The 72,089-nt window shown below is 38.5% G+C and overlaps 1 protein-coding gene, 1 long non-coding RNA gene, 1 other non-coding gene and 1 pseudogene across 3 annotated transcripts; 3 read left to right on the forward strand and 1 right to left on the reverse strand.

Moving 5' to 3' along the window:
• The first annotated feature begins 528 nt into the window (after positions 1-528).
• LOC142163674 (small nucleolar RNA R71) lies at positions 529-635 on the forward strand. The gene has a single exon (XR_012694619.1). It is a non-coding gene; the product is annotated as a small nucleolar RNA R71 (small nucleolar RNA).
• A 2,934-nt stretch (positions 636-3,569) lies between these two features.
• LOC107787467 (uncharacterized) lies at positions 3,570-4,708 on the forward strand. The gene is made up of 2 exons (XR_012693927.1): positions 3,570-3,705; positions 4,327-4,708. It is a non-coding gene; the product is annotated as an uncharacterized LOC107787467 (long non-coding RNA).
• Positions 4,709-5,861: 1,153 nt separating this feature from the next.
• On the reverse strand, positions 5,862-13,218 carry LOC107787466 (myb family transcription factor PHL7). Its single transcript, XM_075219183.1, has 7 exons — positions 13,081-13,218; positions 11,194-11,419; positions 9,060-9,136; positions 8,914-8,956; positions 8,713-8,770; positions 8,457-8,526; positions 5,862-6,539 (listed from the first exon to the last, which is right to left on the reverse strand). Exons 2-7 carry the CDS (start codon positions 11,408-11,410, stop codon positions 6,000-6,002), a joined length of 1,005 nt encoding a protein of 334 aa, XP_075075284.1. The 5' UTR covers positions 11,411-11,419; positions 13,081-13,218; the 3' UTR covers positions 5,862-5,999.
• An 18,340-nt stretch (positions 13,219-31,558) lies between these two features.
• LOC107787464 (tetrahydroberberine oxidase-like) lies at positions 31,559-33,413 on the forward strand (annotated as a pseudogene).
• The last annotated feature ends 38,676 nt before the right edge of the window (positions 33,414-72,089 follow it).

Raw genomic sequence — 72,089 nt, forward strand, 5'->3', positions numbered from 1 at the left:
CCTTGTGGTCGTGCTCCTCCTGGATTGGGGTTGTATTGTGGCTGGTTTGGTCTGTACTGCTGGTTTGATGTTGGTCCCCATTGCTGCCCACCTTGCCTCTGACCTCCAAAATTATTGACATAATTCATGTCTTCTCTGAAACCCTGGTTGTTATTCTCTCCACTCCACGAGCACACAGATGACTGGTTTATGCAAGGAGTGCATAAGCCTCCATTTGTGGTATCAATAATGTGCACTTGTTTCGTACCCATCTCATCGATTTTCTTTGTCAGCAAGCTCATCTTGGTCATGAGAGTGGCTATGTTTTCTGCATTTGTATTGTTTGGCTCAAGAGCGACAGAATGCACTATTGGAGTGAGTGTTATGTCTCTCGTCATCCAGCCTGAATTTTGAGACATCTTGTCAAGAAGAATCTTACACTCTGTGAATATTTTGCTCAAGAATGCACCCCCGGCTGAAACATCTACATTGGCCTTCAGACTGTCAGCCAAACCCATATCGAATCTTTGTCTCAGCATCTGATCCGGAATGCCATGTTGCGGACACTTCACCAACATACCCTTAAACCTCTACCAGGTTTCTTGAAAAGTCTCAGTCGGTTTCTGTCTGAATTGCATTATCTCATCAATTTGCCTCGTAATTTTGTTGGGTGGATAAAACTTGTTTAAGAACTGCTTGATTAGTTCCTCCCAAGTAGCAATGGAGTTTATTGGGAGTGTTTTTAGCCAAGTTTGGGCCTCCCCAGTCACTGAGAATGGGAACAGTAATAATTTGATTGCCTCAGGAGTCACATTCGACTGTCTTTGAGTGACATAAATTAATAGAAAGTTCTTCAGATGTTGTTGTGGGTTTTCGATGTATGGCCCGGAGAACAGCCTTTTATTCTGCAACGGTGTAGCATGTTGTTGGTAATCTAGAATGTCTCCGCTTGTATCTAAGGAACCGCAATTGCTGTGGCCAGGTTATCAACAGCTGGTTGTGCCCAATCATAAAGAGCAGCTTCCGGCACAAGAGGTGCTACCACTCTGACGTTTGGGTCATCTCGATCATTCCTGTTGTTCCCGTTGACGTTGTCTACGTCACCCATTTCAATTTCGAATTGTTCGTTTTGTTTTAGCTGTTTGCCCTTCTTGTTAGCCCGATTCAATGTCCGGAATGCTTTCTCGGGATCTAAGAGTCCTTCAAAGAGTTCACCGGTTCTCAAGGAGCTTCTAGGCATACACCTGAGTCACAGAAGAGTTCAAACGTGAGAATTTCAATGGAAATATTTTTAACACCACATAAAATTGATCTAAACTAATAATCCTAGCAATTCTTCCAAGTTGCAATAAATAACACTGTTAGTTCCCCCGCAATAGTGCCAAAGTTTGATCACGCCCAACTATGCCTTATAAAAGGGACTAAGCGGTCGCTGCAAATATAATTCGTTTCAAGTCCAGAGTCGAATCCCACAAGGAACTAACCTATTTACTACAACTTTTAACACTGCTAATGATAATCTCAAACAATTCCCGAATGCAAGATTTTTTAATGGATAATGAGTAAAAGTTAGTTAACTAAGGAAAAATGATAATAAAACTAGCAATAATCAACAACGGAGTTGAATTTAATGGTAAGATGGTCTAGAGTTATTGATTTCTCCAATTGTCGGATTAATTCCTGACACGTTAACTATAATCTCGCCATAACACTCTATAAGCAATATGAGTTCTGGGCTAACGCAATTATCTCTCGATCAATTACTATAATTTACTAGAAGCATTCTCTCGAACTACTATAGTTACCAATTTATGCAACTCAGAATTATCCCACCAAAGCTTCGTTATCTCTAACACTGCTTTTAAATTCAAGTAATTAATCTCTTAACTTACCCGAAAGTAGTGTTGTTCACCAACAATCTAACCAAGTGTTCTTTCTCAAGCAACACGAGATAACTAGACACGATTAATCAAGGGCCCTTTCAATTAATCACAAGACAACACGTAATTGAACAACCATAGAGTAAAAACGGCTCAATTATATCAAAACGAAGTCAAGATTTCATCCAATAATTGGTTTCATCAACCCTAGATGATGGGTTTAGCTACTCATACTAATATATAATAATTCACTATAGAAAGTCATAATCAACAATGGAATTAAAAAGTAGAAGATGAAAACTCTAAGGAAATTATGTCTTTCTCCCGTGTTCTTGCCTTCAAAATCTCTCTAAAAACAGCTCCCCTTCTCTTCTGGGCAAATTAGGCTTCATATAGGTTTAGGTTAGTCGCCTTAGAAATTACATAATCGACCCTGGGTTATTGGCTTCCGTCGGCTCGTCCGCGGCCGCGGACCCGACCGCGGATTTCGCCCAGTATTCTGCCTCAGTGCGTGGCCCAATGCGCGGTCAATTCGCGGCCACGCTCCTAGAGGGGACTTTCCCACTTGCTTTTCTTTCTCCTTTACGCTCCATTTGACTCCAAAACACTCTTTAGCTTCCTCATAGCTCGGAGTGGCTCCTGCAAAACATAAAACTCTTAATTAGAGCATTTTGGTATCTTTTTACATTCAAACATTGACAAATGCGGCCAAATATGAGTGTAAATAGTATCTAAATTGCATAATTATAGTCTACTATCACTGCTCATATTAAGTGCTATTAATATTTAGTAACAATGTAACATGGAAAATAAATCCGGTAACAGTTACAGCAGGTTAGATTACACTCGTTGTATAAACATTCTTATATGTGTGGATATTGTTAGGTCACTGTGCATTTCCAGATTGCTGTAATAATTTTGAGTGGAAACACCACTTTAAGAATCACAATCAATTAAGAGTACTGTTTCAGTCCTATGTTATACTGTGGCGGAATTATTACAGGCTTTCGATGTCTTTCAAACTTTTGCTTTTGCAATCTCTCTAATTCCTTGAGTCAATACACTTCTCATTACAAAGGAGACCCAATACATATGGAGGTCAGACATTCACATTATGCAACAACAATAACTAAATCCATTGAATTCCCACTGAGTGGGGATTTGAGGATGGTGAAATGTACGCAGTCTTACGCTTATTCTGGAAGGCAGAGAGGCTTTTTCCGAAAGACAGACAGTCACAGTATGCGCTGCCAAATTTGGTGGTCTTTCACTTAAATCAGCAAGTTTCAAAATTTCAATTTTTAAAACCTCACAAAGAGCTCTTCCTCATAAGATTTACTAAACTAAATTTGATTTATCAAATTACAAATAGAGATGCCAATTGGACGATGAGTACTTGCTCACTGCATACTTATGAACTTGTGAATTTCCCCTTTTTTCTGAATTGTAATGTTGATTTGCAGCTGCGGATTTTAATTTATTAATGTAAAAGATCACAGACTGTTACAGTATATCACACACTGCTACAACTTATAAAGCATGTGGTCTATTAAAAGTTCAAGTCTTATGCAGTGATAGTGTAAAAATATTTACAAAATCAGATCACTAAGGTAATTACTGGCAAACCTTAATCAGTAACGTGATAAAAATGATAATTAGAAATATCTACATTTTTGGAATGAAATAAAGTCATAACATGTTCATGAGTTTCTATTTTTCCCTCTTTAGATCATTCATCTGCTATAAACAGGCTGATAGTGTAATATCCTCTATGCACAAAGTAATAACTCACGACAAGGCATGGCTATTCACAAAGTTGGTTTCCTTGCTCTCCTCCTCCTGTTTGGTGAGTGATTTCAGTAATTCTTAAACTACAATATTGAAAGACGTATCATATATTTCTTTCTGATTTTGTTCAACTAGCTTAAACTTTCTGGCAAAGTCATTGTGTTCTAAGCTTTCCCTGCAAATGTTAGTTATTTCGGATATTCAAAACAAAAGAGAGAAACATTTTGTAAGAAGAGTGTAAATTTTATAGCATGTAGAGAAAATATACCCTTTTCTTGCAATAATATTGTGATGATACCTCTTTCATCGCATAAGAAGAGAGTAATATTTAACTGGTTATAACATGTTATTTTCTAAGATATAATTTAGGTTTACTATAGACAGGTTATCTGTTGTTGCAAATTACGAATTTGAAAAATTTACATAGTCAATGTACCAAAGTTTAACTGTTAACATCAATGGCGGGTGTAGTGTTAAAGTGACAGGTTCAATTGAACTCATAACTTTCGATCCGAAGTATAATTTATATATAAATGTTCATTAAATTTGCAAAAAATAGTAAATATGAATCCATAACTTAAAAAATATAATGGGTTCAATGCTAATTAAAAACCTTAAATATTGAACCCATAAAGTTTAAATCTTAGATCCGCCTCCGGTTAATATGGGTGCAATGTAGGAACACATGTGCTAGGAAGCAAAATGGCAACTGCGGCGGAGGAGGAGAAGTCTTGTCCTCGGGATTGCATTAGCGATGCAGCTTACATGGTTTGCCCAACTCGCCATGGACGACACAAATTAATTGAATCCTATTGCGACAACTGTTGTACTTTACCTGAAAATTGCAAACTTTTCAAAGAGAATGGTGATCTTATATGTACTGGAACTGATTATTAGCTGTTGTCTGTTGATTCTCAGTTGGAAGGCGACTAGCTACTTAAATATGTACTATGTAATAAGGCCTGAGGTTATGCTCCTCAGGTGATCTCTAATGTGTCATGGAATTTGCCATTCCTTGACTAATTAAGCTTTTACTGAGCTAAAAAATTTTAATCATCTTATATACTGAGTGAAGCCTTTCGTCATAGTTAGACTACTTCTATGCTACCGTAATCCTCCTCCTTTCTCCGAAATTGAGACTAGACATGTTAAATGGGGTCGACCCGGCCCAGACCTGAATCCTTTTGGCCCGTGGGTCCTTAGCCGGGCCGGGCCAGTTCACTTTATTATAGGGGTCAGCCCGGATTTGACCCATTAATCAAAACATATTGACCCAACCCGGACCCGCAACCCCTTAACCCGGGCCCTAATGGGCCGAATCCAATTTAATTAAAAAAAAGTTAAAACTAATAAATGATAAAAATTTCAAACTTCATATATATATACGAATTTGAAATTACTACATGTCCTTGAAGCCCCGTTAGAATAAAAATGAAAGAAAAATCATACTTTATTAACCTTAAGACTTGAGAAACATATGGAATTCGACTATTTCTATAACTAATAGTCTAAACCATATGAAATTCGACTATTTCGATAAGACGTCTCATAGTGTCTGGTACTATATTCTTTCTTCAATGTTTAGATTCAATTTTTTACCACTTGTCTGAGTATATATGTGAGCTGGTCCGGGCCGGTTGACCTGTGGGTCAGCTACCGGTTCCGGTCCGGTTCAGTGGGTCAAAATATTATAGCCCAGCCCAGGGCCCTTAAATTAATGGGTTGGTCTGGTTAGAGTTTCTTGGGTCATGGGCTGGTTAAAAGGTCAATTTTAATGGGTTATGTGGCCGGTTCATGGGTCGACCCAGCCCATTTGACAGGTCTACTTGAGACCGACTATTGTTTGTGAAGCTCACATTGGCAGAGTTACAAAGAGATGACACAAACATTAAACACACCCAGAAAAAAGAAAAAAAAACATGTGGAATTTACACCAAATATCAGCACTACCCCACAGTAGTCGGCAGGTTCAGTCACAAAGAGAGCTGCAACGTTGAGGTGTTGCATACAAACTGTGAATTGTGATAGAAGCTAATGTGTGGTCCAGTACTAAGGACCTAAGCTCTGAAGGCCAACTTTCAATACGTAAAAGTTAAAACATACTAAATACTATGCCTCAAGTCCAAACTATTCAGAGAAGAATGCAGAACTCTCAGTCTAGCTATAAATTAGAACTGCCCCTATATCATAAAGCAATAGTTAGAACCCTGAAGATTAAATAGAGAATTAAACGAACTACATTAGAAAACCATGCAGTATCTGTGACCAAATGAGAACATATCTTATCAGAGATTACACAAACTACACGAAATGGAGTCATGTTGCACAAGCAGTGTGCTGGGTACCGAATAACTACATGTTGTTACCAGAAACTTGGTGATCCTCAATGCCAAGAGATAATCCTGATGTACGATTAAATTGGTCCCCCGTCATAAAAACTGAAGGTGGTTGCTGGTATCGTGGGCTCAAGCTTGATTCCAATATCTGATGTGTAAGTGCCACATCGTCTTTTGCAAAGGCTGCATTTGTGCCCACTCTGCGTTTCTTCGATGACCTCTCGCCATTAGGGCTCTCCAATGGCGACGACTCTGGGCAATCAGAATCTGGAGTGAGAGGCTCATGCTGCAAGGAGAATGATTCGTCCACAGAAAGGCTCTTGGTTGGGGCATGTGCTTTTACATGCTTCTCAACATTAGGGGACTCAGATGTTGGTGCAGGAGTCCCTGGATCACTCCTATTATCAGATTCTGGGCCATTGTCACCAGTTGGAGGAGCAGCGACCCCAGAACCAGGAACTTCTGAAAGAACTCCACTGAGCCGCTGTTGCTCTTCGATTATCTTCTTCAAATACTTCCCTTGGGCTTCTATTCTAAGTTGTAGCTGTTTCTGGACCTGTTAAGAAGCAGGAAAAAGGGGGTTGTTACCACTTTCACAAGCCTGAAACTTTTGCAGGACTTGATTAACAGTAGTCTGTCATGCAGGAAAGCATGCTTTCCAAACTCGGGGAAGTAAAGTAGAAACGGAATTAATTATACCAAGTGAATTTCGACTGATTTCACAAAGGCAGAATTAAGTTAGCCTATATATATGGCCACTTTGTTTGGTAGCCGTGAACTCGTGTCCATGAGCATGTCCTAACAATATGCTCAAAAATGGTCATAGATATGGGAATTTTGATCTTCTAATATAGAATAATGTCAACCTATTGCCCCCCAAAAAAAACCTTTCTACTACAATTTTTGTGTTATTCCTCGTGCTCATGGTTAGATAGTTATGTGTAAATAGTCCTAGTCCCATATATAGTACGAGTAGAATGTCCTAGTCCCATATGTAGTAGGAGTAAAATATGTATTATATATAGAGGTCATCGTATCTTTATCAATAATATAATTTTCTCCCGTGCATTCTCACATGATCTCGTCGCCAAGCAATTTTCCGTCAAATTCTTCTTGTTCCCAAGGTTCATCACTGCTACAGTGATACTGTGCATATACCAATATCACCATCAGATCAGAAACCCTTGTGCGACCAAACCCCAAAAATTCCAGTCCCATCGAAACAGAAAAGTCAGTCACCGTGCCTCTTTCCGGTTGACGACTCAAGATTGATTTAAGTTATCTCCTCATCGATAAGTGTTGTGCGAAAACCAACACTACCATGTTGTTCGGAAACAGTTAATTGCTCCAAAAAAAAAACCTCACGCGCCGCCAGAACTAGGATTCCGACGAGCTATAGTAACTTTTCCAGTGCATGTGAGCCAATCCAGTCACTTTTTAACAAAACTTCTTCAGGACAACTTACTTGTCCAGTGATTCCAAGCCTACCCATATAAACTACATCAAATTCTGACAACTTTTATTTTTTCTGGAGTGAACAGTGCACTTTTCGCGCGTGAACAGTGATTTTGCTGCGTGGAAAGTTTCTGTTTTCTGGTGGTGTTTTAAAACCTATTCTGTAGTGTGGAATTCGGCTTAGTCTCACTATTTTCAAAAATTTTCGGCAGTCTAGTGGCCTTGTATGTCAGAATGATCAACTTGCACATATTTTCACCAAGTCCCCTTACTGGTCCTCGTATTAGTTACATACGTAACAAGCTCGGTACATATGATTTGTATGCACCGACTTAAGGGGGAGTGTTAGATAGTTATGTGTAAATAATCATAGTCCCATATGTGGTAGGAGTAGAATATGTCCTAATCTCATATGTAGTAGGAGTAGAATATGAATTATATCTAGAGGTCATTGTATCTTTATTAATAATATAATTTTCTCCCGTGCATTCTCACACTCACAATAGCTTTTAACCCTTGACATAACAGAAGGATTAGGACCTCCACCACTAGAAAACAAAGGAAAGCTGGTATATTTTCGGTACATTATACCATTTCATATACAATGCAAAGATTAGCGCATATCACCCTTGTACAGTTGCTCCCTCTCATGACTCGCACAGATATAAGCCCACATTGTTTTTTGATAGGTTGGATATAAACCCAGATTTTTAAGAGACTCAACATACTCAGATACATTTTAATTTTCTTGAGACAAGGTAAGTAAATGAGCAAAAGATATTCTTGCAGGTCTCTGTTGAAGCGGCATATTGAAAACAAAAGGTTACAACAAAAATTATGAAGCCAACGGTTAGCATTTGCTTATTATTTTGCTTAGGAAAAGAGAAGGAACACTCCTGCTACAGAAGCAGCAAAAATAGGTTCTTCTCCACATTCCTTTACGGCTTTACCTGTCAATAAAATGCTCCCTAAGGACTATATCCATACCAATTACACAAAAAGCATTAAAAGAGCATACCTCCAGTTGCTCGTGCAGTCGCTTTTGCACCTCCATCTGCAGCTTTAGAGCCGTAGTGATTTCCACTCCTCTGTTAACAAGCAATTCTCTCTCGGGTCAAATATTCAAGATCCTTAAATATACAAATCACTTAGTTTTTGAGAAAAAACAAGGACTGACTATGTGGTCATTTTAGAATACAAGACTAGTGTAGATACATTCCAAGTTCATGCTTTCAGAAGAGATCTACACAAGCAACAAGGGAAAATCTACTCACGATGAACCATCCAAACTTGATAGCATATCCCTCGATTCTTTCTTATCAGGTTTTTTCCCTTGCAATCACAAGACAAAAGCACATTAGTGTGTTGGCATAACTGGAGTAGAACCAACTTCATCACATCCTCAATTAATCAAGTTAGGTTCAAAATATAAGGAGTACACAACCATGAAGATTTTGAATTCTATCACAGCGTACCATCAGATGAGGAATCTGGAAGATATTTAGCAAGTCGATATTTCTGTGCCAACAGAAAAATAAACGAAAGTCAGTTACCATAAAGAATAATTCAAGCACACATCTCCGTAGGATAAGTTGTACAAATAAAATATGGTGAATGATACCTGTAAATGGCTTTTTACGTGGTAAATGGTTAGGCCTTGTACACCCATGACTCTAAGAACGCCTTTCGGTGTAGCTCCTGAACCAGAGAAAAGAATCTCAGAAGAGTATAATAAATCAGTAAACACAAGGATACTGGATACTTCAGTTCACACCTCAAAGAATTATTACTCCTTCCGTCCTTTAATGTAACATCTTTTGACTGGCATGGAGGATAAGATAGGTGGACTTAGTAGTAGTTTACAATGAAATAAATGTTATGTAACAGTAGAAAAATTAGTTTGAAAGAGAAATAGTCGCATTAAAGCTTAATATTGATTTACTTCAGTAAATATGAATTTTAGAAGCTTGAAGTAGTTAAGTAGTTACTTTTAGTTAAATTATCAGACATTTTGGGACATTCAAAATTGAAAAAGTGTAATATTAATTAGGAAGGTGTATTAGTTGCCAAATCTAGATAATTTAATGATTAACTGATGGAATCAGTGTTATCAAAGGTGCGCTTACAAAGCCCTTAAGCCCTAAAACGAGGCTCAAATCATGTTGAGCGCTTCCTTCACTTAACGGGCGCTTCAGTATTGTCATCAAGGCTCTAAGGCATACTTTTCCTTGCCAAGAAGTGTAATCCTGAAGACGCGGAACTATCTAATTGATATTTCACTTTATCGTAAGTTCTCTTCAATTTCTTTGTCAATATATTCGATATTCATGCTTATAGATATTAGTCTTGGACTACACATACATAGTTGTAGTTTTTCTCTATTTGCGTCTTTCTTCTTTAAAGTCCACGCTTTATTTGCACTTTGCGCTCAACAAACCTTAAGTTTTTTTGTGTTTTTCGCCTTTGATAACATTGGATGGAATATCATAGATCATATAAACATACTAAATGAAACTTACGGCAGCTTGCAGGTTTACCAAAGTTCAGTTACAACAACAACAACAACAACAACAACCCAGTGTAATCCCACAAGTGGGGTCTGGGGAGGGTAATATGTACGCAGACCTTACCTCTACCCCGAGGGGCAGAGAGGCTGTTTCCAGGAGACCCTCGGCTCAAAGAGGCAACAAGAGACACTATATTAGTACTATCAATAGACTCATAATAAAACAACATAAAGTACCATAAAATCCATAACATAACATAAATACCATAAAAACAAAGTAACAACAATATAAGAGATATAGGAAATACGAGAAAGATGTAAGGTATTAATACACAGGAGATAAAGCCCATCATCAGTAGTTGATCAATAGCATCCTAAGACTACTTCCTAACTGGCTAGTCTCACTCTAGTGCGCTGTAACAAAGACATCACAATTTCCCTAACCTACCACCTTAATGCTCGATCTCCACAATTCCCTGTTTAGGGCCGTGTCCTCAGTAACCCTAAGTCGCGTCATATCCTGCCTGATCACCTCTCCCCAATACTTCTTAGGTCTCCCCCTACCTCTCCTCGTACCCACCACTGCCAGTCGTTCACACCTTCTCACCGGTGCATCAGTGTTCCTCCTCTGAATGTGCCCGAACCATCTGAGTCTTGCTTCCCGCATCTTGTCCTCCATGGGGGCCACGCCCACCTTCTCTCGAATATCTTCATTTCTAATCTTATCCTTCCTTGTATGCCCGCACATCCACCTCAACATCCTCATCTCTGCAACTTTCATCCTCTGGATGTGTGAGATCTTCACCGGCCAACACTCGGTCCCATACAACATAGCAGGCCTAACCACTGCCCTATAAAATTTACCTTTCAGTAACAGTGGCACTTTCTTGTCACACAGGACTCCCGTCGCTAACCTCCATTTCATCCACCCCACCCCTATACGGTGTGTGACATCCTCGTCGATCTCCCCGGACCCCTGAATAAATGACCCCAGGTACTTGAAACTACCCCTCTTAGGGATGACTTGAGAATCAAGCCTCACTTCCACTCCCGCTTCCGTCGGCTCTGCCCCAAATTTGCACTCAAGGTATTCCGTCTTCGTCCTGCTCAACCTGAAACCTTTGGACTCAAGGGTATGTCTCCATTTACGTGGTCATCTACACTCGGTTATTTATGATATTTGTGTGCTTGCATGCACGTGGGGGGGGGGGGGGAAGAGACTGGCCAAAGTGGAAGTCCAGAAACTTACTATCCGGGCCACCAAGTTGTGCGACAGCATCAACAAATCGTTCATGAAGCTCATTGGTCCAACGCAGACGTTGCTTTGAAGCAAGACTAGGATTGTTGATGTTATTGCCTCCACTGGTCGGATCCATTGAGCCGTCATCACAGTCTAATGACTGACTATGCACTGCTGCATTGTTGTGGGCTAAGCTTGAACCTGGAACGCCTTTGGGCTGATACATTTCATTTATCTACATAAAATAATGAAGCAGTCATAAAACAAAGACTTAAAAAGTGTTACAAGAGGATTTTAAAAATCAGCAAACAAAAATAGAGCATTACTTTCTGAAATATAATACACATAAAAGGAAAATGATTTGTCCTCTTTATATTGCTCCAGTTTTCCCTGATCCATGTAATAAACATTATCACCGCATACCTTTTGTCACATTTATAGCAATTCCCAGACCAACTAATCCTCCTATACCGTAGATAACTCGTCATTTATTAAAATTGTCTTAACCATCAAAGTATTCAACTTTACAGGGGTGGACCCACATGGATCTATGCGGTTGCTCCAGCACCCATTGTTTTTTACTCAGGATCTATTAGTTGCTAGAGGCAAAGGGAGCACCCAAGTCAGTGTGTACATTGGTTAATAAGCCGGATGAAGCAGCTCTGTAATCTCCTGTGTGCAGGATTAAATCTCCTCTCAAGCAATTTGTCTTTTTCAACCGATGCGTTTTATTTCCCTTTCTTTTTACTTTATTGCTTTCCTTTTTAATTTCTCATTTCCATTTTCACTTTCTTTCCCAATTTCTAGTCCCACTCTTCCCCCCAAAAAAAAAATGTTTTATTTTTGTTCCTTTTGTCATTTCTCTTTCTTTATTTGCTTTTCCTTTTCACTTTCTTTCCCACCCAAACCCCATCTTCCCAAAACCTGTGAAACTCCCTCTTCCTCAACAGTAGAACGAAACTCCTACTTCCTCGTCTGTTACAGCTCCTTTTTCCCAGATGAAACTTCACCAATCTTCTTCTCTCTCTCACTGGTCACAGCAGTTTGGCTTTTTTCTATTAGACTTTTGAGACTGAGAGACCAATCAAATATAGTTTAAAACCTTTTTTTTCGTGTGTGTGTGTGTGTGTGTGTAAATATAGAAACTTTCAATGTATGTTTATTCTAAAACTAATACTTCAGCAGTGACTTCTGATTTTTCCGAACTAGTTGAGGTTGCCTATCTGAAGCCATATTCAATCTATTCTACATATCTATGTCATTCCAATACTGGATTTTCAATCTAAAGATTATCTACACTAACAACCCCACAGGTTTCAAAATGAGCTAAATTTATATATTAGGACTAGTGATTTAACCAGTTGGTGAAGTCACCCCTGGTATTACATAATGCATTTCAGCTCAAGACCAATTTAAGCTGATCAGCCTTTGGCCTACTTCTTTGAAATTGAGTATTGGAATGAATTTTGAGGATTCATATATTGAACACCATCTCGTTTGAGATTGAGGCATAGTTGTTGTTGCAGTAGTATTGGAGTATACAATAACACATCCCCAAATTTCCATATGTTACAAATTCATAAATAACAACCCACCCTTGTACTTTGACCAGCTGTTTAACAATCCATTTCAGCTCATTATCCTCTCTAAAGCTTTGAAAAAAGTAGTCAACTCAAGCCATCTACCATAACCCTAAATTACATCTCTAAAACCCCACATAATTCATCGAAATAAAACATAAAAATTCACTCTTTAAATTTCTCCACTACACAACAGACCATAAAATCATGAAATTGACCCGACAAGAAGAAAAAAAAAACAATTTTCAGAAAATTGAAAAACACTAACAACGATCTCACAGAAGAAGATGAAATTGTTAAGAGATAATCATCTTACAGTGAATAGCACTACTCCTTTTCGCGATGCGATCTTCGAAATCCTTACTCGAGCAGTACGAAGTGATATTTTTGAATTTCTTAAACTTTATTGAGGAAAAAATATATCAGGGAAAAACTAAGGGGGGTTCTAAGTAAATAACTTAAAACTGACCGCGGGCAGGATCAGCGGACCCCAGAGACTGCCCCAGCTGAGAAAGACATTGTTGTTTAATTAGCCTGGCCGGCCCGGAATCTACTTGGTAATATTCCGGCACATTGTAGTTATTAAGACATTTTAATATGTCCTTGTTTTACAATTTGGCTTTTTTCTTATTTGATTGGTATTGGCTTTTTGGACCATCTCTTCTCTCCAATGCTTTCCTTTCGTTTTCAAACTTTTGTTTTTTCGCTTATTTTTTAAAGATATTTTGATAATGAGTATTGAGCAGTACTACTCTCCCTTCTCATTGGCAGACTTTTATATATGGAAATACATGCCACACTTTGGTGTGGCAGTGTTCTCTCGATAGAACCTTACTCGTATTATCAAGATCTCTTTAGTAGGATATGTAATACGTCCATAATGGCATGTTACACTTTCTTAGTTTCGATTAGGGATGACAATTTGAGCCCGGACCCATTTGACCCATCTAAGATTGTGCTGGTCATTGATTCGCTTATTTATTGAACTCAGTCCATCTTGGCCCAACCCATTTCAGTTCATTGAAGTTGGGTTGATTTTTAGTCCAAATTGATCTGTGAATAACTTTGCTAAAATATTTTTAAAATAATTATTTTTCTTTTGATATATATATATATGATCGTAACAAAAGAAAAAAAAATTATTTGATAATTAAATAGTTCATAAGAAAATAACACACATTAATTAAAGCTTAGTAAGAGTTGGCCTATGACCCAAATTTTAGTCCAACATGACCTAGTCCATCTCAGCCCAAGTTACTGTTAGGAGAATTAGTTAAAATAGCATGGTCTAGCCAGTTTTCGAACTGGTCATTCAAAAATAGTCAGCGTTTGTCAAGTCATTGAAAAATAGTCACTATTTTGTTGTAACAGAGACCGGCAGCATAATATACTGGAGTTCGATGCACCTGTGTATGAACTTCCAGCATATTATGCTGGACAGGTATACTTTGCTGGCTCCAGTATAATATACTGGAGGCTAGAGCACCGGTGCTCCAAACTCCAGTATATTTGCTGGACCAGTATATTATACTGGAACTCCAGTATAGTAGCATAATATTTGAAAACTTTTCAAATATACATTCACCATATATTTGAAAACAAAGAAGAAACATGTTTCGTTTGACAACCGAACATGCACTTAAATTTTAAAGTTTTGGAATTTTTTGTATTTCAAATCTTGATTGCCGTGTTCTTTCAAGTTCTCGCCAAATTCTATACTTAGTCTTCCGTGAATGTTTACTGAAATTTTCATAGCTTGCCTGCAACCTTTTTGCGATTACAAGTGGAGTATTTTTCCGGATTTTGAACAGTATTTTCATTCAGATTTATCTTTACATGAAAAGTGGCTAAATTTCGATTACTTTTGAAATTGTTGCTATTTTTGAACGACCACTTATAAATCTGGCTATTTTTGAATTTCTCCCGAAGAATTATGGACCCATTTATTTATTGACTCAACCTATTTTAACTTGCCCAAAATAAGCTTAACCTACCCATTTGACGCCATTAGTTCCATCTTAGAAGAAGGATTACCTTCTCCCCCCTCACTTAACTAAAAGGGTTGCCGCTCATGCCCTTTTTGATTTGATTTAGTAGGGCTCTGGATAAGGTCCTTACTTAAAAAGGCTTCAACCCCCACTGATCTACAATCTCCCTGGATGCTATATTATCCAAACTCCACGCGTAATGTTTACATTAGATCAAAAAAATTAGTATTAGAAGGTACCTACTGAATTAAGAAAAATAATTATCATACATTTATTAGTTTGTTATAAACGCTTGATGGATAAATATTTTTCCTTTCATTTTTAGTCTTAAGAGGTACAGACAAAGACATGCTGATACGATACTATAAAAAATGGTAAACTTTTTTTAATTCATTAAAGCTGGTATCTAGGTAATTCTACTCCACTTTATTTGATTGAGTGGGAGAACCAAATCGTTTTATTTGGAAGTTAATGAAACATCTGATTTAAAACTGATGATTCAGTATCGATCTAACAATAGAGCCGTGATATATAATCTCTTTTTCCAATAGTTTAATTATTTTATGTACTTCAAATCCAATTCAATGCATCTCTTTTCCAGCTATAAATTATTGTCTTTCATATGCCTTAGAACTGCACTCTAAGTCGTTTGGCAGGAGGTATTAGAAAAAATAATGCAAACATTAGCTCTGTGCATTACTAATACCTTATTTGGTATATTTTTTCAACCTTTGTATACTTAGTATTATGCTATGTATAAGCAATGCATAAGAAACCATGACATTAGTAATGCAAGGGTTTTTAATGCTTGCATAAACATGAGGAAAGACCTAATTGCCCCCTCAAATCCCTAATAAAAGTCTTTCCCCATATTATTAGCAAACAGATTTCCTCTGTATGCTTTGGCCATGGAAAAGCACAGTTAATTTTTATCTATAAAATTAATTTTTATAGCTAAAGTTAAAAATTATGGAGGGTACTTTTGTAAACACCCAATTTTTAAAAAATTATGCAATGTTTTAATACACCAAACCAAACAGTGGATAAAAAATAATCTCAGTATAACTAATGTTAACATAACTAATGTCAGCATTACTAATACCAGCATTACTAATACACTTTATTCAGCACTATTGTTATACCTCTTACCAAACGACCCAAATCTTCAACTATTATTTTGATTCTCTCATCTTGAGCAGGTGTTTGGAGTTTCAAGGAGGGCTATTCATTTGGATCGGATATCCGAAATCCAAACCAATTCGCTCAATTTCCGATTTTGGATTTTGGATTTTGGATATTTGGATCGGATTTTGGATTATGTTTATTAAAATTTCGGATATTCGGTTCGGATTCAAATTGGTATAATTTTAACCCGATCCGACCCAAAACTCGAAATTATTAAGTCATGTATAAATACTAAACTTTAATTTCGGATAGTTAGTACCTCTTTTACATCTTCCTCTAAGTTATTACCTTTACAATTGCTGGATTTAGCTATATTGGTACCATAGTACCCTCATAATTGCATAACATAAATTTTTCTTGCTGTATTACCTTTTTTACAAAGAAAATATACGTATGAGTTTGCAACTTGAAGCACAACAACTCAAACCTCCAGAGAAATATTTTCTTAGAGATACAATGTTGATAAAAGGGATGAAATGCAAAGAGATATTTGTATTAGCACAGAACACAAAAGAAGCAGATAAGGCAGATGCATTAGCCGATTAGATTAGCAATAGCCTTAATAATACGTATAATTCGATTCGAAATTCGAAATATTGATCCAATCCAAATTTTAAAATTCGATCCGAACTGATATTAATTCGGGATCGGATTCAGATTGCATTTTGTTGAATCCGAAATCCGAACTTCGAATCCGAAATAATGTACTAAATCCGATCCGATCCGATCTGATCCGAAGCCCTAGTTTCAAGTGACACAATTGGAGATGACTAGACCTTTTTGGCATTCTTTAATTAGAGAATCTTATTGAAGAACTAACCCGAATAGTTGCCCACTTAATCTATTAAACACAAAATAGTTGTCAAATGTATAATATGTAATTCATATATAATTAATGTATAATTTATGTATACCGATTAAAAAAAATAAATATTGAATCTAGCTGGCTATTTGTATAGCAGTACCAATCTTATTCTTAGCTTAATGGGGTTGTCAAGAAGAATTTGTTTTAATTAATTTTTTTAGTAAGTGCTTACACAATGATATTCAAGAAAAGAAAAGATTATCCTTTTTGGAGTTCTCTGATCTGACACCAAATACAAAGTGGTGAATACCATTCTTTTGTATATTTGTCTTTTGCTCAACTTAGGAGCCACTGCCACTCGGATTTCACAAAGAGAAGCTGCCTTCTTGTCTTAGTAAGACATATTCCTTCGTATCTTGTCACCAAAATAGAAAAATGAAGTTTTGTGTACCAATATATTAAACTAATCATTTTCTTTAGTTTTGTTTCTTAATATTTTAATGACTTTAGTTTTGTTCTTTACCACGAGAACGGAGATGCTATTTCACTGCCTCCAACTCCAAGTTTGATTTCTGAACGTAATATTTTCTTTTATATGTTGATCCACAGGTAATGTCACTCGGCAAAGTGGCATTTGGCATGTCTAATGGTAGAAAAAGAGGGATCGTGATAACATCATCTACGTCCATTCAATTTAGGAATTTTTACCTCATATAACAAAGATTAATACCTTATTTATTTTAAATAAATATCATTTTAAAATATTATATTCTATAGATACCTTTTAATATTTATAGCAAAATATCTATTTTTGGTTACATCCTCCCCTTAAGGCACTATATACACTATTTTTTTTTATTTTTCTCTCTCCTTTTTCAGATTTTTCTCTCACATAATTACCGTATTTGATGTAAACTTCTCACTCCACATTCTCTCTCTAATTTGATACACTCCATCCTCTTTCCTCATCCCAGAAAACACTAAAAAAAGAGGGTTTGATTGATTTACTCAACTTTGTGCTTTTGATTATGTAATTGAACAGACTCTTGTGCTTGGGCCCTGGTTGAATTGAGGGATTTTCGAAAAGGAGTGAGTGGCAGCATCCAATTTCTGTTGTATTTGTCGTGATTTAGTCGCCTTTAGGGATTTCCGTTTAGAAATTTTCGATATAGAAATATTCTCCGTAACAACGACAACCAGAGGCAACAGTGACGGCGAGATGACATTAGGGTTGTTCTTGAGCAAAGACGACGGAGTTTGGGGCCGAACAACTTGAATTTTTTGCTAATATATTTCATTGTATTTCAATGTATCTCGATGTATTCTATGTATTTCATTGTATTCATTATTTTTTTTCATTGCATTTCAATGTATCCTGTTGTATTTTATGTATTTCATAGTATTCACTGTCTCGCTATATTCCATGAATATATTCATATATATTTTTTAATTAATATAATCTATGTATTCAGATGTATTATATAATTTCTCTGAAGATTGCTATATTTTTGGGGAGTTTTTCGATTGAGAATCTTTTTTATAACTGAAAATACAAAATTTGTGTGTTATAATTGAGTTTGTTGAGTTATATTATGAGTCTATTATGTTAATTTATTCACTTTTCGTTTAAAAAAGTGTAGTCTCATATTTCACGCCTAAAATGCTACTGTATTCATGAATACAGTAGTTTAAATACATCAAATACATCTTATAACAATAAAAAATATATCTACAATCCGTAATATAGCAAATAATATCTATAAATAACTAATTACCACTAAACGATAGTGCTTTATGAAAATTTCTCTTCAATTTATCGTGAAGTAGATTCCTCATTCAACCATATTTTTAATTAGCGAAGGGAAGAATTTTCATTATTGCTAGCACATTAACCGAGCTATGAACGCCGTGGGAGTGGGCTTCCAAAATGAAGCTCGGGCCGAGATCAATATATTGGGCTAGTCACACACTTGGCAGACCTATAATAATTGCCAATACGAGGACAATGGACTTCGCTTTCAACTTACAATAAAAGGGTCTTTTTTTTCTTCATTTCGTCACTTGCTAGCTTACCCGCAGAACCAGCATCATCTGTTTGCTTGACCACTTTTGTGATAAGGCACTTAAAATAATTACATCTAATAATCAAATATACAAAAAATATGAATACATATGCATATTATACATATTATATATATTATCGACTATTATTTTTTGGAACGGCTATACTGTATATTTTTTCCTATAAATTATCCCGGGGGACACAATGTATTTCATTCTTTCTTATTTTCTCCTCTAACCAAACAAGGGAATGAAGAGCTAATTATTCTCGTTATGTTCTTGCTTCCCATTATTTCTTATTATTTTGAAAAAATCAGTCAAAATAGTTTTCCACCTAATCAGTTAAATTAAAAATAGCTGACAGATGTATAATATGTGTAAATTTTATATATAATATTTATAACCATGTATACTTACTAGAAAAAATAAGTAGTAAATTCGACCGGCTACTTGTGTAAGGATCCCTTCAATTTTTAGGAAAACTACACAGTTTAACTGCTACTATAAAAAAAATAGCCGAAAAAATATATATTGTTGTAATTAATATATAGTATACAAAAAATATACATATCTTATACATAATAAATAGGCAAAATACATAAACGGACACTTAAAGTTGGCCCCAGATGTCTCTCTCACACTCCAACTTACCAGGTGACCATATAAACACTTTATGTTGGTTTTTAGTATGTCTCGTAAAAACTCTGTGGTGACATGGCAATATGAGTGTGTCTCACTCATATTTGAGCGCGTGAAGGTGCATATTTGATCTTTCCTTGTTCTGAAAGATGGATTTCACATTACCTTTTTTTTCTCACCTTACCATCTTCTCTTTGCCACAAGCTCTTCTTTTCCATTTGTCTTCCACCATATGAGCTTTACCAAGCTTCACTCTAATACCCAAAACAACCATGTACATAAGCCCTTTAAGTCAAAAAACGAGCAACCCCATTACCACCAAACAACTCGCATACAGAAGTACAAAACACCATGTAACCATCACCATCTTCTCAACCCAAAAACAACAAAAAACTTGTCAATTTGTCCAAAAGTAACATGAAGAAGAAAGAAAAACCTTGTTACCTCCTCTCCTCGTAAACAATATCTGAATTATTCAAAAGCAATAACATTTAAGATTAAGAAGAAGAAAAATATAAACAGTAACATTTCCTGCAAAAAAAAATCTGAAAAATAATAATTTCGGCGAAATTTTAATTTTTTCCAGCAAAGCTTCATTTTTTTCTCAACAATAACCAAATTAATCTTTGTGACTTAAATCTGAAAACAAATCAGATTTATAGCTCAAAAATTCCGACGAAGTTTTATTTTTCCGGCGAAGTTTCGTGAATCTAAAGAAGAAGAATCAGATTTGGAACTTTCAAAGAAATTTCGACGAAAGCTCCAACGTGAAGAAAAAGAAAAAAAAAGATCAAATTTCTGGAGAAGAAGACAAAATTGAAAAAGAATTGCCAGAAATTAATTTTTCGGCAAGGAGGGGTCGTTGGGGAAGATGACAGCGGGTAGGGTTGGAAGAAGAAAGAATTATTCTTTTTGAGTTTTTTAAATCAAGTTATTATTAAGGTGATAATATTTTTATTTTGAAATTACATGTGTCATTATTTCATATGTTGACTTGACATGTCAGCAGAGAGTGTATTCACGGAGGTAGACTTACAGACACAAGTGTATTGGTCAAAATCTGACCGTCATGACCGAGCTGACCAACGTCCCGTCTAAGTGACCGGCCAGTGAAAGATAGTATAGCCCGCTCCATATCCCTTTCTCGGCATCCGAAAGGTCGGCAAGAGCAGCGCCTAAAAGCACGACTAAGACACTTTGGAGGCAAAAGGACGTCGAGCCAAGCAAAGGGCAAGGGTGTCACGACTATATATAGCAAGGGAAAGCTTTCAACAGGGGGCGACGAATTCTCCTATCTCTCTCTAAAGCTAAAAAGCTCTCTTCTAGTATTCTTGATAGAGAAGAGTGAATCTCTAGGAAAACATGTAAAGCGGTCTCCTCATCGATTTATGGGAGATACAATATTGAATCTCAATAAGATCATTTACATTTCTTCATCTTAAGTATGATCTACACTGCTAGCTCTTTGATCTGGAATTTATTATGTCTGACTAAGATTTGCCTCTTCATCTTTGATTGATTTTTTCAAAAAAGTTTCAATATCTTTTAGTCAAACAATTTGGCACTGTCTATGGGATTTCTTAGTGAAATTTTCTAGTCTTTCCCAGATCAAAGACAAAAAATATGATCACTCACCAAAAAGAGTGCAAAGGAAAAATCCAACCCGCGTGAGACAAAGGAGCAGTGCAATAGAGGGAGGAGAGATGAACAAAATTATCAAGCTTAGAAACCTCAGCCCCATCAACCATCGATACGCCAAACAAGGCAAACGATGTTACCAATCAGTTCTCCCCCATCGGACCACCAAACAGGGGCAGGGAAAGTTTCATTCTAACACACCTCCTAATCTCTGCTTAAGTAGGAATACAATGGCCGCGCAGGCGAATGAATAAAGAAACACCTCAATTAAAGGACGAAAAACTACTGCAAAACAATTGTGATCCCGCCCGCCGGAGACACCTCCGAGTTGGAAGACAGGGGTCAGACAAGGAAACTACAATTCGTGAACAGAGCGAACCTAAGCGAAACAACAATATTTCACATTCTCCGACATTGTACCCTCCGTTGCGAGCAATGCCAAACGGACTGGGACTCACCCAGAAGATATCTGGCTCTCCAAAAACTGGAACGACGACGGGTTACTATTTCGATAAGTTCGAAATAACACCCTTTAAGGTGAAGGGCCTTCGCCAGGAGAAGAGTTCGACTTCGATCGAATGACGACGGGTTACTATTTTGATAAGTTCAAAATAACCCCCTTTAAGTCCAAGGACCTTCGCCAAATCGAATGACAGATTACTATTTCAATAAGTTCGAAATAACACCCTTTAAGGCTAAGGACCTTCGCCGGGAGAAGAGTTCGACCTCGATCGAACGACGACGGGTTACTATTTCGATAAGTTCGAAATAATACCCTTTACGGCCAAGGGCCTTTGCCAGGAGAAGAGTTCGACCTTGATCGAACGACGACGAGTTTCTATTTCGATAAGTTCAAAATAACACCCTTTAAGGCCAAGGGCCTTCACCAAAAAGAGAATAGTTTGACCTCGATCGAACGACGACGAGTTACTATTTCGATAAGTTCGAAATAACACCCTTTAAGGCAAAGGGCCTTCGCCATAAAGAGAAGAGTTCAACCTCGATCGAACGACGACGAGTTACTATTTTGATAAGTTTGAAATAACATTTATTAAGGCCAAGGGCCTTTGCCAGGAGAAGAGTTCGACCTCGATCAAACGACGATAGGTTACTATTTTGATAAGTTCGAAATAACCCCCTTTAAGGCCAAAGGCCTTCGCCAAGAGAAGAGTTCGACCTCGATCGAATGATGACTGGTTACTATTTTGATAAGTTCGAAATAACTCCCTTTAAGGCCAATTGCCTTCGCCAAGAGAAGAGTTCGACCTCGATCGAACGACGATGGGTTACTATTTCGATAAGTCTATAATAATACCCTTTAAGGCCAAGGGCCTTATCTCCAAGAGAAGAGTTCGGTCTCGATCAAACGACGATGGGTTATTATTTCGATAAGTTCAAAATAATACCCTTTAAGGCCAAAGGACTTCGCCAAGAGAAGAGTTCGATCTCGATCGAACGACGACGAGTTACTATTTTGATAAGTTCGAAATAATACCCTTTAAGGCCAAGGGCCTTCGCCAAGAGAACAGTTCGACCTCGATCGAACGCCGACGGGTTACTGTTTTGATGAGTTCGAAATAACACCCTTTAAGGCTAAGAGCCTTCGCCAGAAAGACAAGAGTTTGACCTCGATCGAGCAATGACGGGTTACTATTCCGTTAAGTTCAAAATAAAACCCTCTAAGGCTAAGAGCCTTCACCAGAAAGAGAAGAGTTTGACCTCGATCGAACGACGACGAGTTACTATTTCGATAAGTTTGAAATAACACCCTTTAAGGCCAAGGCTCCGCCAAAAAGAAAAGATTTCGACCTCAATCGAATAATGATGAGACACTCTCTCGATTAGGTCGTAACACTTCTGAGGCCCAGATCCATCAGAAAGAAAAAAACTGGGACTAGCTATACAGGCATCTATCTCGCATCAAAAGCCAAAAACAGTTGATGTAAAGGTGAAGTACAAAGCACATAATGAAGAAAAGACTCTCCTTTATACAAAGTCATTGTGCTGACTATCGCCGCTTATACATAGACCAAGCCAACAATAAAAAAAGGTGGGAAGGGGAGGGAGAAGGAAGAAGAATGAAAAGAAAAGGGGGAAAAAAGAATGACAACAGACGACGAACAAATATATTAAAAAACAATAACAAGCAAATGAAAATAAGAACAAACAAAGACAACATTCTTCATTCGGCGTCATCATCGCCCTCACCATCACCATCACCATCTCTAAGAAGCCCTCCATTACTATCATCCGCACCCCCATTAGCTTCAGGCGTCGCCACATCATACCCAAAATTGACGCGAGCCTCCCGCGCTTTCACTCGCGCTTCTTCATATGCAGCCTCAGTCACAGTACCCGCCTCCCACAAACTATATATATATATATATATATATATATATATATATATATATATATATATATATATATATATATATATATATATATATATATATATATATATATATATATATATATATATATATATATATATATATATATATATATATATATATATATATATATATATATATATATATATTCAATCTGAGCCAACAGTCGCCCATTTTCTGCCTCCAGTGCTGCGACCCGATCTCCCAGAACCGATGCCTCTTGGTCAATCTCGCTGATGCGCTCATCGAGCCTTGCCTCCATGAGGGTAGATATTGCTTTCTCCGACTCTTGTTCGAATTGAAGGACGCGAATGGTGTTCTCCAGGGCCGTCTCTCTCGCCGAAGCCTCGGACCAAGCACTCTCGATGCTCTCCAACATAACGACATTGTTCTCTAGCGCAGTTAATTTTCCCATCCATTACACACTCATTGCCTCGACCTTGATCAAGTTATGATCCATCTCCGACTGCATCGACCTCAATCTCTCCTGCAGATGCTCACATTCTGCAGCGAATCCCTTACCCAACTCGAGCGCACTCTTGTTGCAAATAGCTTGCATCAACTCCTGGTCCCATTTCTCCAACTCCTCGCCAAGAGCCCGATTACCAGGGTTTATCTTCAGCCGCTCATGCATCTCGCGGCACCTGTTGCGGTAGCGACGATACTTCTCCAACATCTTCAAGAAAATCTTGGCCTGAATGTTAGCCCTGCGGATGCTTTCCACTTCCACCATATACGTCTGGAAAATGCAAAGACGGGATTAGACCAGTATTTTCAAGAACGGAGAAGAAAAACAAAAGTAAAATGCAACGTACCCTTATGCCCATAATGTCCACATCATCCATCAAATCAGCATCAGGAATGGACCGAATGGTCGCATTTTCGGCTTCGGAGCATAGCAGGCTGAACTGCGGCACTAGATCCTCCCTATCCCCTAAGAGGGTGACACCGGAAGGGATATGAAGGATACGGGACGAGCCCCCACATGAACCACTGAGTGGGTAAGGACTTCTTTAAACATCCTGACATCATCAAGGTCGAGGTCCGACTCGGATTCGTAATCATCGATCACCATGCCTTTCCCTTTTTCGGCAGCCGAAGGGGGAACACGACCAATTGCAGAGATGAAGGTACGTCCGAAATCATGACGGTGGCCCCAAAAGTCTGATTCTCTGCCACGACATGTTGCTGATCACCGACAAACCCATGAACTTTTGATTGAGCTGAAGCAACGGCTGGTTCCGTCCCTACGGTGGGAGCCACGACCACTACAAAAAAAACTGGATTTAGCTACGAACGTTGTCGCTAATCTGTCGCTAAAATGCTCGTTGCTAGAAGAATCTTTTGATAATCCGTCGCTAATCCGTCGCTAAATGAGATTAGCGACGGATTTTTCTGTTTAGCTACAGATTTTGTCCGTCGCTAAACCCTGGTTTTTTTAGTAGCGGACAATATCTTCTCCAGAGCCCATCGTGGGAGAGTCGTCCAGATGAATCACTATTGGGGGCACAATCTCAAACTCCACTCTTCGTCTCTTCAATGGACCCTTCTCTTCCCCTGTAGACGGTGACTCACCCATCTGGCGAACAACACAGGTCGGGACCTCATCCTGAGAAGTGGCCCTCGCAAGAGTAACCAAGGCCGTAGACTCAACTGAAGCAGCCCTCGATGAAGGTTGGACGATGGGTACCACCGCAGGGTGAGCAGATGAGGCCGGTTGACGAAAAGCTAACGAAGGAGCCCTTCCTCTCCGTACTCTCTCTGACATCGACAAACGACATATAAGAAGCCAAGCAAACAGAGAGCAAGAATAGCAAATAGAAACTTCATCTTACCTGTAATGTGTCCGAACCTGTCATGAAAGGTCGACCATGTGAGAATCCCCACTGTATGGGGAAGGAGGGTGCCCACCCAGTCATGAATGCCTTCGACAGGTGGAGGGGAAAATCTTTTAGCTGCAAAGACATGATAAAGTTTAGTACCGTAACATGAAACGGTCGGGTACCTCGTCGACTAAAGATACAAAAACTTACGCGCAAAGTTTTACTTCTTAGGGAATCCCGTTGGGTCTGCCACAATGTGCTCAGTCCGTACGTAAAAATAATTCTCGTAGAAACGACGGTTGGTCCTGTCATCCATCCTCACCACCAGACTCCTTGACCATCGAGGACACATGTGAATCATCGTACCACAAATAAGTTGAGGGGTGAAAATGCTAAGCATATGGTCCAAAGTGACCCCACGACCGACGAGTTATGTGTACTTAAGCAGCATAAGGAATAACTTATACACATACGGCGAAAGTTGGGCGGGGCATACCTCATAAAAACGGCAAAAATCCACCACCAACAAAGGAAAAGGAAGTGTGTACCCTACAAGGAAGGGGTAGGCGTAGAACATGCAGTACCCGGGGCGGTCGAAATGAACTATGTCTTTCCCCACTGCCGACCGCATATCAACGTAATTGGGGATTCCCCACATTTCTTTCAACTCTGCAATGTCCCTTTCTCTCATAATGGAGTGAACATGTTTCGGTTCGACCCCGATGGGAGTACTGAAGTTAGTCGGCTCTCTCCTAGGGAGAGGCAGGATCTCAATCACTGATGGGACATCCTCATCTTCCACCGCATCTGCCCCTTCGGTGGCCTGAGCAGCACTTTCTAGTATCGGACTAGCGACAGGGAGATTGTCGCGAGAAGAATCACCAGCCATTTTTATCAGAAAACACGCCAAAGAAATAACAAAAAGAAGGGATGAGAATTTTCAGTGAACAAGGGGGCAAGAAGAAAGTTGGAGTATCAGAAAGAAAGTGTATCTATAGGGTTCTCTCAAATAAAAGGTACATAAGTGTGTCAATCGAATGATAAGCTCCCTCTATTTATAAGAGACATAAATCCCCCGAGCACGAAACCCAAGAGTCGCCAATCGAATATGATAGGGCACAAAACGTTTCAGTTCTCCAGGAACGTGTGTAATAATGGCGGCAACCACAAAACCACTCTTTGATACTAAATGACGTTTCAGTTCCGAAACCACTACAAAGGTCTAGGGGAATCGAAAGAACGCTGCCACTCCGCCAAAAACCTAAGAAATGTAACTAAGGAATAAAAAGTCAAAAGTCAGATTTCTCTCGAATTTATAACAATCATGATCCGTCTGCCGAGCCCGACAGAGGATGATCCCGACAGGCAGATGGACTAACTGTATTGGTCAAAATCTGACCGTCACGACCGAGATGACCAACGTCTCGCCTAAGTGACCGGGCAGTGAAAGATAGTATAGCCCGCTCCATATCCCTTTCTCGGCATCTGACGGGTCGGCGAGAGCGGCTCCTAAAAGCACGACTAAGACACTTTGGAGATAAGAGGACGTCAAGCCAAGCAAAGGACAAGGGTGCCACGACTATATATAGCAAGGGAAAGCTTTCAACAGGGGAGCGACGACTTCTCCTATCTCTCTCTAAAGCTAAAAAGCCCTCTTCTAGTATTCTTGATAGAGAAGAGTGAATCTCTAGGAAAACTTGTAAAGCGGTCTCCTCATCGATTGATGGGAGATACAATATTGAATCTCAATAAGATTATTTACATTTCCTTCATCTTAAGTATGATCTACACTGCTAGCTCTTTGATCTATAATTTATTATGTCTAACTAAGATTTGCCCTTTCATCTTTGATTGATTTGTTCAAAAAAGTTTCAATATCTTTTGAGTCAAACAACAGGTGTCCATGTAACACATCTATGTTAAGTTAAAGTGCCTATATGGTCACCTGGTAAGTTAGAGTGTGAGAGAGACATCTGACGTCAACTTTAAGTATCTCTTTATGTATTTTGCCTAATAAGTATTTATTTTTATATTTGCTAGCAAATCTTAGCCAGAGCATATTCTTGTTATATTTAAGGAATAGATAAAAATGCAGAACATATTACTCATAATATATTTATGAAATAACGAAGGAGCCATTATGATCAAGTTGAAAAAGATACAGATGGAAGATGAGAAGGGAGAGAGAGAACAGAATCGTCTGTATGAAGGGAAGAGAAAGAGAGAATAGGTTTTGAGGGGTATAAATGAGAATAAGTTAATGACCCATCCCTTAATTAATGAATCTTTTAAAACATATAGGCAATTAAACGTATATGATTTTATAATATGCCACAATTGTAAATGAATTTGCAATTTTGGAATAAAGCAAAAGTAATATCATTTATATTAATAATCCTTTAAAATAGATCAATCATGTTAAAAACTCTTTTCTTTAGAGCCCTTATACCTACGCTCGTATTAATATGGAGAGCTTGGGGTAAATTCCAAAATAGTCAGATTTACAACTGGTCGTTTAAAAATAGCCCAGTTTCAAAAGTAATCGAAATTTAGCTACTTTTCATGTAAAGATAAATCTGAGCGAAAACACTGTTCACAATCCGAAAATACGCCAGTATATTATACTGAAGTTCCAGCATAAGTATGCTTGAACTCCAACATATTATACTGGAGTTCCATCATAATATGATGGAGTTCCAGCATAAGTACACTAGAACTCCAGCATAATATACTGGAGTTCCAGCAAGTATAATTGTCCAGTATAATATACTGGAGTTTGGAGCACCGGTGCTCCAGTCTCCAATATATTATACTGGAGTCAGCAAAGTATACCGGTCCAGCATAATATGCTGGAGTTCATACACAGGTGCACCAGCTGGACCGGTCTCTGTTGAAGCAAAATAGTGGCTATTTTTTATTGACTTCATAAACGTTGGGTATTTTTGAATGACCAAGCTATACCGTGCTATTTTTACCATTAATATGTATGACGGGCCGAATGTTTTATAAGCGATTCCTATGGGCTTTAAAATCCCTTGTTCAGAAAGTAGTAATCTCGGCCCTTTTAAGGGCTGCTATTTCAAACGTAGCCAACATATGCAATGTATTTAGAAATATACGCACAACTTAAAAAAGAGCGACATAAAATTCCTCCTCCTCCTCATCTTCTTCTCCTCGGATGGTCTAATGTGTAAAAATGAAGGAACTGTTGGATAAACATAATGATAGATCAATATACTAAGTTATTGTTGAAATGCATGCATTATTTGCAATGTCGTCTAAAACAAAAGGCAGCCCATGAGGTGGTTAATTTTTTGACAAATTTAATCTCTGCTACGTTTCTTGTTTCCAATTGATATGAAAGAGCAGCCCATGAGGCGTCTTATATATATATATATATATATATATATATATATATATATATATATATATATATATATATATATATATATCACACACACACACACACACACACGATAATTAGCGTTTTTATAAAATTTATGTTACATTTATTTCATTTAATTTAGGATCTTATGCCAACATTAATAAATTGGTAAAAAAAAAGAAGGGACAATAAGGTCACTATATTAATGAAAATGAATTTACTTTACCATTTTAGTTCATTCTCTTTTCTCTCTAATAATCTCCTCCATATGATAAACGAATAATTCTTCTTTTTTCTTGTAAGTAGGAAAAACTTGTAAGTTTGAGCCCTTGTTAAAGAAAAAAAAAACTATAAATTGCCGTTTAAGAATTATTTGATCATGAAAGTGAAGTCGGGAAAAAACTTGGTTTTAGATGTTGATCTATCATATTAAGTAAAAATACAAATGCCTATGACGAAAAAGAGAAGAAAAAAATTTTGAAACCATAAAATTTAGCTTGTTGGATAAACTTTCTAAAGTCAAAATATTGAAATTTCGAAGTAACTTGGGGCAAAAAAATAATCTAAATTCAAAGGGAAGGAAAAACGAATATCTTTCTTCTTACGCCATAGCCTATCTGAAACCAAAATCGTGAGAATTTTCAATTTTGTTAAATTTCAATTGTCAATTCATATGCAAAGACCATGACCAATTGATACACACAACTTGTCATCTTTGTAGGGGTCAAAGGATTTTAAATACGTAACTCTATACAATAATTTCAGTTCCTCTAAAAAAACAAAACAAAAACCCGTCTGAATTCGATCTTAGGGAGTAATGATATTATACAACTAAGAACTTTTTTCCCTGAAGATTCTAATACAATCCTTCAAACAAAATAATTAAGCTAGCGTCGGCCATATATTCCCAAATATATTTTGAAAAATCTAATTTGGGTGAAGTTTGGTTTGAAGATGAGAATGTGTTTGTTTTCAAAACATATTTCATTTTTTTTTGAAAAAAATATGAAACATGACTTATACCCACAAGTTCTAAAAACTATCACAAATACCCAACAGTACCTTTATCAATAACATTCATTATATTATCGCAAACCATAATCCTGAACATAAATAAATTTGGTACAAAATTATCAATTTTATAATGAACTACATAATACACTATTAGATGACCAAGGAGACGAAGTAGCATGTTATAAAATAATAAATGGTAGGCTCTTTTATAAAATATAAAAGTTTGGAGCAATTTTTTTAAAAATGTAATAGTGATATTTTGGGCCAAAACCAGTTCTTGGGAATTTGTCAAAATATAGATAAAATCTATAGCCAAACATGTATTTGCCAAAAAAATTCCAAATATATTTTAGCAAAATCTATGGCCAAATGGGTCCTAAGTTAAATGGTCTCACAAAAATATCATTCGATTAAAGTTATTTATGAACCTTTTTATGTGTAGAAACTCGCTAACCCTTTAGTTATGATTAATGAGCTCATAACAACGAGAGTGTTTTAAAATAATCTTTTATACTAATAGCCCGTTTGGCCAAGTTGTAAAAATCAGCTTATTTTGAAAAGTGTTTTTTTTTTAAAATACTTTTTTTTTAAAAGTACTTTTGGTGAGAAACAATTTGTGTTTGTCTAATTAGTTTGAAAAGCACTTCTGAGCAACAATTAGTGTTTGACCAAGTTTAAAAAAACTGAAGCACTTTTGCCAAAACAAAACTTGGCCAATCAGGCTATAAATGTTACGCACGTGGTACGGTACTTCTTAATTATGTCAGATACGTTTTACCATTATTATTCTCCCTGCTCTTGAGAAGAACTCAAGGGACGATATATCAAGCTTAGAAGCCTTAACACACCATTTATTTGCTCTTATGAATTATTTGGTGTGACCCTTTCCCGGACGTGAATGTAAGGTGCCTTATGTACTGGGCTGTCCTTTTTTTTTTTTAACTTGGTCGACATATATAACTGTTATTCACCATTCTTGTACCAAATATGATCACTATCTGTTCGTTTGTTAGAATCATGAAGTTAAATCTGGTCCACACGTATGAAAACTTTCATCAATTTAGTGTTTTCCATTAGATTTGATGAGCTCGAAAATCTTTTCTCTAACCCAAAATATAAGAATAAACAAATCCTATTTTCTCTATTGTCTCACTCGATAATGTACATATTCTTTAAACTATCCATATATAACTTAAATCACCTGCGACCTTTTTATAACAAGATACACTCTACCCAACATCCTAGGGGACATTTTACATAAACTTTTCATAAAATCAAAACAGCAAGCTTGTAATTTGGTTATAAAAAAAAAGATTCTGATTTCCTCAATCATGTCTTACGAAAAACACAAATAATCGCCCTCTGGTTTCAAAAAGCTAACAAAATTTGCCAAAAAATTCATCTCTCAAAAATAATCCAAACACAACATTTTTCAAAAGAAATTTCTAAAATCTATACTTCCATCTAAAAGCCCCAGGCTGGGACCATTTCAAGCAATCTCTTTATATTTTAGTATTTACTTTATTCTACTGCTTTCTTAATTAGCAAATAGCTGTGTGGTTGAACTTATGCTCATTTGCGGTAATTATGAAGGTCAAATAAATGTGAAAGGCTATTAGGACCAGATTTCTACATTTTCTTAATGTGAGAAAAATTCATTGGTTCTAATTTTCTCATATCTCTATTGGTGGTCCTGCTTCTGGATGATTTGAATAATCTTCTTTTATTGTTTTATTTGTTTTTCATTACAACCTAGTGCATGTAAACCTTTCACAAACAGATGACAGAAAGTTCAACCAAACATTTAGCTCCTCACACATTATAAATAGAGGGGTTTGCAATTTCATTTCCATAACACAAACAAAACAACATCTCAAGCAACAATGAAGATTTCTTGGTTTTCCTTTCTTTTAGTACTACTTGTTGTTTTTTCATCAACTTCATGGGCAGCTTCAGCTGATACTCATGAACAATTCCTCCAATGCTTATCCCGCAGTAACCAAACCTCCATTTACACCCCAAATAACTCTTCCTATTCATCAATCCTTCAATTTTCCATTCAAAACCTAAGGTTCAACACCACTGGAACTCCTAAACCTCTTGTGATTGTCACCCCTGTAAGTGAATCCGAGGTCCAACGAGTCATTCTTTGTGCTAAGGAAACTGGGATGCACGTTAGGGTTCGAGGTGCAGGACATGATTACGAGGGACTTTCTTATGTATCTGAAGTTCCATTTGCCATAGTTGATCTAATCAACCTTAGAACAATCACTGTTAATGCTGAGGACAAGAGTGCATGGGTTGAAGCTGGATCCACTATTGGCGAACTCTATTATAAAATTGCGGAGAAAAGCAAAACCCTAGGGTTTCCAGCTGGTGTTTGTCCTACAGTTGGTGTTGGTGGACATTTTAGTGGAGGTGGTTATGGTGTTATGTTGAGAAAATATGGCCTAGCCGCAGATAACATTGTAGATGCACGGTTGATTGACGCGACCGGAAGAATTCTTGATAGGGATTCAATGGGAGAAGATCTCTTTTGGGCAATTAGGGGAGGTGGAGGTAATAGCTTTGGACTTGTTCTTGCATGGAAGATCAAATTAGTAGATGTTCCGGAGAAAGTAACTGTTTTTACCCTTGGCAAGACCTTGGAACAAAATGCTACAAAGCTTGTTCATAAGTGGCAATATGTTGCTTCAAGATTCCACGAAGATTTGTTCATTAGGATCTTGATTAGTAGAGTGAACTCAAGTGAAGGAGGTAACAAACAAACAGTTGTAGCTTCATTCAACTCGATATTCCTAGGTGGAGGTCGATCGATTACTTCACATCATGCAAGAAAGCTTCCCTGAATTAGGGTTAAAAAGAGAAGATTGCATTGAAATGAGCTGGATAGAGTCTATATTGTACTTTGCAGGATTTCCAAGAGGTGAATCTCTTGATGTATTGCGAAGTAGGGTTCAACTCTCAACGCGATACTTCAAGGCAAAATCAGACTACGTGCAGAAGCCAATCCCCGAGGGAGGTTTCGAAGGATTATGGAGATTGTTTTTTGAAAATGGAGCTGAAGGAGCAGAAGTGATCTTGAGTCCATATGGTGGGAAAATGGATGAGATTGCAACATCTGCTATCCCATTCCCTCATAGAGCTGGGAATTTGTACAAAATCCAACATTTGGTATTTTGGGATGAACAAGGAGAAGAAGTTGCTGAAAGGCATATAAGTTGGATAAGAAGGCTTTATTCTTACATGGCTCCTTTTGTTTCTAAGTTTCCTAGAGCTGCTTATATCAACTATAGGGATCTTGATATTGGAGTGAACAATGTCAAGGGATATACAAGCTATGTGCAAGCTAAAGTTTGGGGGATTAAGTATTTCAAAAATAACTTTGATAGATTGGTTCATGTGAAGACTAAGGTGGATCCTTCAAACTTCTTTAGGAATGAACAAAGCATTCCTTCTCTTACTTGGAAGAACAAAGGCGAATGAAGTTCCGGTTAAAGAAAAGATTATTATAAAAAATTCAATACATGTTATTATGTAATAAAGTACGTAAATAGTTTGCTTCTTCGTCGATTGTGTAATAACGGGCTGTGCATGAGATCATGGCACTCTGCTAATTATACGACTTGTGCAGTATTTTTTTAATGTAATTTGCTTATTCTTTCGTATTATTGTATTATTGATTGATAATAAAGGCTGTTTTATTTATTTTATAGTTTTATTCCTTGCATGTTGATTTTGTTTTTTTTCCTCTTAGTTTCAATTTGTTGAAATTATGACTCAGTGTGTCTTTATTTTCTTACTGTAACATTAGCCCCCTTTCTTTAATTTATCGTCTAACGTTTGCCCCATTAATTAGTTTTTTTTTTAACTTTGGGAAAAGTCTCTTTAAATGTTTATTTTGCTCTTGATGAAGGTATAATAGGATGACAAAAAGCAGAAATGTTAATTTGGTGAAGGTGTAACGACTTGCTAAACTTTAGAAATATCTCATCATTGATAGTTAGCTTACCAAAGATATAAACTCGATTAGATTATAATGGTCTAGCCTCATTTTTTTCTTGGTCTAACCTTCAAGTACTTAATACTTTTCTTTTGTTAGATACCGTTTTGATTTTTCTGTTAAAAGTGAGCTGTGACTTGGTCTCTAAATTGGGCACTATATGGACCACAACTTAAAACCCATACCAATCATATAAAATTCATACAAAATACAGTCATATTTCACTTAATTATAACCTCGAACCTGAGAATCAAACCTTTCTATCGAAAATTCAAGACTAGTAATCACGCAACGCATAAAAACATAGCCAAACACACTAATCATTAGTAATCTAGGATATGAAACAGAAGATTTCACTTTCTTACAGAATAATTATATCATCACACAACATCAAGTATACTTGGTAAGACCTAGTCAATAAAATCCTACACCTCAATTCTGGAATTCAATACAACTACATGTCTATTCACAAATAGCTAACGTGTAAAAGCATTATATCACTAGTATTTAATCGTGGAGACCATATGAGTGTCACGATCCGGAATTTCCACCTTCGGGACCGTGATGACGCCTAAGATTTCACTTGCTAGGCAAGCCAATGTTAGAGAATTCTCAAGTCAACTTCAACCAATTTTAATAAAAGAAATAATTAAGATAAACAGAAGCTAAAACTGAGTTTGCGGAATATTATAAAACCCATAATATCTGATATATTTAGGTTATGGAGTTACAACTCACGAGCTACTACGATTTACTACAAACAGAGTCTGAAAGAAAGTACACTGTTCTGAAAGAGAAAGAAACAGTAAAGTAATAAGTCTAGGAAGAGACTCCAGGGTCTGCAGATGCCAGCAGATCTACTTTGGTCTCCTGACGATCAAGTCCAGCTGCTAACCTCACGATCAGCTAGGGCCAGTACTAAAATCTGCACAGAAGTGCAGTGTGTAGTATCAGTACAACCGACCCCATGTACTGGTAAGTGTCGAGCCTAACCTTGGCGAAATAGTGACGGAGCTATGACAAAACACCCACATAATAAACATATGCAATTTAACAGTATATGTATGAAACAATAAGTAGAATCTAGACAAGTAATATCGGGAGGGAGACATGCTGAGGAGAATATAAGATAGAGAATCATAGCGGTAATGATAACTTGAACAACCAATACACCTTGAACCAATAAGAACAAGTAAACACAGTAAAGGAAAGTGCACGACATCACCCTTTGTACTTTTACTCTCAACCTCACCATAAAATCAATAGAAACGGTACAACATCATCCTTTGTTCATTAACTCTCATAACATGACACGAAATCATCCTTCGTACATTAACTCTCATAACATGGCACGACATTACCCTTCGTGCATTAACACTCATAATATGGCACGACATCACCCTTCATGCATTAACACTCAAAATATGGCATGACATCATCCTTCGTGCATTAAAACTCTCCCTTACCATAATGCAATGAAAAAATAATAACATGAAGATAAAATAATAAGTACAAGCCTTACTTCAACATTTGATTCCACAATATCAACCTCAACCTCGGAATCAATACTCAATTATCACCAAAAGATCCGTAAACATGATAGGAATGATCAATTTAACAATACTAGTCTAAACATGGATAATATGATCAAGGAAAACTATAATTACAGGAACAAGTCCCAACCGCATGCTATAAAAAAACGCATAAGTATTCGTCAACTTACATATACTTTGTACCCAATATCCTAAACACGTAGCAAATAGACAAATAAGTCCTAATCCCTCAAGTTAAGGTTAACCACGACACTTACCTCGCTCCAAAGACCAAACTCAAAGCTCAACCACCGCTTTGTCTTTCAAACAAGCCTCCGAACCAATAGAATCTAGAAATTTACCAACCAAACGATTCAAATTAAGCCTTAGGAACTACCCACGATTGTAAAGAATTCAATTTGGGTCATTATTGAAAAAGTCAACAAAAGTCAACACCCGGGCCCGCTTGGTCCAAACCCAAAATTCGGACCAAAATTCGATTATCCATTCATCCCCGAGCCCGGTTATGTAGTTTGTTTTGGACCCGATCTCGATTTGAGGTGTAAATCCCTATTTCCAAAAATTTCTAATTCTACCAATACCCCCCAATTTCCACCATGAAAACTATAGATTTTAGGTTGAAATCTTAGGAAAAGTAGTGAAAGATTGAAAGAAACTAGTTTAGAATCAGTTACCAAAAAATTGGGGAAGAAAGGTTCTTTGGAAAATCGCCTCTAGGATTCTTGAGTTTGAAAAATTTGAAGAATGAACAAAAAATCCCGTTTAAGTCATTTTTGATCAGTTGCAGGTGTCACATTTGCGACCTGGAGTTCGCAAATGCGAGCCCCGCAAATGTAAAGATTCCATCGCAAATGCAAAGATCATCACACCCCCACTATCTTCACAAATGCGAACTCTGATGCATCCGCAAATGCGACCCAATGATCGCATTTGCGATCACTTCCTACCTAGCACCCACTTCGCAATTACGAAGTTTTGTTTGCAAATGCGAACTCTGGCCTCCCCAGCTACTATTCACAATTGTGATGAGTAGATCGCAAATACGAACCGATCAGTGGTCGCAAATGCGAAGATTGACCTCGTAATTGCGAGGTCTGAGGCCCGCAACAAGAACTGAAGCACACTAGCAATGTTCTAAGTCCAATTTCACTCAGTGGCCTATCCAAAACTCACCCGAGCCCTTGGGGCTCTAAACCAAAAGTGCACACAAGTCTAAAAACATCATACGAACTTGCTCGCGTGATCAAATCGCCAAAATAATACCTAGAACTACGAATTGAACACCAAATCAAATAAAATTTTTAAGAAAACTTTGAAACTTCTATTTTCACAAACGGACGTCTGAATCACGTCAAACCAACTCCGTTTCTCACTAAATTTTACAGACAAGTCATAAATATGGTATTGACCTATATTGGGTTGAGAACTAAAATACGGACCCGATATCCAAAAAGTTAACTATAGGTCAAACAATTCAAATTCATTAAGCCTTTAACTTTCAAATTCCGACAAGGTCCAATATCTCGTGCTAGGGACTTTTGAATTCGTTTTTGGGCATATGCCCGAGTCTCAAATTATGGTACGGACCCAACGGGACCATCAAAACACGAATCTGGATCCGTTTTCTCAAAATATTGACCGAAGTCAACTCAAATAAATTTTCTAGGCAAAATTCTTATTTTTATCAATTTTTAACACAAAAGCTTTTCGGAAATATGTTCGGACTACGCACATAAATCGAGGAGGGATAAAATGAGGTGTTTAAAGCTTAAAATCGTAGAATTAGGTTCTAAAACATGAGATAACCTATCAGGTCATCACAAGGAGTCACCCCCGCCATCATTGAATTAAAAACGATTTAAAATTATTAAGAAATAATTTTCAAAAAATAGAAAAACACCCAAACACAATCCAAACGATCTCAAAACGCCGAAAAATAACATGATTCACTACATAGCAGTGAGTTTTTCTCACCAAGTTGTTTCTGATGGACCCACCAAATTTCGGCTCAATCGGAGTCCGTCAAGTTTGTTGACCTCCGAATTCGGTCAAAATCGGGTTTTGCAATTTTTTAGGGTTTACAAGAAAATTCAGACCATTCCCATCAAATATAAATAAAAAACTGATATCTCATGATTACAAGAGTAATCCAAAAATTTTGCATAGTTAATTCGTAAAACATCAGTGCAGTTTTTCAGAAAACAACATATACATGTAATTCAAAAACACACACAAACACGATATTCTTGTTTCATGAAAAACCTAGTTATCTAATTAATTAGATTTGAGTGAGTTCTAATTCTAATTGACGAATTATTATAAGCAGTGAGAGCAACCCACTATCAAAATCACATGTAATCTAGACAACTAATATAAACGAGATTTCACGGGTTACCTCTTGAAGCATGAACAAATTTCCTCTATCACGTGAGACTCCAATTACACACCAACTCACCACCCGCACGATCATGATCGCCGAATATTTCACGGTCTTCTACTGTGTTACCCAAATAATATCGAAAAATATATAGTAATTTCATGTGGGTAAAATTTTCTAGGAAAAAGGCTGAAACATTCGACCACATTCTCTTCTTCCTTTAGGTGAAAAGCCTTATGTATTTATAGCACAAATTTTAAGGGCTAAATTCCTTTTCCAAAACTTACTGGGTTTTCTTTTCTACTAGAAAAAAGATTCCTTTATTTCCTATTGTTTAATTAGGCACAATAAGGGCCACATAATTTAATTAACAAGGTTTCCAATTATGGAATTAATTTATAATTTTTAAAATTAATAGCCACCATAATTAATTACGAATTATTCTACTAAAAATTCGTAATTGCACTCTTTATTCAATTTCGAAATTCATCCATTAAATCTAGCTTCTTGTGTTAAGATCCAAATACTAATAAATTAAATTAAATTACTGAAAATTTAGTTTATTGATTTTTTCCTTTAGACCTTTGCTTAACTTATTTTGTGTGTCAGATACAAAATTCACCGACAGGATTTACATGAAAACTTAAAGCTTTCATAAAGGTGTATCATCAATCTATAAACCGAGATATGGATTTCATCAACTAACTATTATTTTGCCAATGTATATTATTATTATTATTGTCCAATTTACCAGACATATTGACCCACGAAAGAATCTCACCTTTTAATAAATCAAAACAATAATAATATACACAACTAATAATAATTATATCAAGATTAAGAGTATAAGCACATTTAATGGCTAGAGAATTTATTTTATTAAGTCAATATAAAATACTTATTTATACTTGGTCCGTTCAATACATACAAAATATACTAGCACAAGAAATTAAAATTAAACCATTCTCATAATCAAGATAAATTATATTTAATCTTGTGCTACAATCATTCCTGATGATTTGTCCAATTCCATCATTAGATTGTGAACTCAAACTTCATACTTATAAGAACCGATGATTTAATCTTCAGTGTATAAGCTAAACTCTATATACTAAACCATCTACTATATAAGCAAAGGACATAGACTAATATATGATCTATTTAAAACTTTATTAAAATTGAATGAATAATTGTTCCATAATAAATACTATATCCAAACCAAGCTCATGGTTAATAGTATATATCCCAACAATCTTCCACTTAGACTTTTAACCATGACAATTGTTAGAATATACCATATCTAAATACATGGTTAATAGTATATACACCAACAATCTCCCACTTAGACTCATAACCATGCGCCTATAACTTTTTCAGGCATTCTTTTTACATGACTATTAAAAGTATTCACCAAATAAGATTTTGTTAAAGAATCTTGCCAAGTTATTTCTGATGCAATCTTTGTCCAGTAATGCTTTGTCGTAACTATTTAGTTTGGTATTAAACTCTTCAGGGATCCTATTACTGAAACTATCCCAAGAGTGTACCGAACCATGATTTTTCTTAATAATCTCCCACTACGCCGAAGCACTACTAATATTACCTTCATTACTTTACTATATCGAAATATTAGCAACTTCTTACTATAGTGTTCATTGTTCAAACATCACTTCCACTTGATAAAGCCATATGATGTCTATTGACGTTCTCCCATGACTTAAATGCAATGGAACGTCAATTCCGACGTGTGAATTTTTATGTTCTTGAACATCTAGTTATTTCTTTGCCCAGTTCCTATAAAGATAATTTACTTCAAGGAACATGGTTTATTAAACAGTCCTTATCTAGAAAAATATATTTGTTTTAAAAATTTCTTTATTTTCTTTAGGACAATAAAATAAACCTCCATTTATTTTCTTGAATATTCAATAAACATGCACCTATCCATTGTTAGTTCCAGCTTATATATCTGCTTTTCCTTTTAGTACATATGCTAGGCAATCCTATATAGTAACATGCCATAGACTGATCTTATATTTAGTCTAGAGTTATATAGATGTCATAAGTACTAACTTAGAAGGAACTAAATTCAGAATGTAATTTCAGTTTCTAGGAAATATTCTTAAAACGAACAAAGAAAATCTGAATAACACTTTGTAATGACCCGACCAGTTATTTTTCTTTTTAGATCCTCATTCTCCTAATTAAGACTCTTCGTATGTTCCTTTACTATTTTATGACTTAGGGGGATGATTGACTTGGGTTTGGAAGGGTCCGAAACACTTAGTTCCTTAATAGTGGCCTAAAATGGATAACTTTGACTTGAGCCAACATTTTTAGTAAGCTACCTCAGAACCAAAATGTGACGGTTCCAATAAGTTTGTATGATGATTTTATAATTGCGCGTGTGTTCGGATCGGGTTTCGAATGAACCGAGAGCATTTCGACACTTAATGTTGAAAGTTGGCGCATTGAGGGTTTTCAAGTTCTTTAAATTTAGTTTGGAGTAGAATTTGGTGTTATCGAGGTTCGTTTAGGATTCCGAACCTGGAAATAGTTCCGTATGATGATTTATGACTTATACGCAAAATTTGGTGTCATTTTGAGTAGTCTAAGTATGATTCTGCGCGTTCGGAGTAAGTTGGAAAAACTTGAAGTTCATAATTTGATTCAATTTGGTTTTGTGATGCGATTCTTAGTTTTGATATTGTTTTATGCATTCTGAGGGTTCGGACGATGTGCGGAACATGTTTGAACTTAGAAGAATTGCTGAAGGAAGCTGGGATCTAGTGTTTTTGTACCTGCGATGTCACGATCCAATTTTCCCTCCGTTGGGTATCGTGATGGCACCTAGTCTTAGGGACTAGGTAAGCCTAACTTTTACTAAATAACAACACTAATAAATAAAATTTAATAGTCTCGAAATAGAAACCTCTACAAAATTTACAATTTTCCAAAACCGGTGGTACAAGTTATAAACTCTACAGAGTTTGCTATAACTTCTAAATACAATTGTTTGGAAATAAGTAGAAACAATGCAAATACAAAATATGAAGGTGACTCCGAAGCCTGTGAACGAAACAACAGATTTACCTTGAGTCCCCTCAGCAACGGTCTGCATTGCTACTAGCGATCAAATACTTGGATCTGTACTAAAGTGTATAGAAGTGCAGAATGAGCACACCACATCTGTGCCCAAAAAGTATCAAGACTAACCTCGGTGGATTAGTGACGAAAAACAGTCAAGACACTGACTGGTCTAATAAACTTGAACAAGTATAGGTATAGGAACAACATAATAAGGTATCTACATAAAGATTATGCAATACGACTAACAATACAGTAATTTCAATAAGGAAATAAACAACAAGTATCATAAAAATGACACATCAGAGTGAATGGAACACAACCTAAACCTGGAACCACATATACAACAAGGACAAGTAATAACTGAGCAATTACAACTGCTTTTACATAAGGTTTAGTCAAAAAAACTCCACGAGGTACCGAACCTCGGACAAATCACAACTAACAGGTCTCAATATCTGAACCTTAACATTCGGCATCATGTGCCCTCATGACACATCATAACCGTACCGACGAGCCACATGCAAATAGATCCATTTTCACATAGAAGGCAAGTAACAAGGGTGTGCATCTATACACAACAATATCAAGAAAAACCTCTTATACGATAAGGGTCCTTATGTGACGACCCAAAGGGTCATCACCGTAGTTCTTCCTTGTTCCGTGCTTTCGAGGCCTTGAAAACCTCGCTTTTAGTTGCCTCGATTGACGTGCGTAGTTCGGGCGCATAGCCCGAAAGTTTTTATGTTAGAATATGTGAATTATGTGAAACATTTGATGAATTTTGGTATTAATATGCATAATGTTGACATCGGTCAACATTTTGGGTAAACGGACCCGGACCTGTGATTCGACGGTCCTGGAGGGTCCGTAAAAAAATATGGGACTTGGGCATGTGCCCGGAATCAATTCTGAGGTCCCAAGCCCGAGAAATGAATTTTTGAAAGAAATTGTTTTTCTGAAATTTGATATGAAAATTTGAAATGAAAAGGAGTTAGAAAATATAGGTATCGGGCTCGTATTTTGGTTCCGACGCCCGGTACAAGTCTTAAATATGTGTTAAGCACTATCTATAAAGTTTGGCTAAAAACGGACGTCATATGACGTGTTTCGGACTAAAAATGGAGAATTTGAGTTATGAAAGTTGAAGAAAAGAAAATCATGTGTTTGAGGCTTGATCCTATGTATATGATGTTATTTTGGTGATTTGATCGCACGAGTAAGTCCGTAAGATATTTTTAAGGTTGTGTGCATGTTTGGTTTGGAGCCCCGAGGGCTCGGGTGAGTTTTGAATGGGGCCCGGGAGGTCTTGGATAAGAAAATACAGGTTCAGGTGTTGCAGACACCAGCGCTGCCGTGGTCATTTCCGCGCGGTCCGTGCTGGAGACGCGCGGCCGCGATGCCTTTCTGTGCGGTCCGCGTGGCTGAGTCTGAGGGCTAGGGTTTCAGGTCAACCAACGCGGCCGCGCACCAAAACAGTGCGGTCCGCGCTGGAAGGGTTCAGAGAAGCCCCAATTTTTCTCCCACTCGGCGCGGCCGCAACACATTTTTGTGCGGTCCGCGCCAGGTCCTCAGAAAGGTATACAAGTTCGGGAATCTCAGTCATTTTTCACTTTTCAAAAACCCAAAACCTAAGAGGCGATTTTCCAAACAACTTTTCTTCTCCAAAACGATTGGTAAGTGATTTGTAACTTAATTCCTTTATCCCTTCACATCTTTTAATATAATTTCAACTTCAAATCAAAGATTTTCATGGGGAAAATTGGGTGTTTTGGGTAGAACCTAGGTTTTCTACAAATTGAGAAGTTGGACCTCAATTTTGGGGTCCGATTTAAAAACAAATCATATATTTGGATTCGTGGGGGAATGAGTAACTGGGTTTTGGTCCGAACCTCGAGTTTCGACCACGTGGGTCCAGGGGTATTTTTGACATTTTTGGGAAAAACCTTGAAAAATCTATTTTCATGCATTGGGGATGATTCATTTAGTAATTATTAATGTGATTAAGTAACTTATGACTAAATCTGAGCGGATTGGTGGTGGAATCAAGAGGTAAAGCTATACTAGAAGCGTGAGTTGAGTTTGGAGCATTCGAGGTAAGTGTTTGTTCTAATTTTGGCTTGAGGGATTAGGATTTGGATATTATTTGCTACGTGTTAACTGTGGAGTACGGTGTATAGGCATGGTGACGGTTATCTATACACCGGAGTCTAGCATGACCGTGAGTCGTAGTTGCTTTTAAATTCGAAAGATGTGAAACACTTGAGCTAATTACTTGCTAATATAATTATGAAGTGATAGTTGAGAAGCAGATGAGTTAAAGAAGGAAGTGTGGTATTTTTCCCTTGACGGGACCTATTGTTGATTTGTTCTCCCTTGCCGGGATGTTTAATCTTGTTGTATATTCCCTTTCCCCGATTGGTTGTGACTGATGATTGGGTGAGGAAGAGCGATTATGCACGAAGGGTCTTTCCGTGCCATGTTTTGATAATTATGCACGAAGGGTCTTTCCGTGCCATGTCTCTAATTATTTATGCACGAAGGGTCTTTCCGTGCCATGTCTCTAATTATTTGAGCACGAAGGGTCATTCCGTGCCTTGATGTGAGAGTTATGTGAGGAAAAGCACGAAGGGTGATGCCGTGCACTATATTTGACAGTTTTGGTGAGAATTGAGAGTAAAAGCACGAAGGTTGGTGCCGTGCAGTTGTTGATTCACTTTCTCTCTTTCATAGATGCTAATTATTCAGTTTCCATCTCTCTGTTCGTTGGTCTTATATCTAAGTTGTTACACCCCACAGCATGTCCCCTCCCTATTATCTGTTTAAATTCTGTATATCTTTCCGTTGTTGCACATATATCTGTACAGGTTATTTGAGGTAGGTCCGGTCTAGCCTCGTCACTACCTCGCCGGGGTTAGGCCAGGCACTTACCAGCACATGGGGTCGGTTGTGCTGATGCTACACTTCTGTGCCCTTTTTGTGCACAGATTCGGGAGTAGCTTACGGACCGCAGTAGCAGTAGATTGGGAGCGTGCCTTCAGTCCAGAGACTCCTAGGTAGTTCGCTGGCGTGTGTGGGCCCTGAGTCTCATCTATTTTATTTCTGTTTGTTTTCATTGTATCGAAGCAGACTCCTTATGTATTTTCTTTCAAACTCTTATTTGTAGTATCTTATAGTAGTCCGTGAGTATTGTGACACTAAATCTTGGGTAGAGGATGATGTTAATTTTTCCGCATTTTCGTTCATTTAATATTAAATTAAGGCTTCCACTTGAATTTATTGTTTTATTATAATCTTGTTGAAAATTAGTTGAAAAGGTATGTTAACGTTAGCTTGCCTAGCTCCTACAGTAGGCGCCATCACGACTCCCGACGGTGGGGAATTCGGGTCGTGACAAGTTGGTATCAGAGCCCTAGGTTACTTAGGTCTCACAACTCACGGACAAGCTCAGTAGAGTCTGAGGTATCGGTACGGAGACGTCTGTATTTATCCCGCAGAGGCTACCGAGTTAGGAAAACTTCACCTTGATTCATTCTTGTCGTGCGATTCTGTTTCTCAAGTACTGATTGTCTTTCCACTCTGTTCTTTCACAGATGGCGAGGACACGTGCTTCCTCTTCTACCGTGCAACAGCCTGAGCCCCCAGCAGCAGCCCCTATTAGGGGCAGAGGGCGAGGCCGTGCTAGAGGCCGAGGCCGAGGCCGAGGCAGGGGTCAGCCCCGAGCAGCATTTCCAGCGACGGAGCCTCAGGTCGATTTTGAGGAGGAGGTTCCGGCCCCAGCTGTTCCAGTGGGCCCAACTCAGGTCCCAGAGGGTTTCATAGCCACTCCAGTGCTTCAGGACGCTTTGGTCCGACTGATAGGCTTTATGGAGGGCATTTCTAGAGCGGGTTTGCTTCTCGCATCTCCAGCCACATCTCAGGCTGGGGGAGGAGTTCAGACTCCCGATACTCATACTCTAGAGATGGTAGCTCCTCAGGCTCAGGTTCCAGCAGTTCAGCCAGCTGTTGCAGCCCAGCCAGCTATTGCGGCTCAGTCCAGTGATGGTGCGGCTATGTCCGCGGATGCTTTGTGGAGGCTTGATCGTTTCACCAAGCTCTTCACTACTACATATAGTGGCACTCCCTCGGAGGATGCTCAGAATTTCATATTCAGCTGTCATGAGGTTCTACGGACTATGGGCATTGTAGAGACCAATGGGGTCGATTTCGCCACTTTTCGCCTGGCAGGATCCGCCAAGACTTGGTGGAGGGATTTCTGTTTAGCCAGGCCAGCAGGGTCGCCATCATTGACCTGGGATCAATTTTTAGAGTTATTTCTGGGGAAGTTCCTTCCAGTTACTCAGCGAGATGCTCTTCGCAGGCAGTTTGAGCGTCTCCAGCTGGGTCCTATGACGGTCACCCAGTATGAGACCCGGTTCATTGATCTCGCTCGTCATGCCATTGTGATACTCCCCACCGAGAGAGAGAGAGAGAGAGAGAGAGAGAGAGAGAGAGAGAGAGAGAGAGAGAGAGAGAGAGAGAGAGAGAGGGTGCGGAGGTTTGTTGATGGGTTGGCCCAGCCAATCCGTGTTCAGATGGCCATGAGTGCCGGTGGTGAGATTTCATTTCAGGAGGCGGCAGATGGTGCCCGCCGGATAGAGATGACACTTGCTCAGGGAGGTGGTCATGGGTCTGATAAGAGGCCCCGTTATTCCGGTAGATTTAATAGTACCTCGTCTGGATGTAGGGATTCATATGACAGAGGCCACTCTCAGAGGCCCTTCCAGTCGGCACTTCAGGTTTCTCATGGTACTCCAGGCGGTGGTGGTCCTCAACAGTATTATTCGGGTCAGTAGACCTTCAGCGCACCACTAGCCCCCATCAGTGCACCGCCACTTCAGAGCTTCAGGGGAGGATATACAGGTCGACAAGGCTAGCAGCCGAGGGCATGTTATGGTTGTGGTGACCCGAGTCACATTGTCAGGTTTTGCCCCCGAGCCTCGAGTAGTTCTCAGTAGTAGGGTCCTCGCCCTACGATTCAGGCAGTAGGTGATCCACAGGCCTCCCAGCCAGCTAGAGGCGGGGGTAGGGATCATAGGGGTGGAGGGAGAGACCATAGAGGTAGAGCTCGGACCGCCAGAGGCAGGGGTCAGCTAGCAGCCGATCGCCCCAGAGACACAGTTCAGGGAGGTGGGGGTCAGCCCCGTTGTTATGCTTTGCCGGCCAGGCCAGAGGCCGAGTCATCAGATGCTGTGATTACAGGTACTATTCTGGTCTGTGGTAGGGGTGCTTCTGTGTTATTTGACCCGGGATCTACGTATTCTTATGTGTCATCCTATTTTGCACCCTCTTTGATCATTCCTAGTGAGGCTTTGGGTATTCCTGTATATGTGTCCACACCGGTTAGTGAATCTATAGTGGTCGACCGAGTGCATCATTCATGTGTGGTGGTATTTGACGGTCTTAAGACCCGTGTCGACTTATTGCTTTTAGATATGGTGGACTTTGATGCTATATTGGGGATGGACTGGTTGTCCCCGTATCATGCAATTCTGGATTGTCACGCCAAGACCGTGACCTTGGCCTTGCCAGATTTGCCCCAACTTGAGTGGAGAGGGACCCCAGGCCATGCCACCCGCAGTGTTATTTCGTATGTCAAGGCTCGACGTATGGTCGAGAAGGGGTGTCTAACATATCTAGCGTATGTTCGCGACTCTAGCACAGAGGTTCCATCAATTGACTCTGTTCCTATTGTTCGGGAGTTCCATGAGGTTTTCCCTTCAGACCTGCTGGGTATGCCGCCCGACAGTGATATTGATTTCTGTATTGATCTGGCTTCGGGCACTCAGCCTATTTCCATTCCGCCATATCGCATGGCCCCGCCAGAGTTGAAAGAGTTGAAAGAGCAGCTTCAAGACTTGCTTGATAAGGGTTTCATTAGACCTAGTGTATCACCTTGGGGTGCACCAGTGTTGTTCGTGAAGAAAAAGGATGGGTCGATGATGATGTGCATTGATTACTGGCAGTTGAACAAGGTGACGATAAAGAACAAGTATCCACTACTGTGGATTGACGATTTGTTCGACCAGCTTCATGGTGCGAGGGTGTTTTCAAAGATAGATTTGAGATATGGCTACCACCAGTTGAGGATTAGGGCGTCTGATGTCCCTAAGATAGCATTTCGCACTCGGTGTAGGCACTATGAGTTTTTGGTCATGTCATTCGGATTGACTAATGCCCCAGCAGCGTTCATGGAGTTGATGAACCGAGTGTTCAGACCTTATTTGGACTTGTTCGTGATAGTCTTCATTGACAATATTCTTATATACTCCCGCAGTCAGGAGGAGCATGAGCAGCACCTCAGAGTGGTCCTTCAGACCCTAAAGGATAGTCAGTTGTATGCTAAGTTCTCAAAGTGCGAGTTTTGGTTGAGTTCGGTCGCATTCCTGGGTCATGTCGTATAAGTAGTAGGTATTCAGGTAGACTCGAAGAAGATAGAGGCAGTCAAGAACTGGCCTCGACCAGCTTCAGCTACGGATATTCGGAGTTTCCTGGGGTTGGCAGGTTACTACCGTCGGTTCGTGGAGGGGTTTTCATCCATTGCAACCCCTATGACCAAATTGACCCAGAAGGGTGTCCAGTTCAGGTGGTCGGACGAGTGTGAGGCGAGCTTTCAGAAGCTCAAGACGATTCTAACTACGGCACCGGTATTGGTTTTGCCCACATGTTCAGGGCCATATACGGTCTATTGTGATGCGTCTCGTATTGGGCTTGGTGCAGTGTTGATGCAGGAAGGCAAATTCATTGCCTATGCTTCGAGGCAGTTGAAGATCCACGAGAAGAATTATCCGGTTCATGATCTTGAGTTGGCAGCCATTGTTCATGCCTTGAAGATCTGGAGGCATTACTTATATGGCGTGACGTGTGAGGTTTACACTAATCACAAGAGTCTTCAGTATCTATTCAAGCAGAAAGAGTTGAATTTGAGGCAGAGGAGGTGGTTAGAGTTGCTAAAGGATTATGATGTTACTATCTTATACCACCCGGGGAAGGCCAATGTGGTGGCCGATGCATTGAGCAGGAAGTCCGCCAGCATGGGTAGTCTTGCTTATATTCTAGTCAGCCAGAGATCGCTTGCTTTGGATGTTCAGGCCTTGGCCAATCGTCTTGTAAGGTTGGATATTTCTGAGCCTAGCAAAGTGTTAGCTTGCACGGTTGCTCGTTCCTCACTATTAGAGCGTATCCGCGAGCGGCAGTTTGAGGATCCCCATTTGTGTGTCTTGAGAGACACGGTGCAGCGTGGATGTGTCAAGAAAGTAACCTTAGATGATAATGGTGTATTGAGATTGCAGGGGCGAGTTTGTGTGCCCAATGTTGATGGGATTCGAGAGTTGATCTTAGCGGAGGCCCACAGTTCTCGGTATTCTATTCACCCGGGCACCGCGAAGATGTATTAGGATCTGAGGTAGCCCTATTGGTGGTGTAAGATGAAGAAAGACATCATTGCGCACGTGGCTCGATGTTTGAATTGTCAGCAGGTTAAGTACGAGCATCAAAGACCTAGTGGTCTATCTCAGAGGATTGCACTTCCCGGGTGGAAGTGGGAGAGGATTACGATGGATTTCGTTACTGGACTTCCGATGACTCGTAAAAAGTTTGATGCAGTTTGGGTCATTGTTGATAGGCTGACCAAGTCAGCGCATTTTGTTCCTGTTGCAGCCACCTATTCTTCCGAAAGGTTAGCCGAGATTTATATCAGGGAGATTGTTCGCCTTCATGGGGTGCCGCTATCTATCATTTCGGATCGGGGTACGCAGTTTACCTCGCATTTTTGGAGAGCGGTTCAGCGAGAGTTGGGCACCCAGGTTGAGTTGAGTACAACATTCCATCCCCAGACGGACGGTCAGTCCGAGAGGACTATTCAGGTTCTTGAGGACATGCTCCGAGCCTGTGTCATTGATTTTGGAGGCTCGTGGGACCAGTTTTTGCCTTTAGCAGAGTTTGCCTACAACAACAGCTACCAGTCCAGCATTCAGATGGCTCCGTACGAGGCGTTGTATGGTAGGCGATGTCGGTCTCCAGTTGGATGGTTTGAGCCAGGAGAGGCTCGATTATTGGGTACGGATCTGGTTCAGGAAGCTTTGGACAAGGTCAGGATTATTCAGGATAGACTTCGTACAGCTCAGTCCAGACAGAAGAGTTACGCAGACCGCAAGTTCAGAGATGTTGCCTTCACGGTTGGTGAGCGGGTATTGCTCCGTGTATCGCCTATGAAGGGCGTGATGAGATTTGGGAAGAAGGGCAAGCTCAGCCCTAGGTTCATCGGTCCATTTTAGATTCTTGATCGTGTGGGAGAGGTGGCTTATAGACTTGCCTTGCCACCTAGCTTGTCAGCTGTGCATCCCGTGTTTCATATGTCTATACTCCGGAAGTATCGCGGAGATCCATTGCACGTGTTAGATTTCAGCACTGTCCAATTGGACAAGGATCTGTCATATGAGGAGGAGCCAGTGGCTATTCTAGACCGGTAGGTTCGACAGTTGAGGTCGAAGAGTTTTCCTTCGGTGCGTGTTCAGTGGAGAGGTCAGCCTCCTGAGGCATCGACCTGGGAGTCCGTGTTCGATATGTGAAGCCGTTGTCCTCATTTATTTCCCGACTCAGGTACTTCTTTCTTTTGTCCGTTCGAGGACAAACGGTTGTTTTAGAGGTGGAGAATGTGACGACTCGAAGGGTCATCACCGTAGTTCTTCCTTGTTCTGTGCTTTCGAGGCCTTGAAAACCTCGTTTTTAGTTGCCTCGATTGGCGTGCATAGTTCGGGCACGTAGCCGAAAAGTTTTTATGTTAGAATATGTGAATTATGTGAAACATTTGATGAATTTTGGTATTAATATGCATAATGTTGACATCGGTCAACATTTTGGGTAAACAGACCCGGACCTGTGATTCGACGGTCCCGGAGGGTCCGTAGAAAAATATGGGACTTGGGCGTGTGCCCGAAATCAAATTCTGAGGTCCCAAGCCCGAGAAATGAATTTTTGAAAGAAATTGTTTTTCTGAAATTTGATATGAAAATTTGAAATGAAAAGGAGTTAGAAAATATAGGTATCGGGATCGTATTTTGGTTCCGACGCCCGGTACAAGTCTTAAATATGTGTTAAGCACTATCTGTAAAGTTTGGCTAAAAACGGACGTCATATGACGTGTTTCAGACTAAAAATGGAGAATTTGAGTTATGAAAGTTGAAGAAAAGAAAATCATGTGTTTGAGGCTTGATCCTATGTATATGATGTTATTTTGGTGATTTGATCGCACGAGTAAGTCCGTAAGATGTTTTTAAGGTTGTGTGCATGTTTGGTTTGGAGCCCCGAGGGCTCGAATGAGTTTTGAATGGGGCCCGGGAGGTCTTGGATAAGAAAATGCAGGTTCAGGTGTTGCATACACCAGCGTGGCCACGGTCATTTCCGCGCGGTCCGCGCTGGAGACGCGCGGCCGCGATGCCTTTCTGTGCGGTCCGCGTGGCTGATTCTGAGGGCTAGGGTTTCAGGTCAACTAGCGCGGCCGCGCACCTCGGTCCGCGCTGGAAGGGTTCAGAGAAGCCCCAATTTTTCTCCCACTTGGCGCGGCCGCAACACATTTTTGTGCGGTCCGCGCCAGGTCCTCAGAAAGGTATACAAGTTCGAGAATCTCAGTCATTTTTCACTTTTCAAAAACCCAAAACCTAAGAGGCGATTTTCCAAACAACTTTTCTTCTACAAAATGATTGGTAAGTGATTTCTAACTTAATTTCTTTATCCCTTAACATCTTTTAATATAATTTCAACTTCAAATCAAAGATTTTCATGGGGAAAATTGGGTGTTTTGGGTAGAACCTAGGTTTTCTGCAAATTGAGAAGTTGGACCTCAATTTGGGGTCCGATTTAAAAACAAATCATATATTTGTATTCTTGGGGGAATGGGTAACCGGGTTTTGGTCCGAACCTCGAGTTTCGACCACATGGGTCCGGGGGTATTTTTGACCTTTTTGGGAAAAACCTTGAAAAATCTATTTTCATGCATTGGGGATGATTCATTTAGTAATTATTAATGTGATTAAGTAACTTATGACTAGATCCGAGCGGATTGGTGGTGGAATCAAGAGGTAAAGCTATACTAGAAGTGTGAGTTGAGTTTGGAGCATTCGAGGTAAGTGTTTGTTCTAACTTTGGCTTGAGGGATTAGGATTTGGATATTATTTGCTACGTGTTAACTGTGGAGTACGGTGTATAGGCATGGTGACGGTTATCTATACACCGGAGTCTAGCATGACCGTGAGTTGTAGTTGCTTTTAAATTCGAAAGATGTGAAACACTTGAGCTAATTACATGCTAATATAATTATGAAGTGATAGTTGAGAAGCAGATGAGTTAAAGAAGGAAGTGTGGTATTTTCCCCTTGCCGGGACTTATTGTTGATTTGTTCTCCCTTGCCGGGATGTTTAATCTTGTTGTATATTCCCTTTCTCCGATTGGTTGTGACTGATGATTGGGTGAGGAAGAGCGATTATGCACGAAGGGTCTTTCCGTGCCATGTTTTGATAATTATGCACGAAGGGTCTTTCCGTGCCATGTCTCTAATTATTTATGCACGAAGGGTATTTCCGTGCCATGTCTCTAATTATTTGAGCACGAAGGGTCATTCCGTGCCTTGATGTGAGAGTTATGTGAGGAAAAGCACGAAGGGTGATGCCGTGCACTATATTTGACAGTTTTGGTGAGAATTGAGAGTAAAAGCACGAAGGTTGGTGCCGTGCAGTTGTTGATTCACTTGCTCTCTTTCATAGATGCTAATTATTCAGTTTCCATCTCTCTGTTCGTTGGTCTTATATCTAAGTTGTTATACCCCACAGCATGTCCCCTCCCTATTATCTGTTTAAATTCTGTATATCTTTCCGTTGTTACACATATATCTGTACAGGTTATTTGAGGTAGGTCCGGTCTAGCCTCGTCACTACCTCGCCGGGGTTAGGCTAGGCACTTACTAGCACATGGGGTCGGTTGTGCTGATGCTACACTTCTGTGCCCTTTTTGTGCACAGATTCGGGAGTAGCTTACGGACCGCATTAGTAGTATATTGGGAGCGTGCCTTCAGTCCAGAGACTCCTAGGTAGTTCGCTGGCGTGTGTGGGCCCTGAGTCTCATCTATTTTATTTCTATTTGTTTTCATTGTATCGAAGCAGACTCCTTATGTATTTTCTTTCAAACTCTTATTTGTAGTATCTTATAGTAGTCCGTGAGTATTGTGACACTAAATCTTGGGTAGAGGATGATGTTAATTTTTCCGCATTTTCGTTCATTTAATATTAAATTAAGGCTTCCGCTTGAATTTATTGTTTTTATTATTATCTTGTTGAAAATTAGTTGAAAAGGTATGTTAAGGTTGGCTTGCCTAGCTCCGACAGTAGGTGCCATCACGACTCCCGATGGTGGGGAATTCGGGTCGTGACACGTTAACTACGTGTATGCTAATGCAAGTGTCCTAACATAGATCATACCAGATAATAAGCACGAGGAAAGAAACGAACAACACATAGAATGTTTTCTCACAACTTTCACAAGATAAAGCTCACATAGGTAAGTGTACCACTATAAAGATATCAACAACAAGAATACCCCAGGCCATCACAAATCATCACAATCAATCCCTGACATATCCCACCTCGTCTCGCCACGTGTGCAATAGTAAAGTAAATGCCCGCCTTGTCTTGCCACACATGTATAATAATGTTCCAACCTTGTCTCGCCACATGCGCAACCTATATATATATATCCTGCCTTATCACGCTTTATGTGCAAATATCAATAGTAACAATAGCATGACAGAAACCTCGTGCAACTCCATAACAACTACCGTACATTAGAAACCTCGTGCATCACTATGTCAACAACCGCTCGGCAGAAACCTTGTGCATCACCATAACAAGTACAACAACAACAATGACAATAATACCAAGAACGGAAAGTAATCAACTTTAGAACTTTAAATCACAAAGAAACGGTAGAACCAGTGTCACGCCCCGAACTTGGGCCTGGACATAACACAACACTCGGTGCCTGACTACATGTGACCAAGCGAACCAACTGGCTGGCTGAATCAACATGTGATATCATAACATACTAAATACGGAAGATAAACTAACACATGCTGATATACTGAAAGTCTGAATGATAAAAGTCAAAGTGTGGAAACACTAATACAAGTTTGAAACATGTCTGTAGCCAACATTGCTTAACACAAAAAGCTTGTGACTCTGTCTAATTGATACTCTAGTCTATGAAGCCTCTAATGAAGTACTGAAAACATTGACTGTCTGAAAATACTGAAGACTATAAGATAATTATAATTCCTCGAAAGAACTAGGGATCACCAAACAGCTAATACGAGAGTCCTAGCGCTCTGAATTGTCAACCTGTAAATCATTACCTACATTGTGAGATGGAGGCCTCGAGAAAAAGGGACGTCAGTACATTTGAATTGCACTGGTATGTAAAGCAACTAAAAGAAAGAATTATAAATGCTAAAACTGAAACTAAGCTAATAACTGAGATTTGATAATTAATAACTAAAATGATAACTATTGAAACTAAAACTGAAATGATAACTGATAACTGATAACTAAACTGATAACTGATAACTGAACTGATAACTAATAATTGAACTGAATAAAGGAAGTAAGGATATGAATACTCCCTCTTCTGAATGATGAATAACCTATTTATCTGAATAAGTTATGGTCTCGGGCCCAATATAAATGTGCACAAGCTACGACCTCAGGCACAAGTATACGTATACATAACTACAACCTCAGGCCCAAAATGCATAAAGCATAAACTACGGCCTCGGGCCCAAGTATGCATAAAGCATATAAACTATGGCCGCATGCCCAAATACAGGTGTTCAACATTCAGGGATTTAAAATCAGGAACTGAGAATCATACTGCAATACATGATAGTGAAATATTGAATCACACTAAGTTACATGATACTGGACTGGATCACACTAAGTTACATAATACTAGAATACTGAATAGGACTAGGCTGAGACATGTATTCTTGAATTGATTATGAACACTGAAACTTTAACTGTTTATGGCATACTGAGTAATCTATACTAAGACTCGGGGGAATCAAACCCAAGTCTATATTGAATATGCACTAAGCTCACAACGTTCAGAATGAAAGTCATAAACGAGTTATGAAGCTAAAGAATAGAAGTTCTACAACTATTCAAGGAACTAGGCTAAACTATATTTCTGAGACAATTAGTAACGTGGTAAAAGAAACATAGTGTATGGAGAATCAATAACATTCCCAAACATAGAGAGTTAGCCTCACATACCTCAATTTTACCCCTTAGTGATACTACAATGATCCACAACACTAAGAACCTTCAATCTACAATAGAACATCCAATGGAACCAATATTAGTAACAAATTCCATAATTTAAGCCATTTAGGCATATTATCAAACACCTTGTAGGCATAAATCTCTACATCTCATCACCATATAGTTAGTTCATCTAATTACCACCATTCATCAATAATTTATCCCACCATCATGATTAACCAATTTATAACTTCCAACATCACATATATGACCATCCATCTACACCCAGCCAATAAAATTCCAACAAATATTTATCTTTCAATCTCTACTATAGTTATATAATTAAATTGGGAACTTATGGCTTCCAATAACCATAACAAGAGTTATATTACTTATTCATACTCATATTCCCTTAATAAATCCATACAGTAAGTCTAATGGTGTAGGATTACCTTTTTGGAAGAAATCTTGTAAAACCCCCTTTTGAGTTCTTGAAGAAATTTCTTGAAAATCTAAGTATTTTATGTGTAGATTTCATCAATACTAGTGTAGAAATGATGGAATTCACACCAAGATAATGGGTATTGCTTCCTTGAAGATGGTAGGGGTTGGAGGTCTTGAGAGAGTGGAGGAAAATCCTAAAAGTCGTCCAAAAGAAATGGGGGAAGATGGACCCCGAAATTGTGTTTATAGGCCCAGATTTCGGATGTGGCCTCGGATGCTTTGCATCCCCACTTCACTCCTCTAAGGAGCTCGGATGCTGACCCGGATGCTATGGCAGCACTTCATTGCCAGTCCCTCTTTTCGGACGCGGCCTTGGATGCTTCGCATCTGTGCAGTCTTCCGCCAGCCTTTGGTAATTTGGTCATAACGTCTTGTAGGACAGTCCAAATGATGAACGGTTTGAAGCTTTAGAAACTAGACTCGAAGATATTTCATTTGATAGGTTGTGTATCACATAACACCTTATATATCTGTAGTTATGCTCATCCAAAATGCGGTCTTGTGCTTTCCCGTTTTGAATTTTAATCTTTCATGTAGTTTTCAAACTTGGCTTAGACTTAGGTCTCTCCTTGGACCCCAAATCACTTATGATATACCTCGTACACTTATTATCATATACAATTGATAACCATCATATAAATAGTCCTCGTCCGCACACAACTGATTCATATTTACGGAGTGTTACATTACCCATACTCATCCTGATAGGGTTTCACATGTCTAAAATATCACATTAATACTCATCTAATACATCCACAACTAATCCGGATTTATAGGGTGTCGTGAGCACGTGATTTATGCCCTATATATGAATTACTCCCACAAAATCAAAACAAAAATAATTTTTTCCATTGTTTGCAATTTTGTGGGTTTTTGTGGCATTTTCTGTTAATTGTTCGCATTTTTGTTTGTGCATTTTAATTAGTGAAAAATACAAAAGAATGTGTGTTGCAGGTGCATTTAAGAGTTAATTTTTCATTTTAAGAATTATTTAGTAATTAATTTTATAAAAAGGAAAATCACAAAAATAGTCATTTTGCACCCTTTAATTTTAATTTTTATTTTCGGGTAATTTTCTTTAAAGATAGTTTTTAATTGGTCGTGTTAGTTATTATTTAGAATTAATTAGTATTTTTGATAAATTAATTTAGTTTTAGGATTTAATTTAGGTTTTTAATTTTAGTTTTTGAAAAAAACGAAGAGAAAAGAATTGTAAAGGAAAAATGAATTGAAAAAAAAAGATAGAAGGAAAGAATGGAAAAGGGTCAAATTTTTGGGCCAAACTAATTAAATTCCCAGCCCAAATCATTTTCTTCTTTCCAAACCCATGTAAACCCAGCCCAGTACCCGGTCAAATTACCCCACACCCAGCCCAGATCCGGGTCCAACCCGATCCAAACCCCCAGTGCCCTAAATGACGTCGTCTCGATTTTTTTTTGATCTAGACCGTTGATCTCAATTGATCGAACGGTCCAGAACTGATTCATACTTAGTAAATAACTATCCAAACGCTACCCCCTCTATCTTCGTCCCTCACCATCTCAGAGACCCCCTTTAGCCCCACCCTAAACCACCGCCCCCCGCCCGCCGGAAATTACCTACGGCGGCGGCCGACGTCCAAACACTACCAAATTTACACCCCTGATTCCTCTCCACCTCCCCATTCCAAATCTCCAAACCCCTTCCCTCGAATCTTATTAGAACTCTTCGAATCTTGAGTCGAAGAGGATGACCAAAACCCTAACGCCACCAATCACCCCCAAACTAACACCCTACAACCCCCATGATCCCCTCATACCAAATCCACAACTACTTTCCTTCAAATCTGCCGGGAGCTCCGCGAATCTGGAATCTGAGTTTAACCCCCAAAAAGTTCAAAGTCATTTTCCACATGCACGTTCGGGGAGCGCTATTCTTTCAAACTCTGAGGTTTGGACTCGGCGAAACTGATGTCGTTCAGTTGTTCTTGACAAAGAACAAGGGATCGACATAAGTTTGGCTAAGTTCTTTATTCCCGTCCGATTTCGAGGTTCAATTTGGTGAGTCCCTTTCCCTCTCCGGTTTCCTTTCTGTCATCCTCATCTTTCCCTTTCTTAAAACTAGTTTTCTTATAATAATTTGGTTGAAATTCAATTCATCTTCTGAGTCCAAGGTTGTTCTTCCGTTCGTTATTTTTCTCTTTTCTCTCTTTTTCTCTGTGAATTCTGTTTTTGTGATATTTTTAGTTTGTTAAACAGGTTAAGTTTCTGGTTCATTAAATCACTTAATTAGGTCTTAATTTAGTCGATTTCCTGTTAATTAGCTCATTCATCTTTGTCTTTGCTTGATTGCATTTTAAAGAAAGGGTTCCGGGTTTTCTTGTAGGGAAATTTTGGTCAGTCTTTCGAGTTGGGAATCCCTGATGGATTTTAATTGGACTCCGAAAATCAGAAAGCCCAAGTGGGGATTTAATTTAGGTTTGCAGACCCCTACCAATTTGAGTTGGGTTAGTGTGACCTATACTTGGGTTGGAGGGGTAGTTTTCAAAGGTTTAAAAGGTAGTTGGGTAGTCTAGGTAAGGGTATCTTTGGGTAACTGATTAGGAAGTTTCTAGGAAGCTAGGGAGGGGGACTATTGTGAAGTTCTTAGATTTAAAATAGGGATACCTAAGCTAAAATGAAAATTAGAAAAGGTGCAAAGTGCAAAAATTGATCCCTTAGGCTGCCCTAATAGCTTGCCTATAAAGGCACCTTTTTGGCATTTCAAGGCAGATTTTTAAGGGATAAAAATCCAGAAAAAAAACGGCTAAAATTATACTGTTTCATTGAACTTCTTCAGTGATTTTGTTCAATTTCTGAAATAATTTTTGACTCATCTGAGTGTGGAAATGGATTGAATTGGGTCTACTAAAGTTTGGTTTGAAGCTGCTGTGGTCACTTTCGATTGAGACTGTTTTATTTCACTATTTCGCATCAATTTTTCTGGTTTGAACTGGTTTTACTGGTGCTGGTTCTACTATACTGTTGCTGTTTGACTGATTCCTCACCCTTTTGGTTTTTATTTCGATCTCCAGGTATTTCCTTGGCTCTTAAGTGACATGTGAAGTGTGAATCAGAAACATGTAACCAAGCTTGAAGAAATGATAATTGTTGCATGTTTCTATGTCAAATGATTACAAGATTTCACTATAATTTTCTTCATGTGTTCTTTAGTTTAGTCGTCATATGTAGTCATTTATGTCACTAATGTTGTATTTCATTTTGAGGTTTGGATTTGAACTTGCTTGAATGTAATGATTCGGGACTGTTTGGTCTTTAAACGTGTTATTGATTAAGGAGTAAGGTTCTTAGCTGATTAATAAGTTGAAATCATGAGGCTGTTTAAGTGTGCTAATGTGAAATCAGAATTCAGCATGCAAATTAAGTCTACTTGAAATCTTAGATTGTTCTCTTTCGTTGGAAATTCAAATGAATGATTTTAAAATGATGAAATAGTGTCCAAATTCTGAATGTCTCACTACAACTAGATTTCATGCGGTTATTGATATTTAAGACAATGACTTGGGCTATAATTTTGGCCCAGTTGTGCCGAATTCTTTTTACTGGGTGCTCCCGGTTCTGGGCTTCACGTTGGAGCCCATTTATGGTCTCTTGATTATTGACAGAATGGTCATGGGGGAACAATGGATCTATAACTTGTTTTGATTTTTTTAGTAAGTGCAAATTACTCCCATTGGGTTTAAACTTTCATTAATGGTTGGGAATTCCTCATGTCTTTAATTAATTAGCAAGTCCTTTAAATTAACTTTGGGGCGTGCCATATTAATAGAAATAGTATATGGCCCTCATGGTTTCAAAAACAAGGAATTTTAGACAACAAGTTGAGGTGTGCCATACTTAGCAAATATAGTTATGGCCATTTAGAGTTTAATATTGGGCTTCTCTTAAAATTGGATTCGAGGTGTGCCGTGACAAACAAAAATTTTAAATGCACGACCCTCATTTAATTAATGTGTTTGCTCTTTAGAGATCGAGGTGTGCCATTTAGCGAATTTTTTCATGGCCCTCGCAAAGTTAAAAATGCATTAGTTGCTTAGGCGTGCATTTTAATAATTTACCTTCCTAAACTCGGGTGTGCATTTCATGTGACCCAAATCAAATCTTAAAACGTTGAAGAAAATATGTTTAGGATTGCGGGTGCATTTCATGTGGTGCGATCCAAAGACGTGTTTTGAACGACGTTCAATCTTCTTTAAAAATTGAATAAAAGCGGCTAAAAGTTAAAATTATACATATGTTAAAACATGTATTAAAAATCAGATAATTAAGCCGAATATAACAGTTGAGAGACCGTGCTAGAACCACGGAATCTGGGAATGCCTAACACTTTCTCCCAGGTTAACAAAATTCCTTCCCCGGATTTCTGGTTCGCGGACTGTAATACAGAGTCAAGCTTTTCCTCGATTTGGGATTCAACTGGTGACTTGGGACACCATAAATCTCCCAAGTGGAGACTTTGAATATTTTAATAATAAATCCCGTTTCGATTGTCCTTGTCACGCCCCGAACTGGGGGCGAGACCGGCACCCAGTGCCTCACCTATCTTTGCGTACCAACTTGCGACTAAGGGACTCTGAACATATGATGTCATACTTTTGGCCATGGGCCACATTGCAAGACGACAACGAATGCTGACTAAATATGAATATAAAGCTTGGCCAACAAGGCCGTCATATTTATTACAACTGACAAACCAACCAAATATACATACAAGGCCTGAAAGCCCAACATACTGCACTAACTGACAAGATATGTCTACAAGCCTCTACTGATGGATATACTGTGATCGGAACGGCTCTCCGACCTACTCATGACATATATACGTATATATACAAGATATACATAAGGCTCTAGACCAGAAAACTCCGAAAGGCATAAGGTTCTAGATCCGGAAACTCCGAAAGGCATGGAGCTTACCGATCAAGCTGAACTCGGGCAACACCTATTGAAGAGGCCTACTCGTCTGTCTGTCTGACCTGCACGCATGAAATGCAGCACCCCCAGAAAAGGGACGTCAGTACGAAATAATGTACTGAGTATGTAAGGCAATATACTGAAAGCTGAAACTGAACTGATAATATAATAACTGCAAGTAGCTGGAACTCAAAGATAATCTGAAGATATGCTTACCTGCTCATACTGACTCAATTCTCTCAATATAGTTGTCCGGCCCTATAAGGCTCGGTATACATATATATCTGCTCTGTTGTAGTAGGCTCGCTCATAAGCGCTCGGCTATACTAGGCTTTGTATCTCGACCAACTAGGCTCGCTCATAAGTGCTCGGCCACAGTAGGCTCGGTATATATATAACTGCTTTGCCGTAGTAGGCTCGCTCATAAGCGCCCAGCCCATCGATTATAGCTCGATGGTAATGAAAATACTTTTAATACTGTATATATGTAACTTCTCTGCTCTCTTGACTGAAAGAAGGAAATACTCAACTGAATATAAAATCCCGATAAGGAGAATATTATAACTTACAACACTAGAAAAATATACTCAATTTGCGAGACTAGCAAATTATACGTAAATTCCGGGATGTGAATGTAATGACGAGATCATGCCAAATGAAAGAAGAGCTTAGCCTTAACATACATATTTCTTGAATTATTTAACTGAATCTGCTTCTTGCGAAATTTACACTGGATATATTAGAATTTTGGAGCGATCTTGGCTTGGTTTTGAAATTTTTGGACGAAAGGATTCTTGTTCTTACGTTTTTTGAAGCTACTGTTTCCAAATTATTGATTTCAATTCAAAGAGTGAATTGAATCTTCTGATTCTCGTTTTTCTATTTTCAGGAAGTACCCAATGGATCCTAAATTCTATATCATTCAAGACTTATGTTAAGTCAATGAGTCTTTCTACAAAATGACTCATTTTAATGGGTTATGGAGGGATTTACATGTGATATACATATGACCAAGAGTCATATGTTTAATGATGGCACACTGCCACGTGGGGAGTAGGGTGTATTATTTTATTAATTTTTTTTATCCACTTATTAGTTAATCGGGTAATGTTTGGTTACCCGGTAATTAATCTATTACCCGCATAATTTAAAAATACCACAAATTACTTAAAATTCTATTTATTTTCAAAATACTTCATATATACTTTATATATTATATTACTGTGGTCATATGGTACATCACATGGTACTAGTTTATAATTATCGGGTATTATCGCTCAACCCGTATTTTATCCCAAGTTGGCCACTTTCAACGAAATTCATTTTCTTCGACTTGCTTCCCCTCTAACCTTCACGAATTTACTAATCACTTGTGAAATAGCATAATCCTTATAACCTCCAAATAATCTTTTACTTGGACTGATGTCAATTACGTTACGACAAATTTCACGTACAATACTTCAGGGTGCAACATCGTCGTAACTTTACTGGAACTGTGACATCACCATAATGTAATACTGCGGAACGTGATATCAACGTAATATTGCGAGGCGTAACATTATTCCCTCCTTTGGAACATTCGTCCTCGAATGTTTAATAATGCGCTTATTATTTTCGTAACTTATACCTTCTGAATACTTTTAGAACTTCCCTTGCCATCTAGGCGACTGTTCTGTGAATTAATCCAAAGTTCCAGGGCGTTCCCCCCTTAGGCCTATTTCTCACATCACAACTTGTAGTCGGAATCCTCCCAATCTCGTAACTATTACTACCTTTCATCATGTAGCCTGTACAATTTTGACCTTGTAAGTGTGTCCAATCTCTAGGATTTATATGTAGAGCTTGATAAGATGTCCCTTTGGGCATATATGAGTATACTAAAGTTCTTCGCTCGGTACTTTGTTGAATTCACGAATATTGCCACATCTCATCGCATAGGTCCGTTTAGCCATCCGTATGAATTTACTGCCATAACTCTTACTTTAATTTATCGTTGCTGAGGTCTGCTACCAAATCCCAACTTACTCTCGCTGCTTATTCCATATGTATAAATTTAAGTCCTTTAATGCTTCCTCATTATGCTCATCTTTAGAATGACGATCCAATCTCATTTTGTACTTTGTGACTTTTTTCCATCTATTGTTGATTCACCTCAATATTGATCTACAATATACCATTGATAATTTAAAACTTCTTACGTAATATTTTGCCCCTAGGGCTTAATCCTAATGACTTATCCATTCTCGTCACCTTTCATTTGTCTTTCCTCATTCTTACTCATGCTTTTTTAAAACTTTATCGCTCTACCATACTTTAGCTTGCGACCTATACATATCCATTTATAACTTTCTTTCAACTTTCTTGCACCATAGATTTTCTTATGTTATTCTAGAACATCAAGCGAGACATCACATCGTCTCTAACTTTTTTCTGTTTTGTTAACTAGATCTCCCAGTACTTAGAAATCATAGGCTGGAAGACATGCCGCCGACAATGCCGCTATCATTCTCGGTTATTAGATCCCCGTGCTTATAGCCTTCTATCCAAAATATGGACTATCCACAATCTTCTGCCTTTGAGTATCTCGTACGTTGTTCACCTTTACCTTACTTACCTTAAAATCCCGCATCGTATCTTCTATCTCTTTCGTGACCTCCCTTCTACCTAGGTGTAATTCATGTCCATAACTTGAAGCTCTATTATAATACTTGCACCTCTGGTACATACACAATCCCGTGGGAGTTTCATACTGACTTCCTATGAGACTGGTACCCTTCTAACTGGCTTTATCATAGAGCCGTTATAGAACATAGTCGTTGTGCTATCTCTCTTGCACCTCTAATATTATGAGTAATTCTACTATGTTCTCAATCATGATTCCTATAACTTCTGGGTCCAATAATCAGATTCTTGATTTACTTTGTTGATGTAACTCTTTAGTTTCCTTCTTCTGATCAGCCTTTACGTAGGCTTAAGCTATCTTCCGATCTGTGGCTCATGGTATCAGTTATTACCTTAGACTATCATGTATGGAATATCCATGACAGAATCTTTTAACAACTCAATCCTTTGTCTATGCCCTGGGCTCAATTCTTTCTTTTAACTTATACCAGAGTTTTCTATAGCTATATGATTGTCAACAAATATGTTGTCTGGATAATGCTCCATAATCTTGAGTGTATCCAAAATGTACTCACTCTGGATCATTGATCGAATAATTCTTTTGTTCCATTTTAGCTTTCTTTTATCGTAAGCTATTACTTTTTCTGGTCTTCATGCCCCCTTGTTGCGTCCATACTTGGCTTATCTTAGCGCCCACACTTGCCAGAGTTTTCATGCAACTCATATGATCTCGAATATTACTTTTATTCTTACTTCCTGTTCATTAGGCACGGTAGGTGCCATTTTCCTTTGGAATGCTTACAATGTTGTTGCGAGATTGTTGTTACATGACCATTTCCTCTTTAGGTAGTTGTGCTTAGGTTGAAGCCTTCTTTCTTATCTCCTTAGCTAGTCTTTCATTGTAGTACTTAGGGAGAACCCTTGACTCTCGTAAAGTTGTGAGCTTATTATGGACCTTTTTGATGTCCTTATTTGCCTATAATCTAATCATCAATAGTTGATTACTTCCATGCCCTTGTGCTTGTATGGTTGCTTCTGAATCGATATTTTAACTGCCTTCCTAGTGACACTTTCTTTTATCCCCGTAACACTCATACGGTACCTTTAACTACACCGACGCTTGTTTGAATATACTTCAAGTATTATAGTGATATTCTTCAAGGCTGAATTCTCCATGTTGGGCTCTACTATATTTATCTTACCCGATCTGATGACTCGTCTGCAACCTCTTGTTTAGCTACAACTGGGATCTTCCTGACCAATTACTAGCTACTCGTTGTCCTATTCTCATATCAATATTTCTCGTAATATTTCTTGGGTTATTTCCTTGGTCGTAACTTACGTCTCGCACTAGCTCCTTATTTATTAATAACAGCTCGGGCAGGAACCTTTACTTCCTCTCCTGGACATTGTGTTTGCATAATGTTCTGGGATCGTTGCCTATCTGTAGGCTTTGAATAGTGCACTCTCATCCCTTTCTTATTTTTATTGCATTCTTCCTTTACCATTCCATAGTCACTAGAACCACTTAATTCTGACTAAATGCCACATTATTCCATATTCCCCCCTTTTAGGGGTGTACTAAGAGCTGAAGCTACGATAATCTACCTATAGATGTTTTACCTCTTCATCTTTGGCGTCGTTTCTCAACATCAATGATACTTACTCGTCTTGCGGCAACCCTTCTGTACCAAGGAAACAAAATTTCTTACTAGCGAGGGTAGCACTTAGTGTAACTAGCACCTATAGTCCCTTAAGATTAACTTTCCTCACATTGCTTACTTTAGGGAAGCATCTTCCTAAATGACCATTCTCGGAATTCCTCATGAATCTTCTTTTGTTGTTTATTCTATCATTGCCAGAACGCAAATATGAAATTCTTATGATGCTGACTATTATCAAATCACTTAGCCCCTTATTCATGCTTAGTTTGTCTTGTTCACCAGCCCATACTGATTTCTATAACTCTGGGGTTTAACTCTTCTTTATGATAGTCACGTTGGAGTCACAAACTTGTTTCTTGAAATGAGGACATAACATTATGGCCTATACTCCCTTGTTGCCTCAAGGCCTGTCACCTCTTGTATTTTCCTCCACTTGAATATGGAATCTGTAATACTTTCATTCATTTTTATTCTACCATTATCATCTATGTATCATATCTTACTCATAATGCATCATTAACTCTCTTCTTATCTTCCGCTAATTATCTATGTCTACTGCTTTACTCTGAAAACTCGAACAAAACATTCTTTTGCTTTTGGCTCCCCTTTGCACCATCCACTGTCTCTTTGGATTGCCTAGCATTATCTTTCTACTAGGGATGGGAGCCATACTAAGATAATATTTATCCTTTTCGGGCTTCTAGTGCCGGTCTTTGTAGTACTCATGTCTAGTTGTACTATTTTAGAGTGCACAATCTGGGTGTCTCATAAGGAGATCTATTACCATGTTTGCACTATCCTTTGAAAATGTCAACTGACACGAATAATTCATCCATCATATCTTCTTATACTACTTCTGTTAACCCCCATAGGGCACATATATGGAATGGGTGCGACCAATTGTATATACCACTATTACTATTGAATATAACTCAAAAAGCTTATGTTCCTCTGCCTCAATTATAAGCGTTGTTAACCTTCATTAACTTGGTACCTCGTATCTTTTTTCACCTTGCTCCTTTTACTGGTTGAAACCTGTACTTATCTTCTTAATCTCTCATTGTCCTTTACCATAAAGATGGATATGCGTTCTTACCTTAAAGCTTCTTATCAGGAAGTTTACGCCTTTCAGTACACCCATGATCTGCTAAAGACCTCATATTTACTTATTGTAGGCATCATACAAAAATCCAATTCCTCTTACTCAACTCGTCCACAACTATCTCTCCTTCCAACCTTCATTCCGGATGTAGGTATCGTCTTATTATGAATAAAAAAAATTCGGAATTTGAATTCTTGTAAGTGAGCTCTACCACACGATCTAGAGTAAGAAGAAAGAGTGACAATCCTAAATGCCCTGTAGCCCCCTGCTTATAAGTGTGGTGCACGACACACCCATAAACAAGACTCTACTAGACACGGCTTGTAGACTCCCTAGGACAGAACTGCTCTGATACCACTTTTGTCATGCCCCGAACCTGGGGGCGAGACCGGCACCCAGTGCCTCACCTATCCTTGCGTACCAACTTGCGACTAAGGAACTCTGAACATGTGATTTCATACTTTGGCCATGGGCCACATTGCAAGACAACTGCGAATGCTGACTAAATATCAATATAAAACTTGGCCGACAAGGCCGTCATATTTATTACAGCTGACAAACCAACCAAATATACATACAAGGCCTGAAAGCCCAACATACTGCACTAACTGACAAGATATGTCTACAAGCCTCTACTAATGGATATACTATGATCGGAACGGCTATCCGACCTACTCATGACATATATACGTATATATACAAGATATACATAAGGCTCTAGACCTGGAAACTCCGAAAGGCATGGAGCTTACCGATCAAGCTGAACTCGGACGACAATTATTGAAGAGGCCTACTCGTCTATCTGTCTAACCTGCACGCATGAACTCGGGCAACACCTATTGAAGAGGCCTGCTCGTCTGTCTGTCTGACCTGCACGCATGAAATGCAGCACCCCCAGAAAAAGGACGTCAGTACGAAATAATGTACTGAGTATGTAAGGCAATATACTGAAAGCTGAAACTGAACTGATAATATAATAACTGCAAGTAGCTGGAACTCAAAGATAATATGAAGATATGCTTACCTGCTGATATTGACTCAATTCTCTCAATATAATAAGTAAAATAGCTATCCGGCCCTATAAGGCTCAGTATATATATATATCTGCTCTGCCGTAGTAGGCTCGCTCATAAGCGCTTGGCCATACTAGGCTCTATATCTCGACCAACTGGGCTCGCTCATATGTGCTCGGCCACAGTAGGATCGTTATATAACTTACCATCTGATCAGAGGTTGCCCAATAGGGGCCTGCCCATCGATTATAGCTCGATGGTAATTGTAAGCACGTGATTTTTGACCCTCCCCGAGAATTTTCACATTTTTAGCGTGAATATGTGAAATTGGGTCTAGTATAGCTATTTTAACTATTTTACTTTATTTCGTTGCAAAAAGAAAAATCACAAAAAATATATATATAATTTTAGTTTATGTATTTCTCATAAACTTGAAAAATACAAAAAAAATTGTACTTTATTTTGGTACTTTATATAAATTCGAAAATTACAAAAAAATATAGTTCTATTAATGTTTGCAGTCATTATAATTTTGAAAAATACAAAAAAATATTACTTCATATTTTTGTCTTTATTAAAGAACGAAAATTACAAAAAAAATATAGTTTTATTAATATTCTATAGTCATTTTAACTTTGAAAAAATACAAAAATATTACTTCATATTTTATCTTAATATTTACGAAAATTACAAAAATAGTTTTATTAATATTTTGTAGCTATTTTAAATCTTTAAAAAATATTTAAAAAGATATAGTTTTGTTAAATACTAGTCTTATTTTTGGTAGTTATTTTGCTTACATAGGACTAGTTAAGCAACGTGTTCCTATTTCTCGGGTCTGGGCAAAAGAATAATATTCGGGTTCAAACTACCCGGTTTTAGGCTTAATTTTCGGACCTAGCCCATAATAAACCGTGTCCAGGACACGTGGGAAACCCCACCACGCGTGGGGAACATATGCCTTGAACCCCACCACGCGTGGGCTCATTTTTCTGGGCAAAGCCATGTCAAATACACAGACTAACACTTGACAAAGGGGGGACTTTTTGAAAAAAATTGAAAAAGACTACTGTTCCTCTTTCTTCTTCAAAGGAAGAAAGAAAGAAACCTACTGAAAAACCAAGAAAACCCTACTGCCCCCCCCAGCATCGAAAAACCACCGGCAACCCCCTCCTCCTCGCGTCCAGAAACCACCAGTAACTCCCCACGTAACCGCTCCGTCGAGCTGCTGCTCGCTGCATCGCCACCCCCCCACGACAGCTTCCTCCATCGACACCAAACAGACCCCAAACCTTCACCTCCCCCCCAGCGAAACCACCTCCTCCCTCACGTCCGAACCAGTCGCACCACCCCCATCACCACCGTCCGAACGCCACCCCACGTCAAAAGGAGCAGTCGACAAAAACCAGTCCACAAAAACCTCCGACCACCCATAATCATCGTCACTCTTCCACCTCCGTCAACAACCAAACAGACCTCCATAGCTGCTCCTTTCATCACCTCCAACGACCCCTTTGTTGCAGCTTCTCGCAACAGTTGCTGCGTCGAAAAAATACAGCAGCTGTTGCTGCGTCGCTGCGTTGCTGAGTAGCTCAGCCGTTGCTTCAGTCCGGTGAGGTTGTTTTGTTCGTTGAGGTCCGGTACGTCGAGGCGCTGTCCGAGGTTCCGTCGTTGTTCTTCGTTCAGAAAGGTCCGGCTTAAGTTCCGTCGGAATCGTGTTTGTCGCTCTGAGTTTGTCGAGGTGCAAAGGTTAGTAAACCTCGATATATTATATAAATAAACTTACGTTGAATGTTTGAGATGTAATATAAAAATTGGTATGGAAATTTTCTGCCTATGTTTCATTGTCTGCATTTTGGTTCATTTTCATGTTATGTTATTCTTGTTTATTTGATGTCGTTTAATTAAGTTGGACTAGTCGTTCTATGACACAAGTTTGACGTTAATCTGTTCGTCCTTTCCTTCGGTTAGGTCATTCGAAAAAATAGTATTAGTGCATGCTGTTACTACTACCGAAACACTCATTCACTAAACTCCTTTTATTAAACTTTTAACAAGTCATGGGAATTTAGTTGTAAAGAGGCCGTAAGTTTTAGTATTGTTAAAGACATGAAAATGGCATCCTTTTTAAAAAAAAATATAATAGTAATAATAAAGAATAAAATGAGACGAGCCTAGCCGAATAAAAAGGACAAATTGCGGGGCTCTCACAAAATATATGTATTAAATACTTAGATTCCGGGATGGGCCGTTTAACAAATTTCACGGCCTTCCCCAAAAATAATAATGCGCTAGTTGCTTTAGGCGCGCCATTAATAATGTTATCTCCCTAAACTCGGGTGCACACTTATGTGACCCAAATCCAAATCTCAACGGAGTCGAAATGTGTCTCTAGTCACGGGCGCATTGATTGTGGCGTGGCCCGAGATGCATTTCCATGACGTTGCAAATTCCTTTAAAAAATAAGAATGAGATGAGCCTCGCCGAATAAAAATACAAATTGCGGGGCCCTCAGTAAATACTCGTTTTAAATTACTTAGAATTCAGGTGGGCCGCTTAGTGAATTTCGTGGCCTTCCCAAAATAATAACGCGATAGTCTCTCTAGGCGCGTGTTTAATAATTTACTTTCTTAAGCTCGGGTGTGCATTTCATGCGACCCAAATCCAAATCTCAAAACATCAAATAAAATGCGTTCCGGATTGTGGGTGCATTTCATGTGACGCAGTCCAAAGACGTGTTTTAAGCGACGTTCACATTCTCGTAAAAACAATAATAATAAAGCGGTTAAAAGATAAAATTTGCACATAAGTTCATATTGTATTTAAAATCAGATAATCAAGCCAAATATAACAGTTGAGCGACCGTGCTAGAACCACGGAACTCGGGAATGCCTAACACCTTCTCCCGGGTTAACAGAATTCCTTATCTAGATTTTTGGTACGCAGACTGTAATATAGAGTCATTATTTTCCTCGATTCGGGATTAAAATTGGTGACTTGGGACACCCTAAATCTCCCAAGTGGCGACTCTGAAATAATTAAACCAATCCCCTTTCGATTGTCCTTTAATTGGAAAAAACTCCCCTCGCGCCCCTCGGGTGCGGAAAAAGGAGGTGTGACAGCTCTGGCGACTCTGCTGGGGACGAACCCAGAATCTCTGGTTCAGGGTTAGAAATTCGAGCTTAGATAAATTGTTATTATTTGGCTTTATTTATCATCTGATTTTTACATGTTTGAGCCTAATGTGCTAAATGCTGCTTTTACTGCTTCGATATTATTTGAACTGTATATAAACTGTGCCGAAACCCATATCCTTTCTGAGTCTTCTGAATCATGAAGAAGGGTGTACTTCGTACGACTTCTTTTCTGTATAGTGTCAAATCCCAATTTAGAACGAGGTTCGGACAAGTTGCTAAGCCGGTGAAGCTTCTGTATTCCCGGTACGCTGCCCCCCTCGGCTCGAGCTGTCCGCTCGGGTAAGCCAGGTCTAGAACAAACACCCAGGTTCTGAACCTAGTATAACAAAGCCACATGCCGGATCCCTAGTAGGAACGTTTATTTGCATCATGTGCATTTGACTTAGGGGACTCAACACAGGGGTTGGGTCCGTCTAGGACAAGCAACCTGAAAATAATAGACCAGATTTTGGCATCCTATGTGCTACATGTTGTATTTAGTCAAGGGCGAATGGGTCATTTGGTCATTTCCAGCATGGTTTTATTTTAATCAAAGCATGGGGAACATTTGTGGAATCCAAGGAGCCTTGGAATTCCCTATGTCCCCCACGCTTCATTTTTGGGAAAAGCACCTAGGGAACATTTGTGGAATCCAAGGAGCCTTGGAATTCCCTATGTCCCCCACGCTTCATTTTTGGAAAAGCGCATAGGGAACATTCGTGGAGTCCAAGACGTCTTGAAAGTCCTTATGTCTCCCATGCCACATTTTTGAAAATAATAATAAATTAAATATGTATATAATAAATATAAAAAAATAAAAATACATATAAAAACAAGGCATGAAAATTCAAAAGATTTTGTATGTTGTCATCATTTTCCACAAATTAGAAAATCGTGAAAAGATGAGGAAATGGCAGTGTAGAGATATAACTACTTATTTTTAGAAAGAAAAAAAAAACAAATGTCCAAGTAGTGTCGAAACTCTGCCGAAATTTTGAGAATATAAAATAAAAAATATATGTCTTATTAGTTTGTTTTATTAAAAAAAAAAGCATTAATAGAAAAGAAAATTGTTTGTCTTGCCATAAAAATGAAAAAAAAAGTCTTGTTTTTAAAATATGTGTTATTTATTTGTTTATGAAAATGACAAAATTAAAATAATCCAAAAATATTTTCTCCATTATTGGCTTCTCTAGGAAGTTTTTCTAATTGTTTTCAAAATATATATATAAAAAAAAAAAACAAATCCGAAAATATTTTGATTCTGTTTTTGCAAAATTGAAAAGAAGATTCAAAATTCAAAAAAAAAAAATATTTTGAGAAGCATTTCTTTTATTAAAAGCAAAATTCCGAAAAATATTTTCTTCTTCTTCTTTAGAATAAAGAAAAAAAGAGCAAATGAAAATTCAAAAATATATCTTAGAAGTGTTTCTTTTAAAAAGAAAATCAATCAAAAAATGCTTCCCTTCTTCTTTTAAAGTAGTTCTTTGACCGAACTACGCGGGTTTGATTCTCACCGGATGTGAGATATGTAGGCAACCCTCATCGGGTCCAACCCCACCTTCTCAAAAAAAAAAAAAAAGAAGAAGAAGGAATGTTTTATGTTTTTCGTTAATTTGTTTGTTTGTTATGAATGAAAAATAATAGTCTATTTGATTGTTGTGGGAAAAATAATAAAAACAAAAAAAAATATAGAAAATGGAAAAGGGTCCTCTCAAAAATAGTTTATTCGCCCGAACTACGCGGGTTTGATTCTCACCGGATGTGAGATACGTAGGCAACCCTCATCGGGTCCAACCCCACCGTTTTGCTAAAAAGCCAAAAACAAACAAATAATAATCATAAAAAAAATATATATATGTCAAATTTTAATTTTTGTCATAAAGAAGTCGGGTGACGCTGTTTTATCAAGACATAGCCGAATGTTCCCGAAAGGGACGCCGGAAGGCTGACTTTGCATAAACAGCCACCTGTGGGTCATTTTTTAAGATTTGGTTCGATTGACCCACACATCCTTAAATATCTTCGTCCACGAGACGTTGACAGGCCGTGTTTGCAGTATTGGGTTTCCTATTTTCGAAAAACAATAAAAGAGTCATAAATAAGTCAGGTGATGCTGTTTTGTCATAAATAGCCGAATGTTCCCGAAAGGGACGCCGAAAGGCTGACTTGGCATAAACAGCCACCTTTGGGTCATTTTGAGATATGGACCCACACAGCCTTAAAAATATTCGTCCCCGAGGCGCTGAAGGGCCGTGTTTGCAACACCAGGTCTTTATTATAATTTGAAAAAAAACAAAGAGTCGACGGTCAGGTGAATACCGTTTGAATTTTGTCATAATAAGCCGAGCCAACTTCGGCCGCGTCTTAAACCGTTCTTGCCGAAATAGCCTTAGAGTATCTTTCAGTTGTCGAAAGGTTATTTTCGTAAAAGAACGGACAAGTTTGTAAAGTGTCATGAATAATCCTCCCCGGCCTCAAATTCATGTGAAATTTGGAAGGGGCCACATTTGCAAAAAATAACCATTTGGTTGCATTTGTCGAACAGAGAAAGGGAGCTGGAATTTTGTTTTTGAGTCTACCAATCTTTTGATTAGAACACGCGGTTTGTTTGATTTTCAAGTTTGCGGGTCATCTTTAAATCCTTGAAACCCAGTTTGTTTCAAATATGAAAATTGAAAAATTATTTGTTATTGTTTATCTCTTATTGGTCACGAACTACGCAAGGTCTGATTCATGCGGGGTCATGATACGTAGGCAATCTCCATAAGATTCGACCACAACAAAAAATAAAAAAATAAGAAAAAATATTTTGAAAAAAGAGAAAAAGAGAAAAGAAAAAAAAATGAAAAATCTAAAGAAAAAGAAAATACAAAATATAATAAAATACAGGGGTTCCCAAAGTACTTCAAAGGGGCAAATAAGCAAGTCGGGATGACGCATGTTGTTTGAAGCAAAGCATGTTAGGAACCGTTAACTGCCTAGGGGCATTGCATCCTCA

The sequence above is a fragment of the Nicotiana tabacum genome, chromosome 8, assembly GCF_000715075.1.
Source record: "Nicotiana tabacum cultivar K326 chromosome 8, ASM71507v2, whole genome shotgun sequence".
NCBI classification, from domain to species: domain Eukaryota; kingdom Viridiplantae; phylum Streptophyta; class Magnoliopsida; order Solanales; family Solanaceae; genus Nicotiana; species Nicotiana tabacum.

Coding starts and splice junctions, on each gene's coding strand:
- LOC107787466 (XM_075219183.1), bottom strand. CDS start 11,410: ATGTATCAGCCCAAAGGCGTTCCAGGTTCAAGCTTAGCCCACAACAAT. Junction 8,957..9,059: donor ACGTAAAAAGCCATTTACAG/GTATCATTCACC, acceptor CTGTTGGCACAG/AAATATCGACTTGCTAAATA. Junction 6,540..8,456: donor GACTGCACGAGCAACTGGAG/GTATGCTCTTTT, acceptor GCTTCTTAACAG/GTCCAGAAACAGCTACAACT.